General features: G+C 40.6%; 3 protein-coding genes across 8 annotated transcripts in view; all 3 read right to left on the bottom strand.

The window, feature by feature from the left end:
* zbtb7b (zinc finger and BTB domain containing 7B) overlaps positions 1–21,828 on the bottom strand; it is a 28,905-nt gene extending 7,077 nt beyond the window's left edge. Inside the window, exons 1-2 of one of the 4 annotated variants that reach the window (XM_036589153.1) lie at positions 21,606–21,718; positions 12,950–13,102 (exon numbers count right to left, since the gene is read on the bottom strand). Coding sequence is in view for 2 of the 4 variants with exons in the window: in XM_036589151.1 (XP_036445044.1) it covers positions 21,606–21,788 (183 nt within the window). In the remaining 2 variants the exon portion in view is untranslated. Of the gene's footprint in view, positions 483–539; positions 1,200–12,949; positions 13,103–21,605 lie in introns of those variants that run through there. The other 3 variants (XM_036589151.1, XM_036589152.1, XM_036589154.1) reach the window with 3 other exon arrangements.
* A 7,259-nt stretch (positions 21,829–29,087) lies between these two features.
* Positions 29,088–60,534, bottom strand: LOC118820854 (potassium/sodium hyperpolarization-activated cyclic nucleotide-gated channel 2). The gene is made up of 9 exons (XM_036589155.1): positions 59,788–60,534; positions 49,244–49,562; positions 48,483–48,593; positions 47,200–47,361; positions 43,541–43,759; positions 39,895–40,041; positions 37,386–37,626; positions 33,473–33,637; positions 29,088–33,193 (listed from the first exon to the last, which is right to left on the bottom strand). The coding sequence occupies exons 1-9, from the start codon at positions 60,360–60,362 to the stop codon at positions 30,762–30,764; spliced, it is 4,371 nt and encodes a 1,456-aa protein (XP_036445048.1). The 5' UTR covers positions 60,363–60,534; the 3' UTR covers positions 29,088–30,761.
* Positions 60,535–67,518: 6,984 nt separating this feature from the next.
* Positions 67,519–72,089, bottom strand: part of pklr (pyruvate kinase L/R) — a 20,898-nt gene continuing 16,327 nt past the window's right edge. For all 3 annotated transcript variants that reach the window (XM_036589149.1, XM_036589150.1, XM_036589148.1), the window contains 4 exons: positions 70,219–70,371; positions 69,676–69,842; positions 67,976–68,157; positions 67,519–67,788 (listed from right to left, as the gene is read on the bottom strand). In XM_036589149.1, the coding sequence (XP_036445042.1) occupies positions 67,682–67,788; positions 67,976–68,157; positions 69,676–69,842; positions 70,219–70,371 (609 nt within the window). In that variant the 3' untranslated portion in view covers positions 67,519–67,681. The remainder of the gene's footprint in view (positions 67,789–67,975; positions 68,158–69,675; positions 69,843–70,218; positions 70,372–72,089) is intronic.

Raw genomic sequence — 72,089 nt, 5'->3', positions numbered from 1 at the left:
ATTCACATTCACACGTTAGCCTGGACACATTTTCTCTCGTTTGTTCACACACCCATCACTACCGTGGGACTTCAGCGCATTTCATTAGAGGTGTAAATCTCTGACTTTACAACTATCATGATTATGATTTAGGAAATGATTCAATGCATCACAAAATCACAAATTTAACCATGGTTTGATTACATTATTTTGGTAAGATTATTTAAAAAAATATATATATTCTCAAAAATACACTAAATACATGAATGTGACATGTACAAATGTGATTATTTACACAGCAGTGGGACAGAGACAATTAAAATAACACAGCAGGCCTTTTTATGAAGTGATTTTTACATTTTACAAGGCAGATGATGACACCTTCCGATCGATGCACCAGTGCATTTTTAGCTGAAACCGACTGGCCCATCCACACTATTTGACCTTAAGTCAGTCTCTCTCTCAGTCTCTCTCAGTGTCTCTTTCTCTCTCTCACACACACGCACACACACAGTTGGCCAGACCTGCAGCAGGCCGCATGAGGCTGGATCATACCGTACCATTCTGCCAGTCATGGAGAACCGCGGCGTCGTGGACGGGAGCCTCACGGAAGCGTGTGTCATGGCATCCGTCTTCTTTTTGCCCTCCTCTCACTTCTCCTCTGCTACTAAAGGTTTTCTCTTGCGTTCTTGGCTTCACCTGCTCTCGTTCTTCTGCTGCTGTTGCTTTGAACGTTTTTGGGGTTGCTCACCCTCCGGTGGGGATCGCTGACTTGTGCGCTCTTTCTCTGTTCTTTCTCTTTCTTCTTCCTGTCTTCTGAAAAAAGATGTTTGACGAAGAATAGCGGAGATGGAGAGAGATACCCCTCCCCCCTCGCCTACAGCTCCCTCGCTCCAAGCCCATCAGCTTGTTTCGAAACGATAGCAAAGTTTCCGAAAAACAAAATCCCTCGACCTCCGCAATGACGTGCATTAGATACACAACGCAGGAAACGCCTTTCGTGACACTGTAAAAATGCAGCCAGGTATCCGGCATCTATAAAGGTACTTACGGACCAACACTCAAAAAAAGTAATTAACGTGATCCTCATTTTTACACCACTAGGGAGGCAAATGAACTTCACCCACTTTTGCCCTGGAAAGCTGGTGTCCAGCAGAGTCTGGTGACTTCCCTGCTGAAATGTACCTGATTCAACTGATCCGTTCATTACCACATTTAGTGTTTGAGTAGAGTGTGTTTGTGGTGTGTTTAAGCAGAGGCATTACCAAATTCTTCTAGACGTTCATTACCCAGAAACCGATGACCCTTTGTCTGGGACCATTAAACCAGAAGGCAGATGGGGTTCAGGGCTTCAGACTGAACGTACTATACATTGTAGTCCAGCTCTCCCTCACAGTGTACTGTGAATAAATCACCACACTCCCAGTTCACACTTTTGTTTGTAGATCTGTTTGTTTAAATATGTATCTGTAGTTTATGACAACAGTACATTTACCAGAGCACCATTACCATTCAAGAACCATTATTCATCATGCAAATCCCTACAGCCACGAGACCTAGAAGAGAATAAAACTTGAAAGAATCTGTTTATATAGCACTAGTAATGAACAGCTCTTTTGTGATAAAACCATAACACTGTCAATTTCTAATCTCTGACACTGAACTACAGACATTACAAGAACTGATACTTTGGTGCCAAGTCAAAAAAAATGTTACTAGTATTCTACAACATCAGTAATATAGAGTCAAAATTGGTTCCACACTACTGTCAACTTTTTAGACCATACGTATTCTAAAACATGGAACAAATTTCTGCCTTACATTTTTATAAAATGGATATCTGCACAGAACACTTCTCTGGTGACTGGCATCATTTCATAATCACATATAACATCACATATAACAAAACTAAAGGAGGTAAGTTGTCAAATTTAGCAACGGAAGAAGATCAGGTCACTTTCAATTCAAACTAATTACTAACAAATTACCAAATATCAAATTACTACCAAATAACTACCATTATAAAAGCATCCCTATCCAGAAATACACAGAATAACAAAATAACAAATCTATTATTTGGTTTGAAACGAGACACTGTTTTGCATTTCTTATTTATGCCATATTACTGGCACACGCCATTTGGTATGTTGCAGCTATAATTATTATATCACAGTTTAGGCTATATTTTGTTAATGTCCTTATTGCTCAGTGATGTATGTTCAAAATTTAAAGCCTTTAAGGTAGAATTACTAAAACAGTATAGTTTATAATGAACAACAAACAAATCACATCATGAATAATGAATGCTGCTGTTTAATTTATTAAGTAGACTACATGTCGTTATTCTATTTTTCAATTGTTTCAATTGTTAATGTTCTCATACCGTTTTTTGAGAAAGGAGAGTTTGCCCGAATGCGATTTCTGTTTTTTTGTTGTTGTATTAAATGAGGTACAGAGAATCGTGCAATGGTATTTACATTGACTACCAAAATTCTGGCATCATGGCCTTTTGCACTGAACAGCATCACACTGATACCAATCAGCAGTCATGTTAGCCAGGCATTATCTTAATCAGATGCTAGCTTCATTAGCTTTAAGTTAAGAGATGACTTCAAACCACAAAGATTAGTGATCAGAGATCAGAGATGTGACCTACAGCCACATACAGCAGCAGTGATCCAATGCTTCTGATATTTGGATTTATCATGGCAAATATTCTCAAATCTTCAATGTACACAACATTTTCCTGTCTCTCTCTATTAATAATATGTAATACATGCATTTAAATACACATATTTTGAAATATATACACTAGCATTCAAGTGTTTGGGATTACAGTTCAAAAGAATGAATGTTTGAATGTTTTCATTAATATAATAAAGGGTTCAAATAATGAATAGGACAACAGGAGGTTGAAGAAATATAAGATGTTACCATCTGAGCTGTAGAATTTCTATTTCTACAGTTCAGATGTCCTATTCTAAAGCATCTGAGAAAGCTGCATAGCATAGTGAATTAAGCTATAATAAAATTAAAAATTCAGAAGTGATCAAATGTCATCGCAGCTAACTTGACCAAAAATTAATGTAAAAGATAATTGCAGTATATTTTTTATCACTTAAAGAGTTTGTGTTCACAGATTTCTTAAAATACTGAATAAAACATCTAAAAATACATTTTGGTAAATACTCTGTAATATTTAAATTCACACTGTATGGCTATTATTGTATATGCAATAACAAAAAATATTACGGCAAGTGATTTGTTAAAAAAAATTAAAACAACTACACAAGTAAACAATAGATTACAGGACATTACAAATTGCCTGTGTGTTTTTGCTTAACCGTTTCCAAACCTCAGCTTGAGGAAGTGCATTATTTACAGTTACCATTCAATATATAGTTTGGTTACTCAATCCTTCATTAAATGAAGTCAAGTGTGTTAGTGATGGAATTTAACAAATCCATGCAATCCATGGAGTGCAGGAACTGTATTCATGTTTATTAGTGTTTCGTTTAGTGTCGTATAGTGTTTTTACAGGCCACAACACACTTAAAGCCAAGACAGATCGTTTTTAAAATTTTCTTGGCTGACTTGCACAGTACTATACACAAAGAATGATTCTTCACTATGCAATCTGATATGTACATGTTGTCAACATTATAAGGAAACCTTGCAATTACATTTGGTTATTTATTTGTTTACTTATATACAAACATACACTATTTGAAAATTATGCAGGAAAAGATACCCTTTAAAACTTCTGCAAACATTTCACCATGAACAAACCAAAAGACTTTTTCTAACATCTTAGGTTACATTAACAGTTTAAAGTTCTTCTATTTCTTTCTTCTATAAAGTCAGAGATACAAGTAGATACACTTTGAATATATAAAAGATTTTCTTACAGTGACAATATATTAGTGAGGTACTGCAAATTTCAGACAGAATCGATTTTACAGAAGATGACATTAGTGTTTTGAAAACTATAGTGAAAACTATTCATTCCTTATGACTTCTGTAAAAGGGTGGGATTCCTGATAATTGGAGTCACCTCTCTCTTACCCAACCCCCCCCACCCCCCCACTCACACACACAAACACACGCACAAATGAATCAATCTTTTTACTTGAAAAACAAAGAATACACCTACGTTGAGGGTACTGCACTGTTGTCCTAAAATTAACCATTTTTCTACTCAATAGCAAGTACAGTAAAGAGAAGATGGCTCAACACTGACAAGAAGCACCCACACACTCACACCCTCACACCCTTTCTCTATCTCTCTCTCTAAAATTTTCTGACTCTTTGTCTTTTCTCAATTTCTCTTAGTCACCATCTTCCTGCTTGTTCTTATGGCCCGCTGTGTTGAAACTGTTTTGGACTTGACAGACACACACACACACACACACACACACACAGAAAGAGAGAGCAAATGAGTGTTCACTCACACAGCCACATACATATTGGGAGCCAAACTCATTTTCATGTTTTCACAAATGTCAGTGTTGAAGTGTTCTAATAAAGTCTTGCTTAGATGAGTGCAGGAAATGTTACAGGTTGAAAGAGCAATATCATCTGTATTAATGCAGAACGGTATAATGGAGCTGACTCATCTGAATGATATCTACTATGTCTTGGGTAATCTGACAAGTCCTGTTCAAGTTTTTCTGGGTAACTTTTTGAAGAGGCGCAAAAGGTGAGACATTAATTGAAGAGATAAAGATCATGATCATGATGTTAATGAGCTGCTTTTTCTAAATACTCCTCAAATACCAGTAACACCTGCCCCAAGCAGAGCTGAAGTGTAAAACATACAACAGGATTGAAATGTGGACAAAAAACAAAAAACTGCGACTCAAAGTTTTGCTCTTTCTGGATGAAACTCACCCGGTTGTTAACCAGGACATACATTTCTGTTGAAAAAAATCAGATGGCAAATTTAAAGCGAGAGCTGTGGAGTTCATAAGAAAGAGCAGTGTAATTCAGAATAGAATGTTTCTGTTTGTCTCAGAGCGGATCTTCTCCTCCTACTCCTCTCGTAACAGATCACTTCGCTTCTCCCCGGCCGAAAATATGGTTTCCTCATCCTTCACACTGGCAGATTTCTGACTGAAAGCGACAAACTGCTGCTGCCCACATTTAAACTCAAAGAACTGACAATATAAAGTCCCTAAAAAAAGATCTGAAAGCCTGAAACGCACACACAGAAGCCAGCGTTTCTGTTGTGGTTCCGGTCACTCCTGCTGTCCACCGTCCAGCACGACATCACCAGAAAAGCAGAAATTGAATGGAAGATGTGACTTTAGTATGCAGTGACAGTAGTGAAAACCAACACAGCTCTGGAGGAAAATCTAAAAGACAGTTTAAAAGAACTTTAAACTGCAAATTAGTTTGCCCTGTCCTACTTCTACTTAATAAAAATGGACACATGAACAGCTCAGGAATCTGGACCAAACTGTAAAGTCTATGTGGAAACATGGCTAAAAGCAGTTGGACTGATTTAAGAAGCCCAAGAAACTTCATGTGCAATTTCATACTAGGAAGCTGTGTAATTTTAAAACCATTTTTTAGGCCTTGTATTATTATTATACTCACATGTGTAAACCCAAACACTAACTCTAACCCCTAAGATTTTTGCCAGATACCTTTTTGCTATTTTCCCCCCATAACATTCTACTGTAAGCATCTGAGGTTTTAATCAAATCATTTAAAAATGATGAAAACATAACCAAAATCATTAGATGACCAAAATGCCTTCCTCTTTACCAAGTTATTTAGACAGTCTCCTCCATTCTCTTATGTAGGGAAAGTAAGTGTGTCATTATCTTTCTTTCCGATCTTTTGACACATTAATGTTCTATTTTTTTTTTTATTAAACATTAAGGTGGGGAATGCTTATTATATGAAATTATATAATCAAGTTCTAAGATAATTAGGAGAAATAAAACAGAAAAAAGTTAAGATACCCATACACAAGTAAAGTTAGAAACTAACTAACCAAGGATGTTAAAACATTTATCCGTAGCTTTACAGTACACCAAAACACTTCAAAATCAAAATAGCAGTAATTTCCATGATAAATAAGGATGATCAATTTGGACTGAGAAATTAAAAAGGTCTTATGAAATGATACCAAATGATGGAAAGTGTGATTTTCTAGTTTGCTGTGAGCATCCGGTGCACCTTCAAATAATCTGTTCTCTCTGTCTTTCAAACACACGCACAGAGATGACATACACAGACGGCTCAAGTAGCAGAGCTGTTCATAGTCATAATAAGGAGGTCATCAGACATGTGACCACACAGCAATTACACCTCTTACACACCACACATATTTATACCAGACCGGCCAGTTCTCAAACCATACAAATAAAACATGTTTCTCACAAAAAACACACCAAGCACACATACTACAAAAAGAACTAACACAATTCAAACCAACATCTACTTGACACACCACTTAAGTCAAACATCTCTTTTGTAGATTGACAAAAGTCTTCTTCTGGAAAGCAGCAATGCACCAACAAAACCAAAACACTGTAACTAACACATACACACACACACACACGCACGCACACATACACATGCGCACACACACACACAGTGTTTCAGTTTCCCCAAAAGTACAGCAGCAGGCCCAGGAATGGAAATTTAGAGTCATGCTTCCCTGTTCATACCATGTGCTGTTCATGCAGTCCTCCAACTTTCATTCTCTCAGAGTCTTCTGCTTTTTCTCTCTCTACAGCGTGCATGGCTTTGGAACTTCTAAGCCACTGTGTGTATATGTGCGTATGTGTGTGTGTGTGGTGGGGACCAGACTGCTTTTAGGTGGGGCTTGGTGGTTACACATGGAAACAGGATTCTCATAGACGTACACAACAGAACAACAGAACACACATGCACAAACGCACACATAATACTCCACAAAAAATATTGTTTACTCTATTGTGCAAATAAAACACACTTAACACATGACTGCTGGACATATGCCCATATGCATGTACACAAGCACACACACCACCAACATTTTAGTTTTATAGGATTCTACACAGTGAACATACAGTGCAAGAATGTATGTGCACTGGAGACTATCAACACTTAACAGCATATTTACCTATGGTAGATGCCTCCCTCTCACTCTCTCACACACACACACAGGGTACATTTGAATTTCAGTTATTGGAAATTCTGTGGCATTTCAACACACCAAGAGAAGCAGGACACAGGTCCAGTCTTCCAAACCGATATCAGCTCTGTGGCTATTTGCATCTTCAGAAGTGATAGAGTTGGTCTGAACTAAGGCACTCTCACTCACACACACATACTGTGTGACTGTGTGAGAGAAAAAGAGAAACTGTGACCTAGAACAAAATTACACAGAACCAAGTAACAATAGCTGCTATGCAATATTTGCGGTTGAAATATGAGGATGCAACAAATCATTTTTCATAAAGGAGTAAAGGGAGTTGGAGAGGTGAGATGCATTACTGGCGCATGATCATTTATCGATCTGAAGGTGATGAACTGCATCAATTTTTTAATGCTAGAATCGATTGTAACAATTTTAAATGAAGCATTCTATCATTCTATTCAAAATAAAAAATCTTAGGCTATTTTCTAACAAACATCTTTAGAAAATAAAAGCTAGGCGTACTGCTTTTACTGACTATACTACACTACTGAATAAATAGTTCCTGCAGTCACATTTGAGTATTCAGCACATTTTTAAAGATTTTAAAGATGATATACTGAATTGTTTCATAAAGAACTGTACTAGAATTGAATCACTGTGGGGCCAAAAACACCCCTCATACTGACTGTACTGTGTGAGTGAAAGTAGGCCATAGTTGTGTTTTGTGCTGCTGCTGCCAGGAACTTTACAAAATTCAACAAAACTAAAGGTTTGCTGGGTGGAGGGTACAGCTTAGGGTTATTGTGCTGCTGCACTGGGATCATGGAGGATAGACTACAAGATTTGGAGTTCACATGGGGCAGAACAGCTGCATGTGTAGGATTGTTTCTCACAGGAATGTACCTCTGAGCTTCTATAAATCTTTAGTTTGCACTGTAGTAATAATAATAATAATAATAATAATGATAATAATAATAACAGCAATAATAGTAATCATCATCACCATCATCATCAGGGTTCTACAGTGAGAGGAAAAAGTGAAAAAAAGGTTTCTTTAACTTTCAATCCTTTAAACACAGAATTAAGCTAATTCTGCACACTTCTAGGAAAAGATAAATTCACCTCAAACTATTACGTAAACACCGGAAAAGCAACACATGTAAACTAGAATCATATATATACTCCACTTCTCATCTATGAGGATATACATATCGAATGAAACATATGATATTGTTTACATTTGTCTGTTAACCAATGGGAAGCCAGACAAATTTTTGGCCAGACCACAGTCTGCATCATTCCCATACACTGGGTGAATGTATCTTGGTTCTCTGTCAATGTAATTGGATTCCTTAACGCTGTCCACCTGAAACATAATAATCTTGAAAACATTTGACTGGTGAAAAATCATTAATTTGCACTGAAAAAAGGTTTATTAACAAACAAACTTGATTCAAATATCTGTTACGAAGTTACAGAGCATTTTCGCCTGAGGGTGATACTGGTGCCATATCGTCAATAGACCAATAGAATTGTTCCAAAATTGCCTGAAAAAATATCTTGCTAAGAACAATTATTCCTTCTATTGTAAAGTTACTATCTTGGAAAATCAAGGGTTTGCTGCCACAGCTAGCTTCTTATATTACTTAATAATTTATAATGTTACCTATATTTTGCACAGACAGCATGTAATAATGTTGTTAATATGCAGTAGTTCTTTCCATTGGTGTGGTTGGAAATCAAAATATTGACAAAAACGGCATATTGGCCCTAGCGGTGTAATGATACCCTCAGCCCACAATTCTATTTACAAAGCTAATATTTTGATAAAAATTTGGATGAAGAAAAATGATGACTATCTATATTGTTGCACACCTTACTAATGACACTAGAGCTGGGAGGCAGGAGGAATGCTGGAGTGGTTTGTTGATTTGTGCTGGTTGTTTGCAAACTTTGGTGATCAAAAAACGCAACTGCATTAGATGGCATATTTAGTAGAATGCTCATTCTCCATGTTACACTGTCACATCTCCAGAATACAGTTACTTTTTTGCATAACAACGTCACAATGTAACAATGGATTGTTACACCCCTAGTTACTAGTTATTGTTACACTCCTAGTTTTTGTTTCATTTGCATGTTCTCCAGCTCCCTTTGCCAGACTGGAAATCTACATCTTTCTAAGTGCTGCTGCAAAGAATGTGTGTGTGATGCTCTGTTTGTACAGCCTACAATTAAGTGAAAATATTTTTGCGCTAACCATAGATTAGTATGATCGTACAAAAAAAAGTTTAAATAAAGGTAAAGTAATAAAAAACCTGCACAGCCTGATAGAACAAAATAAAGAATGATAATTTGCATAATCTCATGTATATTTATAATTTTAGATTTCGTTTTCGTTTGTTATACCCAATAATTAGTGGTATAGGTGTATATATTTTATCTGTGTGAAACTGCGTGAAAATTATGTACATCTCTGAATTAAAGTAAATTCAGTAATCCATTTTTTGTGTATATGACTGGAATAAAGAGGAACTGTAAAAAATGAATGTCAGGTTTGTGCTTATAGATTTTTGTGCTCATAGGGCAAAGGGCAGCAGTTAGCAGGGACATCCAGTTGATGGACAGACCCACTACAATGGCACTGACTAAATAAGAAGAAAAAGGAATAAAACAATATGTATTTTTTGAAAGGGGGGGGTGTAGGAAAGATGTGAGAATGAAGAGAAAGGAGAATCACAAAGAGGAAATACGTAAACATGTGGGAACTGGGGGTGAGGGAAATCAGAGAGAGAAAAAGATGCTGAAAGGGGTCTGAGATTTGAGGAACGATCCCACAAGCCAAAAAAAGAAGGTGCTTCGCCTCCCTTATACTAAAAACAACTGAGTTCTTCGAAAACACACAAGAAAGGGTAAATGTGGGAGGGAGAGAGAGAGGCTGCGTGTCAGCGTGGCAAAGAGATCACAAAAGATACTGAGGGAGAGAGAACAGACAGGAAAATCAAGTCTGAAAAAATCCAAATCTGAGTTATCTGAGTGACGGGTGGGCGAAGAAAGGGGGGGAGAAAGAGTAACAAAAAGGGGAAAACAACATGAACAGACAGAAATGGGGTAAGAGTGGGAGAGACAGGAAGCTGCATTGTGCACAGGTGCGCGAGTGTGCTTGCATGCTTATGCTGTGAGTCTGAACTCTTCATTCTGGTAAAAATTTCAGGGGATTCAATTTTATTTGGGGGCTAAATCAGAACCAAAGAAAAGCAGCTGTGCTAAAGATGGATGCTGAGCTGCCGTGTTTTCTCTGTGTTTTCTCAGTGTCTTTACCATCTCACAAGCTTTTGTAGGCTGTCTGAACAATATACACCTACAAACTTCTCAGAGTCACAGAACACAAGAAAGTAGTAGGTACATAAGCAAAAAAACTGTTAGTGAATGAACTGGATCAGTTTTGGAATTTTAGAACTGATCTTAATAGACTCTGCATTTATTTTTTGGTCACAATATTTTTTTTGGTTTATTTTAAAAAGTACTCTGTTTTTATTGTACATGTCCCACTACTGTGCAAATAGCTCCTCCTCTTACATTTATAAAGTCAGTGTATTTAAAAAAAATCTTAATTGTACCAAAATAACCAAATCAAATTGAATGTTTGTGAAATTAAAATGAAATTAAAATTTCGCGATATACTGAACTGTTTTATAAAGATTTGAGATTGAATTGAAATGAGATCAGAAATTTGCAAATCAATAAACCAGAGATCAGCAGAATTTAGCCATGGAAAAGATACACAGTGTCACACATAAGCGAGTCAGGCAGCCAAATTTACCCAGACTGCATTTGTGTGTAGATTATCCAACTCTGCCATAAGGGGGTGTACAAAAGTGCAGCATTCAATTCATAAAGTCGTGCAGCAAGACATAATAAAATTCAGTTCTCAAATAAACACACAGGACACTTCTAATGCAAATGAGTTTATCTGAAGTGTTAAAAATAGCATGCATACGCATTCTTTTGAATCACACTACGCATGTGCATCAGTACACAAGTTTTGTGTGTGTGTAAGGTGTTAGCCTTTCATCTGCACTATCTGTATCTGGTCAGCACTTTCGTGTCTACCCTCAAGTCTATGTGAGAACTCAAGAAAAGACGTGTGTTTTGTTGAAAGGGGTACTTTGTGTTGACGTGTGTGTACGTGTGTGTGTGTGTGTGTGTGTGTGTGTGTGTGTGTGTGTTAGCTTGCAGAATTGCGTTACTACCCTATAAGGGAGGGTCCTCACAGTTTTAGTTGTATGTGTTTGTGAAATGTTGCAAAACCAACTGATCCTCATCAATTTCCTGTTTCTCCACTCTTTCTGTCTCTCTTTCTCTCTGTCTCTGTGGCTCTCGATCTCTGTAGGCCTCTCATAGATAAGAGAGTGATAAAGCTATAGACAAAAAGAGATGGGGCACAAAAACAGCAAAGAGAAAGAGAGACCAGGACGGAAAAGAGATTAAGCTCAGATGAGGCAGGGCACCACTGAGAGAGAGAGACAGAGAGAGAGAGAGAGAGACAGAGAGAGAGAGAGAGAGAGAAACAAAATAACAAGGATGCCAAATTGACTGATGGAACTGGGTATACATTTACACTTAGTTTATCGTGTTTAAGTTTAGTTTGTTTGGTGTCCAAACACTGTGAAAATTTGACATCCTGCCAGATTATGACTTTAAAACTCAGTTTAGCTTGGGTTGCATTGTCACCAAGAAAAAAAGAGCGGATGGAAATTTGCACATTAAGATCTATACTCTCACCCAGAGAAGTTTAGCTACAGGGCTTGATCACATTTTCTGTAAGACCCCCATCTCTTGGCAGAGGAATCTTGTGATCTTAGTGCTGATCAAGCCTTCTATCACTCACCACCCTGTGATCCATCTGACTACATGCATGGTGTGTGCGTGTGTCTATTGACGTCTGTCTGGTGGTCAGTTGTCAATATGACTGAAACTTGAATCAGAAAAAGGAAATGGCACTCCACTTCCTCTAGCAGTACAGACAGTGCAGATGGTTTAAAAAGCCGAACGCTGCGTTTTTCCCACTGCCACCCCCCACCCGCCGGCAACCCCCACTGTCTCTCTCTTCCCCTCCGCCGCAGTACGAAACTGAAACTCCTAAAGTGTGATCAGGGGGAATTTTACATGGGTCCCTATGCCCTGATTAAAACACTTACAGGAATGTGTGTGTGTGGGGGGGTGTGTGTGTCTATGTGTGTGGGTGAGCATGATACAGTGCGGTTCAGGGTCTTTTTAAAGGAAGGTCTATGAAAAAGCAAACAATCATATGGCCACGACATAAATGCCAAATCTCTCTCTCGAAAACACACACACACACACACGAATGATGGGCATTTTAAATATTTATCAGTAATTCAGTAGTAATAAGTACACTGGTTAGTGATGGAATAATTAAACGTCACCCAACATAGGCCACTAACCGTGAGTAACTATAATAAAAATGTATTATTTTAACAACCAAGTGCTACCTGAGAATGAAACCTCTCGCACTTCACTTTATTTCGCTGTTGTTCTCTTTCACAATATCTCTCTCCAGCTCTTTTTACCAAACATCATTTGTGCAATCACCTTCAGCTCCAATCAAAATTCACTGCAATTTCAAATCAGAAAGTGACCTACCAACTGAAAATCTAAGCAGTGACTCTATTAAAGAGAAAAAAACTTAAAAATAAATGTTACCATCAGCTCCACAATACTTGACTTCTGCATCTGTTTTGAGTCATAAAATGGTTTACTTTTTGAGCGCATCCCAAACACACACAAACACTCATACTCTTTAAGATTTCTTACCTAAATCCCATAAACTCCTGGGTGGATGATTCTGCACTTTCGTTTCTCCTGTCTAGTCGGCACAGTTCTCGCCTGGCTGGGAGTAAGGGCTGCTGGGTAAACTGACGGGCCGAGCTGATGAACCGTGTGTGTGATCCCACAGTGACTGGCTGCCTGATACAGACAAAATACCATATTTTGATTATACTTCTATATTGTAGTTGCAATATGTCTTGCAATTTACTAAAAACACATTGATAAATCCATGGGTTTAAAGATTGGCTTGCGTTAATTTGACCAAAATTATGTACTCTGTCTTGCTTCAAGCAAGAAAAACTCATCATGAACATCTGAGATTGGTCCAAATGCTTACAGCACACAGTTAAAAAAAATTGTTAGAGGCTCATCTGCATACTGCAGCCTTACCTAGTTGCAAAAGCCAGTATTGTGATAATATATTGTACAGCTCTAACAGAGACAAGTGCATTGCGGAGAATGATCACCTAGGAATACTCCCAGCTTCCTACGAACTGTGAAACAGATACAGAAAGGACTATTTTGACGTCTTTACTGATCACAATAATAATAATCTGAATGTTTTATGGACACAGCATGTGTTAACACTCTCTAGGTAGGCAGGTGATTTCCAACAAATGGCTGAAGGCTGATGACAATACTCAGACACAACACACTTTCTCAACCTTCCACAGATTTTCTCAAACATAACTTTATTTTTATTTTAAGTATAACACACTTATTATACTTTCTGTCTTTATGTAAGCACTTGCCACAACAAATTCCTTATTTAAGAAAACATACTTGGTTAATAAACTATTCTTCTGATACCAAAACACAGTCAACTCTGCCTCTGTGCACTGAAACATTTTCACTCTGTGATAGTTACTGGGTATCCGTACTGCTCATCAAAGGCAGAAGACAGGATTTCAGTGTCACATGTAAAGTATGTTTGGATGTTGCTCTTCAGGCCATAAGATACGGATACAGAGGTTTCCCCTCACCTCACAATCACACTACAGATTCACAGACATGCTGCAGTATAGACTAAAAATATTTTGTCTATGTTTACAAGTACAAAAGACACTAAGGAGCCAAACCATGCCGTTGGTCCTAAAAATAAACAGGGATGAAAAAGAATTTAAAAATACACAAGTGCCTCCATGGAATGTCACGTTCATTAGAAAGAGTCAGATGAGGCTACTACACTGCCAAAGGTAAAATCACCTCATTCTTACACATCTTGCACACACAGATAAAACAAATTTAATTTTTACTTGAACAAAGGTATTTTTTATTACTATATAATGTAATGTTAGAATAAACTGGTGACCTTCGTGGGCGCTGAAAAGTGCAGTGCAGGAGACAATAACACGAGAAAAGGGTTGATAAGGACAGTCCAGAATAGACAACTCAGTTTACTTCTCCGCTAACGCAGCGTCGTCCCAACATATCGCCTCCTCAAAACACAAAATTGGTAATCTAAGCTAACAAAATGTATTTTTTTAGCAGAGATACATGTGTAGATTGACCTTCAAGACTAGTTTGACTTTTACCGCTAGAATGATGGTCCCATCTCCCAATACAGGTCACCATCGGTCACTCCGGGTTTTCCGTAACTCACCTTTCTGCTTAAAACAGCGTATTGTGTTAACAATGAGATTAAGTTCGTCGTCGGGGGCTGGGTGGGCTTCACTGCTCTAACTCCAGTTGCCATGGCGGCTAACTGATCTCCTTAGATCAGAGAAAGCTAACCGGTGAAACTTTTATAGCTACCGAGACAAATAACCGTCGCGAAACGCAAACAGTGCTGTGTTCCTGCGTTTTTTTGCACGCAGAATTAGCTAGCTAGCTAGAATACTGTTGGCTAACGGCGCTTAAATAATTTTTTCAGATGTGATTTTTTGCACGAATAAAGTTTAAGTGCCTTACTAGGACGGGGGCTTACTTTTTTAAATTTCCACACAGAGACTGGCAGGTGAACAGGTGATTTACTAATCTTTCACCACCAGACACAGCGCTAACAGGCTAAATTAGGTCATAGCTACCTCTAGACTTAACCTCTGAGATTCTGTGTATTTGCTAATACACCATTCATTTCAAGTCAATAAAATAACTTACCGTTGGTTTTTAACCACCCTCAGTGTGGAGCTCTGATAAGACAACCTTAGCTAGCTAGCCTGACTGGCTAAAATCCACTAACTTCATGTTAATGTTGCTGAGCCACGAAAAATCAACGTGAACTCGAGTATATCCTCGAGTTAAATGATCAAACTTAGAGACGTACGGACACATCATTATAATTCTGTTAATATGTCTCGGGATACTGTGTGTGAAAATACCATTCAGAAGTATTAAACTAACGCCACTGTCCTCTCAACTGTAGGGACGAGCTGCTGAGTGAGTGTCCGTTAAGTTTTGAATTTGAAATGAGAGCGCGCGGGCCGCAGCATCGCAGCAGATAGCTACTGATTAAACCGCCGCTCATCTTAAACACCATTCAGATAAAGCCCTGCACTCTGCTGAGGCAACTAAATGAAACTGCAGCACAGTATGATAGGCAAACCCACGAGTCTGCCCACTGGCGTTAACAATTATACAAACAGCAGACAGACGGAGAGGATGGACCGAGTACAGCTGTAACAGCAGCACAGCTGTTACACCTTCAATATATTCAAGCTTCATATTGGTACTACACATGCATGATAATCATCTTCTGTCAGTGAAGGAAATTTCAACTACATATTTCCAATACGAAGATACTGGCAGAAATACGGAGCCCCTGAAGTGCTGCTGCGGAAAAAAACAGCGTCCCCTTGTAATATTTTTGTGTTCCCTTGCAAACTTTCTGCGTTCCCTTATAATGGTTTTGCGTTCTCTTGCAAATTATTTGCATTCGTGCAACAGTTTTGCGACCCCTCGCAAACGTTTTGCGTTTCCTTGCAATTGTTTTGCGTCCCCATACAAAATCCATTCCATTTGCAAGGGAAAGCTAAATCATGGCGAGAGAATGCAATGTCATTACTTTTTTTTAACCACAGCCCTTAGGTCTGCTCTGGGGTGTACAGTTTTCACTTTCCTATGTGCTTTTGGTTCATTTCAATTCCTGTGCAAACTTAAAACGTGTATTGCTGTGATCGTTGATCTGTCTCTTCAAAAAATGACATATTTTGATATGTTATGACACCAGATTTTTTTTGGGTAAAACAGACAAATGTGCAAGGAGCTCTTTTGGGGAAAGTAGATGTTGGATGCACCTAATTGATTAACTCCCTCATGCATTTAATATTTTTAGGCAAATACAAAACATTAAAATACCTTAATAAAATTCCTTATGTTTATTGTTATTGTTATTTTACTGCTGAATCATTTGTTGTTTTATTATTGTGTTATTAGTGTTGCTATTCATCTAAAAATATCAAATAAAACATAAATGAAAGAAACCCACACAATTTACTGTATTACTAATTACTAACTTACTAATATACAGAAAATTCTAAAGGAATGGTCGACAACGGACCAAAAGAATGCTCAATTTTATAAATAGTTGATTTTACATCTGTTATAATTTTATAGGCCAATTTGCAGTATAACAAAGGCTGTTACATCAGTCCCTGGTTTGGATATAAACAGGTACCTTGTCCTTACATCCTTATTGTGGAAATATAAATCATGCACATACATTTTTGACTTTGAATTTTTTTTTAGCTAAATGAAAGAAACAGATGCAGAATAATCATAGTGATTTTTTTTGCCTCAGTTCTCTTCATTTATTTCTTTTTAAGAAAATACAAATGCTTCAGCAGGAGGTATCACAAGAACAAAATTAATAAACATAACAAGAAATCAACACAATAAACATGTCCAGGGGTACAGTTACATAAAGACTCCCAGGGATTTACAAATATCCACAGTTTTTGCAGCTTTTCTTTTTGTCTTATACAAGAACCACACTAAGGAAAATCTTGCTAAACTTAATTTTGGAATGACTTAATCATAATAATAATAATAATAATAATAATATTAATAATAATAATAATAATAATAATAATGCTTTACTTTATAAAAATGGTGGTCACATGTCCATCATCCCCAGTGTAAACAAGGCCTGTTGTGATGCTGTGATCATGATTTGGGCTGCATTCTTAACGGCTGAATGAACCTTTTTTCCTGTGTGCTTTGTTTGATTTTGGTAGCCTTATGTTATCCACATGGTAGTCAGCTCTGTGAAACTACAGTATGAACAGGTTTAATACTGTTGGTTAAATTACATGTTTTGCTGATTTTCTAAGATAAAAAAGACATCCTCCACAGTGTGCCCAATTTCTATTTACTTTATATTTTAGTACACAATTTCTATTTATTTGCTAAGTTAATATTAGAAAAAAGTAAAACGTAATAATGTGCCTTATTGTACACACACAATTTGTGTTTTCTTTTTTCCCCGATATGTTAAATTCGGCAACCAACAGTTATTGTGCATTAAAATGTGCAGAAGTGTGTTCTCTGTAGAGGATGCATTAACTTATTTTCACTTAGCGTAATATGTAATTTTTCACTAAGTGTGCTGCATGAGTGTTTTCTGTGCAGCCTTAAGGTACCCATTTACAAAAACAAATGTACACACACACACACACACACACACACACACACACATATACTGAAGTGCAACAACCTTTCAGAAATCATAGATTTAACATATGATGCCTGACACACAGGCACTGTTCCAAACACACGGACTCTCTGTAAGTGAGCTACAGATTTGCTGGCACTGAGGAAACCGTGAGAACAGCACAAGCTCCAGGTGACTAAATTACACAGGTAATTACGTTACCATGGTAGTGACGTCAGGAAGGGGGTGGGGGCGGACAGGTTCAGGTTATCAGAGAACAGCAGCTCCGCTGTCTGTCACACAGGCAGAAAGGCCTCAGAGAGGTCACTGCTGAGCTGACCACTGTAAGAATATCTAAGTCAGAGGTGTAGTGTGCATTATACACAGGTTTACACTGCATACCCACCAGGAAACCAGTAGGATTTGTGTATAACCACTGAAAAACACGCAAGAGATTCACATATTTGGCACACTATATGTCCAAAAATATCCTGACACCCCTTCTAATTAGTGAATTCTGTCAATGTGAATCAGAAATCATGATGCATTTTCCCACTGTACTGGGACATATTTCAGAGTGAAACAGAGAATGATTGAGGGTCTCTGAGCTTTCGCTCAGCGATATGCTGGGGTGGTGAAACACTATATTACTGATTAATATTATTTATGCTGCTCAAAGTGTGTCCCGCGCACCAAACATTACATTTGGCTCACCAGAAAGTGACCCCACTCCCTCATCCAAACATATTTTTATACTGTATATAATTTATTACATTCTTATTTTGCTTTTAAAATTGTTTTTTTTGAAGTAATATAGCTTAATGTTATAAAATACATTGTGAAAAACCTTTTTTATTTGTATATTGCTTCATCTTTTGGCCTGCAGCTCACCACAAACATAGCACTGTGGCCACTCAGGCCAAAAGGTTTGGGCATTCCTGTTATAAGAGGCAGGCAAAGGTCACTACACATTTTGACAGAAGATTAACAGGAATTTTGTCTTTTACATGACTATAATGATATGATGAGCTGTGCTTAGTATGACCAAGCATATGAACTAACAGGGTAAAAAAGGTCAGTTTTGATTTCAGGTTGACTATGGTGCTGGCACAAGCATTTATTTGTGCACACACAGTTTGTATAATCTCTGGGGTTGCACCGACACGGCATAGGCAACGATACTGGCACTTAAATGCAGTACTAGTATCGGCAATTGGGATACAGATACCACAAAGCAATTTCTGCACCAGTAAATTCAACTTAGTAACAAATCTGTAATGCCAGTATTTGGTGGGAAGACAATGGTAGTGGGTGATATACCAGTTCGTATTGTTCCCGAAGGTATGAGTTTCACCAGTATGCAACAAATAAGCCAGATAACACAACATACATACAGTCCAAAACATGCTAACAGTAGCCCTTTACCTGAATGGCAAGATATCTTTCAGCAATCACTCATCTCCCAATTAAAGTCAGTCCAGGTTGTTATTGAGGGAGCAAACATTATGAGAGGAAATGTCGGTCTCCTGCGGTAATGATAGCCTTTAGCACAGAAGCCCACTAGCTGGACTAGTGTGTCCACTAGCCTTGCCAGCAGTGCACCTCCATCGGTCAGCTGCATCAGACAGTGCCGTGGTCTTGTAGCCTGGTGCTCCCATCCAGTCGAGAAATCCACTGAGCCAGCTAGCACTGACAGCGTGAATGACTGTAATATTTACTCCATTTACTCCAGCAGAGTCTGACACTCAGAGGTGTAAGCACGAGTGTACAGGATGCATGTATGAGACAAATGACTTGAGAAAATTAGGTGTGAAACATCATTTAACACACTTTCACTAAGCCAGAGAAGCTACTGTGTGTTTACACATACGTTCCATAAATGTATCCTAATATTGTGCAGTTCTATTTTTAATAAAAATAATATATTAATAAAAATATTTTGCTGCTAATGGAATGGGATGCGCTGGAGCAGCTGCACGAGCCTAAAGCCACCATACCCAAAGCCAAGCCTCGGCTAGAGGGGTATAAAGCCCCCCAGCATTAGACTGTGTAGCAGTGGAACCGCTTTCTCTGGAGAGATGGACCACCATCAGGAGGTGGTTTGTGTGTGGTTCATGATCCAGAACTAATCATTTAACATCAGTACCTGATCTCACTAATGGCCTTGTGGCTGAATGCTGTACCAACATTAAGTGTAAAGTCTTCCCAGAAGAGTAGAGGCTGTTACTGCAGCACAGGGGGAACAAACACCCTAATAAAAGCCTTGATTTCAGAAGAAACATTGGATGAGTAGATGTCTACAAATGTTTGGACGTATAATGTACATCACATGTGATAACCTGAGACAAGAACACAGAGTTTTTGCATGTCTGGGTAGAAAAAGGTAAATATTCCTTTAGAATGTAGTTCCAGAACACCCACTATTTCAGACCACTGAGCCTCAGGTGAGGGCCACAGGTGAGCACCCTGAGCTGCAGGTGGTGGCCATCAGCCCTTCCTGAGCTGGTTGAGCTGGTTGAGCCGGTCCACTCAGCCCTTCTGGGAGAGTCAGAAACACGTTTCGACTAAAAGGAAGTAGCACCTCAACCTGCTCCTCAACTGCCAAGAGAGCGGCAAGCTGAACTCATGTAGTACCATGCTGACCTGACCTGAACTGAACTGAATCACTTTATTAAGTACTGTACAGTCACACAGCACTGGGAATCTGTCTCAGTCGAACTGTGTCAACATAAAGTTACAACACACCTACAGTCTGCACTGACAAGGCAGAAAAACATACATCCATAGCCACGTCTGCACACTCACACACAGCCTGCACATATGCGTACATGTGTGCACAGTATAAACAGAGACGAAGCAGGTTATGAAATAGAAGATTTTGGTAATCAAGAGTGAGCAAAGTAGGGCAGGGCAGCATATTGTATATACTGGTCTAGGCAGAGTTTTAATAACATAATAATGAACATTATGTCCGTCACATAATAAGAAAATATCAGTGTCTCTGTTGCAAAGCAGTTTGTTTTTAGCTTTTAATTCCACTTTGTGCAGGACTTGACAGCCACAATGCAAGTCACTCACAGGGCACTTCAGATTGTTTTGAACAGTTCCAATAGATAGTAAGTTTCCTTTCTGGAAATGTGGTTTCTGTCTGATTAATGTTTAGAATACTGCGTGAAGTTCCCTTCTGTGTCATTTTTTCAGCGGAGAAAATGGAACAAAACTGTCCAAACAAAACAAAGTATCTGTTGGTAACACATTTTTTCCATCACTCAGGAAGAACAGGTTACTAACTTTCTTAATGCACTCAGCTCATTGTGACCAATTTTATCAATACTGCCCAGCCCACCAATCAGCCTTAAAATGCATGTAAGGGTCAGATTCTTGCCTAAGAAAGCCTGTTCAAGTTTAGTTTTATAGCTCTGGTCCTTCTATCAGTGGAAAGCCAACGACGGCCCTAATCCAACCCGGAACCGGACCCTCAGCCTGACCCTGAGTCAGACAGCTAGTGATACAGCAGCTCCAGCAGGGTAAGGCTGAGTCCCATTAAAGCCACTGTGTATGAAAGTTTGATGAAGAGGGGCAGAGAGTCTACAGCTCACAGAGAAGCAGCAGGATGCTGTGGGTGGGAGCTGTTAACTCTGTAGCTTGAGTAGCTCAGTAACTGTGAGCCCCCCCCCCTCTCTCTCTCTTTCTCTCTCTCTGTACCTATCTGACTCTCTTCAGCTCTCCCCAAGCTGCCTCACCTGTCCTCAGGTAACCGCACCGCGTGACAAGGCGAGAGCAGCAGCGACCTTCAGCAGAAGCAGCAGCGGGACACACACACACACACACACACACACACACACACACACACACACACACTCACTCACTCACACCGGGGGGAGGGAGCGGATGAGTGCGAGTAAAGCTCGCGCTCTGCTCCGTTTCTGTCCCGAGCCGGTGAGTTTCGCTCGAACACACTCTTCTTCCACTCTGACGACCCGCTCACACATCTCCCCTTCACTAATCAAACACCACCCGGCACTCTCCCACTCTCTCTCTCCTGCTTACCTGTCTCTCTGTCTGAGTCTCTCTCTCTCTCTTCTTCACCTGTCGCTCCGCGTCCCACCTGTCCGCGCGCGCTTCCGGTACACTGCCACCCTGCGCGCGCCCCTCCGTCACCTTTCCGCGACTCCGCTTCCGCTCACGGACGATTCCCACCCACACGCACACACACTCACACGCACACACCATCCTAACCCCACCCACACCATCCTTCGCCCTCCCTCACACACGATCGCGTACATACATAAACACACACACTCACATACACACATGCGCGCGCGCGCGCACACACCTCCTCCTCCCACCTTCCACTCTTTCTCTCTCTCTCTTGTAATCTTCCTCCTCCTCCTCTTCTATTAAACCCAGGAAGCGGTTTGTCCTACTTACTGCTGCACGGTTTTCTCCACCCGTATTCCGCCAGGCCCCGCCTCCCCTGTGCTGCGATTGGCTGATAGTTCGACAACCGGCCCTCCAATCGGTGACGGGATTGGCTCCTTGGCTCTACTGGGGGGGGTGTGTATACGTAGTGCCCAGTCAGTAAGATGGGCAGTCGGACATACACGCATATACAGTACTGTGCAAAAGTCTTAGGCATGTAAGCACATTGCTTACAACTTTTTGTATGGATAGTAAAGGTGATACCAGTATATGACATTAGAATGTATACAACTAAACACTGATGTTAAAAAAAAAAACAATTCATATCTTGTGAGCTGTTTAGAAGAACAAAGGTTGTGTTCCGATTTCTCCTTGATCTTGCTCAAATCCACCATCCACTCAAAAAAAAAACAAAAAAAACCCCCCAAAAAAAAACAAAAAACGAACCGACAGGTTTGTCAGACTTACAAACTGAAAATACACCAAAGGGCCACTTCATTAAGAACACCTACCTTGTATCTACACTCACTGTCCATTTTATCAGCTCCACTTACCATATAAGTTCACTTCATATTTCTACAATTACAGACTGTAGTCCATCTGTTGCTCTGCATACTTTGTTACGCCCCTTTATCCTGTTCTTCAATGGTCAGGACCCCCACAGGACCACCACAGAGCAGGTATTGTTTGGGTGTTGGATGATTCTCAGCACTGAAGTGACATTGATGTCGTGGTAGTGTGTTAGAATGTGTTGGGCAGGTATGAGTGGATCAGAGAATAATACCTGCTCTGTGGGGGTCCTGTGGGGGTCCTGGCTATTGAAGAACAGGGTGAAAGGGGGCTGACAAAGTATACAGCGAAACAGATGGACTACAGTTTGTAATTGTAGAACTATAAAGTGAGCCTGTATGGTAAGTGGAGCTGACAAAATGGACAAAGAGTGTAAAAACAAGTGTACAAAGTGAAGCGGCCGATCGGTGTATGTCAACCTTAAATGAATTGTCTTAGTACCTGTTTGACATAAAAATAAATGAAAGTACATTTCAGTGGATGAAAACTGCTCATTTTGACACAGAGAGAACTGCATTTCAAAGAAACTTAAATAAATTGCTTTGAAATTTTTCAGTTCTGTTCCATAAACAACTGAACTTTTTGTTTTCTGTGTATACTGATTCTATTTATAGTGGAAATGTGGAAATGTGTGGCATAATTGAATTACACTCATGCAAAGATTTATTTATGAGTATATCGTCACTGTCAGAACAAACCTGATTTTTTTATTTTTACATTGTTTTACACAATTTGAAAATGCCTGCTGGTCTTTATATTGTGTTAAAATGTCATGATGGATGGTCCTGCAGAAATGCTCCAAAAATACAAAAATCTTATTATATTAACTGACATTAAAAATGAAGAATGTTTTTTTCCTTCACCTGTAAAGGTACCACATAGTCACTGAAAATCAAATCCCCCAAAATGGTAATTTAACAGGAGAGGAATAAAGCACCCAGAACATAAATTCTCTGGAGCTGCACTGAAAGGGATGGAGCACTTCTTTCAAAAGATGTTCCTTCACTTACTGTTTTGAATCCTTAGTTGTTCAACTGGGTTGAGATCTGGTGACTGTGAAGACTGTAGTATAGGATTTACATTATTTTCATACTCATCAAACCATTCAGTGTCCCCTCATGCCCTGTACATGGGGGTACTGTCATCCTGGAAGAGACCACTCCCATCAGAATAGAAACATTACAGGATAAAGATGAGGCATCACATTAACTTTGTATTGAATTGCAGAGACCCTTGGACCCAAGTGGACTCAAACTATGCCAAAAAATGCTCCCACAGAATAACAGAGCCACCTGACCCTCCACTGTAGGGGTCAAGCATTCACTTCTGTACCACACTCTTTGTGTTTACCACACATGCACTCACACATTTTGAGAATATGGTGAAAGATGACTCATTTGACCATATCTTGTTTTCCCACGTCTCTGTAGACCAGCGTCATGAACTTTGAAATGTGCATTCGTGTTTGCAATGAGGGGTTTATGCTCTTCAATACTGTAATGTCCCTCTCTGTGTATTTGTGGATGGACTGTTCTTGCTGACATAGTCCGATCCCATCCTGCTTTGGCATTCTCAGTCACCTGAGGAACAGTTGCTCTTCTGTTTTTCCCTACATATCAGACTAATGCACGAGCATCAATGGCACTGAAAGTACGCTTTCGACCACAGTTTCCAACCCTGTTCACTGATGCTTTTCCCATGGGTCTAAATGTAGAGGTCAGTTTCGTCACTGTTCCTATTGAAACACTAGCCAGTCCAGTAGTGTTAATGAAGCGCCTGCCATCCACGCCCCAGTAATAAACCCTATTTCAAAGTCACTTACAGTACTGCGCAAAGTTAGTCAGAGACCACACTTTATTTATTTAATTTCCCTTCAAATTGGCGATTAAGGACAAATTATTCATTTTTCAGGAGGTATTTCTGAGGTGATTAGATATAAGACAATTCATGTGCACAAGGAAGGGAAAGTCAAAGGAAAAAGAAGAAAAAAACAAGAGTTACCAAAACTGGAGTTAAAAAGCGTTAAAAGTTATAGAGAAAATGGAACCACTAACAACCTTGCAAGACCTGGTAGACCACCAAAGCAGTAACCATCAGATAAACAGTACTAAAAGCTTTCATCTTTGAGAGAGAGGAGCTCCACTTCTTGCTTCAGATCCATCCTTCCACTGTGAGAAGACAACTCAATGCTATGAGTCTGAAATGATGTGTAGCTGTCAAGAAGCCGTTACTGAGAAAAGAAACCAGACAACAAAGAAGAAAATTTGCACTAGAACACTGAAACTGGACATGTAAGGTGTGGAGTAATCTCTTACAGACAGATAAGTCTAAATTTATAACTGGGATTACTTAGAATGTGAGAAGCAGACCTGCAACCAACTTCTAAGGCTGAACTTTGTAGGTTTTCACAAGAAGCACGGAAAGATGGTCATGCAGACTTCTTTGAAAACCTGAAAGCAAATCTCCTAAAAAGAATGGAGTGCACATGCTAAATACTAAAATTTTTTTGAAAAAACTGTTGAGGCCTCCATGTAATGGTCTGTTAAATGTATGTCTGCAGTACTTTCCTGATGCTGAATAATAAATAAGTTGCACTTAATGGCCATTTTGACTAGAAATTAAATTGAATGATTTTTGCACAATACCGTAGATCTTTTCCTCTGACCGTTTTGATCCAAAGTCGAGGTCAGCTGGGCCTGCTCAGCATTTTCATACAAGCCACAGAGCATGGTAGGATGCTAACTGTTTAATTGTATCACACAGTACACTTGTCTGGAAGTATCTGCACTTCTTCTTCTGCACATTTTCTCCACTCATTTATTTAAGTTTTAATTTGTCACCCATCTGCATGTAACACACACACACACACACACACACACACACACACACACACAAACACACACACACACACTCACACAGTGGTGTCATGAGTAGGTCTGATGGTAAGTGGAGACGTCTGTACTGTAAAATGATTCATGCTTAAAAAAACAAGATGAGACACAGCAGAAGAAAAAACAGTGAAGAGAGAACACAAAGTGAGAGAAAGAAAGAGGAAGAAACAGAGAAAGATAGGAGAGGCACTCACACACTTCCTGTTTGAAGTGGTTTAGCCTTTAGAGGCTTCGGAGGGGATCACCTCACTGAAGCCTGAAGCCTGAATGGTGTGTGTGTGTGTGTGCGCGCAGCCTCCCACGACGTTCAGCACACAAAAGCGGTATGTGTGTGTGTGTCTGTGTGTGTATGTGAGATTAAAGCATTCTGTGGTGTCTCTCCCCCGCTACCTGCCCACCTCACCAATCTCAGCTCCCGCTACTGTGTAACAGCGGCGAGCATCACTCTCTCTCTCTCTGTCTCTTTCTGTCTCTGTGTCTCTCTCTCTACCCTCTGTGAATGTCACAGGTTACATTTTTTTGACAAAACAATTAACATAAAGCTGATTATGAAAATAGGAAAGTGGAAAAATAGAAACAGAACAACAGAAAGTAGGTCATTTACAAAATCATTAGTCATCAACATATATTGATGTCTTGCCTTACTGGTCGCCTTTTAGGCCAGGACAAAATGCTATAGATCTCACCAACTCTCTCTCTCTCTATCTTTCTCTCTTTCTCCCTCCTCCTCCTCCAAAGTATTATTAACAGTGCAAATGATGACATTTCATGTCTTTGCTTTATTACTTAAAAAGTCCATGTCCCACATTTCTTATTTGTATATACTTTTTCCTGAGGTCCATTTGTGACATTTGTGTCATGATTAATTTTTAACAACACCATTTTCTAACCTCTCCTTACCCCTTAGAACAGTGGGCCTTAAACTGGTCCTTGGGGCCCACCAACAGTCCACATTTTTTTTCCCAGCACACCTCAGGGCCTGTTTGAGAACCAGAGCATGTGAAAAGAACGGAGCGGCAGACATTTCCGCTCCTTGTTCAAAGCTTTCTGTAATCACTCCGCTCTGGGTTTTGTATTTCCTGCTCCTCACACAGACATCAGAGAAAACCTGCTCCATATGATTCAATCCTATGATATTTATTTTGCCTTGAAAGTATGGACAAGACACTGCACACTTTATTTCATTCATTTTATAATTTATAATAATGGCCATTATTAAATAAAAAAACTAGTTCAACATTCTGTGCTACACTGGCTTTTTTTCAGAAGGCCCAATCACAAAATAGAAAACTGCTGAGGGTAAACAACCGCATGGGCTTTTAACACTATCTTCTTTATTATTTGAGCAGCAAAATGGACAGAATGAGACTAACTCAGTGTAATGTCTGTAGAACTTTGTTGTGATCGGTGATAATTTCCAGTATAAGTCTGCTGCACAGTTCTGCAGCACAGACACTGTATATAACTGTCTGTCATGTGAGTGCTGTAGCAGTCACTACCGCATCACGCATGTTATGCAGAGGCAGTCAGTGTGAAGAAAAGGGACTGTCTGGCTTATGGGATGGAGCGATACTAGAGGGATTTTGGAGCGAAAGAGAACACCGATGCTCCCACTTTCTGAAAAGCTGCTCCGCGCTCTGAGCAAAATCATGTTGCCCAGCTCCACACTACTCACATACTCTGTTGAGAATCACTGCCTTAGAATTGACCGGGCTGTTTTTGTAACTGTGCCTTTAAGACTGATATATGTGAATGACATTGTTCTGATTCACTGGCCTGTAATGGGCCTCATTCACAAATCAGTAATCACTGAAACACTCCTTATAACTTCAGTGGAAATGGGTGGGGCTAACCTGCTGTAGGCTGAAAAGGTGTTATGAAAAAACTGAAATCAAACTGTTTTTTGAAAAAGTGAGAAAAAAATGTGTTGTCATGATATTGTCCTTTACCATCTGCAGTAGTGTGATGTTTGGCCCCATCATGTGGCTCACTCTGGTACTGCAAGTTTGCTGATGTTTTGGGTGCTGTATGTGCCAGTGTTAGACCTGTACATTCTCCATATATCACTGAACTACACATGGGTTGCCTCATAATGAAAGGGAGAGGAGAAAAGAGGAAAGGATAAGAAAGGAGAGAAGGAGAGGACAGAAGAGAGGAAGAGAAAACATAGGAAATAAGATGAGAAGAGTTGATGGGAGAGAAGAGAGTAAAAGATGAGAAGAGAAGAGGAAACAGGAGAGGAGAGCAGGCGGGTTAGGGCTACAATCTCCGTCCTCTACAGGAGGATTATAGCACCTGGATGGACGGCCGTGATGACACAAGCACCCTGTGCCATGGAGAGGCTTAACCTCAGTCTAAAACCAGCACAATCTCCAATCTCTCTCAGTGTGATTAAACGAGAGAGAGGGAGAAGGAGAGAGAGAGAGAGAGAGAGAGAGAGAGAGAGAGAGAGAGAGAGAGAGAAAAGGATTTAACACTTCTATACTATTGTACACTCTATACTCTATTGTTGAAAAAACAACTACACAAAAATAAAACAAATCATCATCATCAAAATGTAAAGGGCTTTTCAACCTCCAAAAATGCACAAATGCAAAATAGAAAATGCCTCTACATATTACTGTAATCTGCATATTTAACTTGCAGTTGCCCTGGTATCAGCTCCCTTCAGCATCGCTTCATCTCAGGAGCAACAATATTGGGGTTATTGGGTGTCAGTCCTCTTCCTGCAGCACTGAAAGTTAAAAAAAAATAAGAGTGGACAGACCAGTGTCCCTCACTCTTATACAGAATCTCAGAGATTCATTCTGTAGGCCTCTACATAGCTGCCAGAGTTCATATCTAAGCAGCTCCTTCGCTAGTAAGCCTGGACCGAGTCTTTGTCCACTATGCCCTCCTTGACCATGAAAAACAGCACAGCTTTAGGTGAGCAAATGAGAGAGAGAGGGAAGGTGGTGATGGAGAGAGGAAGAGAATATATACAGACTATATGTCCCCTTCTAATTAAGCAATTCAGCTACTTTGCTGACACAGTTAAATTGTATAATCTTCAAAAAAAAAGCATTGACCAATACAATGGGACACTCTGCCGCACATGAGCCAAGACCACCATGTCCAGTGACAAGCGTCAGCTAGAGGGGTATAAAGCCCACAGCACTGGGCTGTGGAACAGTGGACCTGCACTGTCCTGAGTGATGGAGCTCCATCCAGAATTAATAATCCATCATCAGTACATGATGATCTTGTGGCTGAATGCAATCAAATCCTCTTAGCAATGTTCCAACATCTAGTGTGAAGTCTTAGCAAAAGAGTAGAAGGTGTCACTGCAGCAAACATACTATGAATACCCTAGAGTTTAGGGCAGTGAACGCAGACACATGCACCTTTAACAAAGGGCAAACCACACACTGATTCTAAATTTTCTTTATTCTTTTTAAAATCACCCTCACATCATAATTCATATTACATACCATACTCATCATCATCATCATCGTTATCATCATCATTCTTCCTTCTTTCACTATTATTAGAATCATATACTTTTGTTTTTTGCTCAAAAGCTAAAGCTGTGATAACAAATAAAAATAAAACCATTTGGTCCTTAAATGTACAGTCTAGGCATCCTGGTTTTAGGGGTAGAAAAGGGACGTTACCTGCACGAGACGGCAAAGGACAGCACACGACGTAACGTAAAAGTAAGAGGGAGGGAATGATAGAAAGAGAAAAAGAGAGGGGGATACGGGGACCAGGAGTGTGTGTGTGTGTGTGTGTGTGTGACTGTCTGTCTGTCTGTCTGTCTGTGTGTGCATATATGTATGTGTGTGTGTTTCGGCTGATGGCAGCAGCTATAAAGGCAATTCGACAGATGAAAGCTGATCACACAGAGGGAGATGAAAGACCATAGAAACATTAAGCGTGTGTGTTTTACGAACAGACACAGAGAGAAGCCTGTATTTACAGAGAGCTAGGTGAAACTATAGCACTGTAGTCACTGTGGAAAACGGAACAATTTAAGTGCGACACGAAAACACATTTTACTCACACCAGTCGTCATGAATGAGGACTCTAGAGCTGCACTGTCCATAACTAACACCAAACACCTGAGACGAGAAACTACTAGTGGATTGCTCCTAATTACTTTGATTAATGTCATTATTTCAGTACTGTTATTTCAGAAATATTATTGTGCCTATTTATAATAGTTATTATTTATATCATGACAAAGTGTTACACTTTGGTGAATAAAAGGTGACAAGAAGGGGGTGGAACTGGAAAACAAAGACACTTTTCTGCTTATGACCTTCATCACCCTTCTTTTCTACAGTCCCGTTTTTTGTACTGGCAGTGGCAGGCTGTGTGGGTCGCTGTTCCAGGTCAATACATTAAAGTCATTTTAATTTTACCTGATGCTGTCTAAGAGAGCTCGAGGGAGGCATGAGCAGGTACCTGTGCTTGATGAACAACATTCCCTCCCTTGTTCGACTGCTGTCCGTTTGATTTGACAAAGAAAAATCTTTGCTGACCAAGAGAAGACAACACAGCAGTAAATTAGTCAGGACACTGCGCGTCAAATGCTCACTAAACAGTCCATATTCTTCTTAATCAGTGCATCATCTTAAGGCTGATTTATACTTCTGCAAAGATGCACGTAAACATATCTGCATAGAAGAGCAGACAAGTTGTTTATGGGTCATTGCAACGTGCAGAGGCTCACAGAGGAACTGATGTGTGTACCTCCACAATCTCAACTACATTGGAACTATCATTCGAATCTGGGGCGGTGTACACTGATCAGTTGAACAGGGAAGCAAATCTGGTAGTGCTGGAGACTCAAAACAGAACTAAACAAAATACTGTCTGATAAAAATTATCTTCTTTTTTTCACCTCCAATATTTTACATCTTGCATTCATTATCTTACTGCAGCGCAACGCAAGACTTTTCTTGCGGTTGAAAACGGATTGCTGTTTCTGGATGTCTTCTTCATTTGCTGTACACTCTGGTTTGATAAATGCGATACTACCCCCAAGTCCACGCATTAACGTAATGTGCAAATACGCTGGCACCTATGCGATTGTCACGATGCCTGCACATGTTCACAGACTTGCAGTTGCAGAAGTATAATTCGGCCCTTAGGTGAAGGCCAAGGGCCGTGATGAGGAATGGCATGCCCATGGCACCCACAGGTTCGGCCCAGTAGAGCTGCCATGTGCTTTAGTCTCTTTCCAGTTCAGCTCCCTTACTTGCCTCTACAATCACTACCACAACAAATGGACTCTGACCCTCCTCCAGTGTCCAAGTGCAAAAGAGTAGTCCCGGCCTCCTTACATATTAGCTGGAAGTTTGTGTCTCAGTGCATCTGATTCCTTCCGGTCTTGTTTCTCCACCTTGGATGAAGTGGAGGAGGCAGTGGCTGAGGCAGCCTGGGCACCTGGAGTGGGTTTAGAAGCTGCAGGTGAGACACAGGTTGATTTTGAAGGAGACAGAGATGGTGGTGAGGAGGTTGGGCTTGGATTTGGAGCTTGGAGCATGGTTGGGGGTTGTATGAGTGTAGATGTGGCTGGAACTGGGATTTGAGTGAATCTGGAAATTTGAGGAGGGGCTGATGTCGTTTTTTGTGATGAAGTTGGGACTGATATTGATGTTGGGGTCAGGACTGGGCTTGTGTTTCGGGTTTGGGTGGAGGTAGGGGTCTGAGTCTGAGGTGGTGTTGTAGTTGGGGCTGTAGGACTCTGAGTTTGGATAGGGGTGGGAGTCTGAAGGGGAGAGCTGGTTTGGGATGCGGTTGGCGTGGTTTGGGTTTGACTTGGTGTTTGAGTGGGGCTTTGGCTGGGTGGCGATCGGGCTTGAGAGAGCACAGAAACTTGGGAAGTGTCTAGAGTCGGAGTTTGAGTTGGGCTTTTCATTGAGCTTAGAATTTGGACAGGGGCCGAGGTCCGAGGTTGAGAAAGAGCAGAAATAGAAGCTGATGACTGAGTTTGTGTGAGATTAGTAACAGGTGTTTGAATAGGGGTTGGGCTCCGAATTTGGGTAGGTGTCTGGACAACTGCGTTTGTTGGAGTCTGGGCTGGAGTGGGAGCTCTGGTCTGGGTGGGTGTTGGAAAAGAGGCTGGCGCTTGAGTGTGAGTAGGTGTAGGAACAGGCGTCTGAATGGGGGTTGGCGTCCGGGTGTGAGATGGGGTTGCAGTGGCAGTGGGAGTTGGGCTGGTGGTGCAGGATAAAGGAGACGGTGATGGAGGTGTTGTGGAGAATTTGGAGCGGGGGCTCTGAGGCACAGAGGAAACCAAGGAAGAAGCAACTTGCTGGGTACAGAAAGAGGAAGAGGAGGATGAAGGTTGAGAGGGGGAGGTGGGTGAAGGCTTACTGCTCTGTGGTGGTTGTGGAGGGGCCAGAGGAGTAGGTCCAGAGGTGAGGGTCAATTCTGAGGAGGAGGAGGCCTGAGGAGGGGAGGAGGGACGGGAGAGCTTTGGGCGCTGGGATTGTGCGAGTCCTGGAGCAGAGGACACTGGGGTGAGGGCAGGGGAGGCATTAGCAGAGGAGAGAGGAGTCTGTTTAGGGGACGAAGAGACAAGCGGTGCGGGTGCAGAAGGAGGTGCAGGGGTGGGTGCAGGCCCTGTGGCTGGTGCTGCTTGGTGTGCGTGTGTAAGTGGAGAGGGCAAGGGCAGAGATGTGTGTGCAGGCAGCTTCTGGACCTGGGCAGTGTTTGAACTCAGCACTCCTGCACTTCCACCTCGTGCGAGCTGTCCTTGGGACACCAATAAGGGCGCTGGCAGTAGATTGCCCCCAGAAGCTTTCCGGTGAAGGGGCGGATGAGGCTGGATGCCTGGCCAGCCACGGTGAGGCAGTGTGGGCTGAGATGCTGAGAGCAGCCGGGCCTCCTGGGTCAGGCGCCCAAGCACTGGCAGTCCTTGCGTGCTGCCACCTCCAACATGACGCATCAAAGCCTCTTTTGCTCCCTGCTGGCTGAGTCGACCCTCTGAGGGCAGAGCTGCTACGGCCTGAGAGGAAGGAGCCGTGGTTTTGTGGAGAGGGGACGTGTTAGCTCCTACCCCGACTGTGCTGCTTGCGGCCGAGGGTTCCATGTGGAGTCGGAGACTGTAGTGCAGAGTTCGGCTGGCCTGCAAGGGGGCAGGGACTGTCGATATGGGAGTGGATGGGGTTTTAGCAACCCCAGCTCCACCAGTCAGTGGGGCTCCTCCCATCGTGGGTGGTCCAGCTGTAGAGGGGGAGGGAGTAGGGGTCATGGAAGAAGGGACACCACGAGGCGGGAGGCCACCCATTACTCCGATTAGAGAGCTGAGAGACTGTCGTGGGTGCAAAATAGGGGGACGGGGGGGAGAGAGCGGGCAGGAACTGGGCGAGGGTGAAATTGGGAGTGGAGAGGGCAGGAATACACCAGCCGGCAGCCCATGTTGCTGCTGGAACTGCTGCTGCTGTTGCTGCTGCAGTAAGGTGATGGCCACGTTGGTGGTGGCTGCTGCTGTCTGAAGGGGGGCGTGGACTAGCGGAGCCCAGATAACTGGCCTGGGGTGGGGGGACACGGTGCCACCAGTGCTGCCCCGGGTGCCAGCCGTGATGTCCTGCATGGTGGGCATGCTGTCATGTTTGACGATCTGCTGCACCAGGATGCTGTCACAGGAACCAGCAGCACCCGAGCCTCCGCCACGGCCACCCCCACCAGGCCCTCGGCCCACACTGCTGCCTGCCACAGACCCACCCTGAGACGTCTTTCGCAGCAAGATAGAGTTTTTCTTACCTGTTAGAGATGAACAGATGGAGATAGAATGCCACTTCAATGAATTTTGTTTTGAAATTTGCTTCATTAGTTTTCCACAGCAGCTACAAGGCTAATGGAGCCAAAGTAATGGAAGCTTGTACCCTATGAATTAGTGTCATGCCACATGCCTAATTCATCACACACTTACCTCACACTGCACTGATCTGTTAAGTAATCTCAAACAGTGGTTTATTTTATTGTATGGCAAATTGTTATTTATAAATATGAACAAAGATCAAGATGCTGCTTTAACAGTACCAATGCGGTTCAGTCGGTCGGCCGCTACAGTCTCAAATGCCCGCCTCATCATGGGGTGTTCCTCCAGCACTTCATTGAAGCTGTCAACACTGAGAGAGTAAAGGCGGCAGTATGTATCGGCTCTGACACTTGCTGTCCTCCTGCCCCGGGTCAGCAGACAGATCTCTGAGGGCGAGGACGACACACACACAGTCAGAAATCAGCACAACATTTTGTTTGATAGAGAAGAAAACACTGTCTAATAAATTCTAAAGATTACCGAAGATCCTTCAGGTCTGCAATAGAGCCAGACTCCCCCTAACCTATATAAACCCAGCACAGGACTTCTTTGGAAGTGTGTAAACAGAAACCAACCAATGCTGGACCTACTTATGGACACTAATCCCCTACAGTTACTGTAACTAATTGTATAGTAATTTTCTACAGACATTAATATTCCTAAAGAGCTCGAAAGAGTATATTCAATATTCCAATATTTTTAGCATTAACCACAAATGTGACAGATCAGGATTCAAACTGCTTTATTTGGGAGGAAAGCATTGATGAATGAAGGATCTATGTTGATTTTGTAGTGTTTGAAGATCATGTCACTTACCAAAACTCTTTTCTCACTAAGATGACATCAAGGGGAACTCAAAGGGCAGCATAAACTAAACTTAATTGAATGTACAGCATATTGTAAACAGTCTTGACAGAGAGAGCGTTATCATGTTTGAGAGTAGGGCTCTCACAATCATGAAATTTTAGCTGATGGTAAATTTTTTTTATAGAAATAATTTCAATTGTCGCCTTACAGCAAGAAGGGCCTGGATTTGATTTCCCTGCCAGGCAACCACAGTCTTTTCTTTTTGGAGTTCACATGTTTTCCCTGTGTCTTGGCTGATTAGCCAGTTTACGTCCTGGCTATGCTTACTTGGTAGCTAAAACTGGTTGTACTGTTGAATCAATTCTGTGGGTACACTGTTAAGCAAAGCTACATATTCCAAACAGGAGTGAAAATACAACCCCAATTCCAAAAAAGTTGGGATGCTGTGTAAAATGTTAACAAATGTAAACAGAATGCAATGATTTGCAAATCTGATAGACCCATGTTTTATTGACAATAGGACATAAAGCACATATCAGATGTCCAAAGTGAGACATTTTACCTTTTCATGAAAAACATTAACTCATTTAGAACTTGATGGCAGCAATGCATCTCAAAAACGTTGGGACGGGGCAACAAAAGGCAGGAAAAGTAAGTGGTGCTAACAAAAAAACAGCTGGAGGAGCAATTTGCACCAATCTGCGAAAAACTATGTCTATTTTAGAAAAATGTTCCTCAACGAAAAATTGTGAAGACTTTGGATATCCCACCATCTACAGTACATAATATCATCAAAAGATTCAGAGAATCTGGAGAAATCCCTGTATGCAAGGGACATGGCAGACTGTCAATATTGGATGCTTGTGATCTTCAGGCCCTCAGGTGGTGCTGCCTTAAAAACAGGCATGATTCTATACTGGAAATCACTGCATGGGCTCAGGAACACTTCCAGAAATCATTGTCTGTGAACACAGTTCACTATGCAGTCTACAAATGCTGTTAAAGCTGTATCATGCAAAGAAGAAGCCATATGTCAACACGATCCTGAAATGCCACCATCTTCTCTGGGTCAAAGCTCATTTAAAATGGACTGAGGCAAAATGAAAAACTGTTCTGTGGTCAGATGAATCAAAATTTGAAATTCTTTTTGGAAACGACGGATGCCATGTCCTGCGGACTCGAGGAAAGGGACCATCTGGCTTGTTATCAGCGCACAGTTCAAAAGCCTGCAACTCTGATGGTATGGGGTTGCTTTAGTACCTATGGCGTGGGCAGCTTTCACATCTGGAAAGGCATTATCAATGCTGAACAGTATATAGAGGTTTTAGAACAACATATGCTCCCATCCAGACAACGTCTCTTTCAGGGAAGGCCTTGTATATTTCAGCAAGACAATGCTAAATCACATACTGCGTCTATCACAACAGCATGGCTTCACAGAAGAAGAGTCCAGGTGCTGAACTGGGCCTGCATGCAGTCCAGACCTGTCACCAATAGAAAACATTTGGCGCATCATGAAACAGAAAATCCAGCAAAGAAGACCCAGGACTGTTGAGCAACTAGAATTCTACATCAGACAAGAATGGGACAACATTCCTCTCCCAAAACTCCAGCAATTGGTCTCCTCACTTCCCAGACGTTTACAGACTGTTGCTAAAAGAAGAAGGGATGCTACACAAGTCAATTCATGTTCATCTTGTTGCAGCATAATGTGACTATGAGATCTAACAACTGTGGAAAATGGTTGCAGTCAGCTTAAATAATTGCTATCATTTTAAATAATTGTGATTAGGCAATTATGTAATGATTGTGACAGGCTTATGTCAGAGGAAACCAAACATAGTCATGAGTTTTCTCAAGAAAGCTAAAATACAAGCGTTATTATCTAAGCAAGGATTTGAACCCCAATCCATGGCAAATAAGCCTGTAACACTGTCCTCTATGCTATCAAATCACTGCAAGGTGGTAAGCTCAGTGTAAGAGCTCCACAGAGCTTGGCATGAACACCTGTTGTTTTACAATAACAAAAATTTGATTTGGCAAGTTATCAGCACCCCTTACTGTCAACATTGTGTCTGATCGTTGCTCAAAATAACCACATTAATAACGCAAGCAGTTGCCTGTTCTGCACACCATGACTTGAGCCTTTTGGAGAGAAATAGTTGCGGGATTGAAAAAGTGTTTCACAGAATTAGTTCACAGAATTACATCTTTATGAAGTTATTTAAGAGTTTCCTTTGAAGCACATAGCAGCTATCCTTGTTGTGGGTTTGCTGTGGGTTTGCTTTTGGTGGTGAAAAAATGTCTGCACCTAAAACAGTGGTCTGTGGTTAGTTATTTGCATGTCAGTCAAATGCTCTTTCCTGTCAAAGTAGGCGGTTTTTGGCCATGATAAGCTATAAGTGTTTTATTTTTGGGATTTCCAGTGCTGTGGTGATGGGCACATCCATGACAGGTCGGTGGTACTGAGGTGAACATATCCTCATGTGGCTTGTATTGCAACAGAGGGGGCACTCAAGAGCGATGAGTCTTGAGCAAATCAAGCTGACCCACAGGTTCTACTCAATGTCATTTTTAAATGCCTGAACGTAACTTGATAATTTACATCAACAAATGGAAACATATACAGTCTGAGAGCAAGAGGGCAGGGATTCAAGACCCCCTGCGATCTATCTGTACACATGCCTGATCAAAAGAATGATAGATATGTCTCAAAGTAAAAGGCTGCAGCTAAGATTGAGGGTGACCTCGGTGGCACTGTTGTGCAAGCATGTCGCAATGCATCAGGTTTAAATTGTACCTTAAAACATTAAAATAAACTTTTACATTTTATTACACTTCATTACAAACTCTGCTGTCAAAGCATCTCACCACTCAGCAGCTTTTTCCACTTTTTTACACATTAGGTTTTATGCTGCACGTGAAAGAAGGTGGGTGACTGAAGGTATCAAAGAATACTATACTTTGATTTCTCAGAAAATAAGGTAGCATTTCTTGGCTGCATTCAAAGGATTCTACAAAATGGGACAGCATTCAGGGACATAATGGCCAGGACATGCAACCTGGGCTCCTAGGCTTTGAAACCTGGTTATCTAGTTTAAATAAAATTTTAATTCATCACACATTGTGTATAAAAAATTAAACCCTGTTTTAGAGACTATAATAAAACTGGTGTTTTGCTGTAGTAGAACAACGCACTAAGGAGTCAGGAAGCAAAGTCTGTGCATACGCACACCAGCTGTTGACTTCCTATCTGTGATTTTCCTACAAAACCTAATCTACTGATTAACAGCCCCAAGTTATGTAACAAACTACATGTAAGCTTACCTCCAAAATATGATCCATCACTCAGTTTGGTCTCCTTGTTTCCACGTGTGAGCACGCTGACCCGGCCATGCTGAATGAAGTACATTTTGCGGCCAACAGTTCCCTCTCGAATGATAAAGTCACCAGGTTGGAACACCTCGAAGCGTAGCTTGGTCAGAACGGCGGTCACAAAGTTGGGATCAGCGTTAGCAAACAGTGGCATGTTGGCCACCAGGCTGCGGCAATTAAAGCTCACAATTTCCTGTTCAGAAACAGTGGAAACAGCACAAGGCCATGCGGTCAGGACACTGAAACAGAGAAAGCTGGACATCATTAGCCTAACAAACATGTTTCAGATCATCAAACTCAAGATAACAAAGATAACCCAGGTAAACACAAAATTCTGTTTTTAAATAAAGATTTCATTTACTGAAGAAAAAATGCTGTTCACCCCTACCTGTCCCTGTGTGAAAAAGTAATTGCCCCCTTAGTTAATAAAACAAGCAGTTAACCAAATTCAATTGACCTGTTGAATCTAAATGTCACTTAAACAGAACCTGTCTGGCAATGTGAATAAGACTAGAAGGTCTCAAAAAGCAACACATAATGCCATGTTCTAAAGAGATTCAACAACAGATGCGAAAACAAAGTCACTGAAATCTACCAGTCTGGAAAGGGTTGCAAAGCCATTGCTAAGGCTCTGGGACTCCAGCAAACCAGAGTAAGAGCCATTATTAGAGCCACAAATGGAGAAAACTTGGAACAGTGGCGAACCTTTCACAGAGGCCGGCCTACCAAAATTTCACCAAGATCGCATTGATGACTCGTGCACGAGGTCACAAAAGAACCCAGATAAACATCTGAATAACTGTAGGCCTCACTTGTCTCAGTTAAGGTCAATGTATATGATTTCGCAGTAAGAAAGACACTGGGCAAAAATGGCATACATGGGAGAGTTGCAAGGTGCAAATCACTGCTGACTAAAAAGAACACAAAAGCTTGTCCCACATTTGTCAAAAACATCTAGATTTGCTATGCTTTTAACATTATTTGGCATTAAAAGTAATAGAAAAAAGTCAGAATTTGAATTAAATCTAAATGTAATCCATTACATAACTAATTATGTAATTTCTCACAAAATGTTTCAGTAAAGTTTACCATTAAAGGGCAACAGAAGTCATGGTGCTATCAATGAACAACATTGTAGTCATAGATGTTAAATTGTACTCTGTTAATGCAGGAGCGGGACACATGCAAGCATCAGAATGACAGTTACAGTGACTGAACCTGGTGAATAGACTATTTTCACAAAGCACATCAATTTGCAGTGAGTGGACAAAAGCTCCACAGAATATCCTGCTGTCATGCTTGTGCACAGAACAAAGATCACCTAGAGAAAATGAGAGAATGGGTAAAAACTGGATTTGGTAAACTGAAATTAAGAGCTAAGTGAGAAAGCAAAATCTTACAGGTGCAGCCAACAGTGGAAAATACTCAGTAGCCCTATAGTTTACCTGAAGTGTAGATAATTTCTTTGGAAAACAGTATCATCTTTTTTATAATACCACTAAAATAGTGTAAAATAATACCATTTTGGACAGAATTACCAATTTATAAAATAAGATCACTTTCTGAAATAACACCACTGTATCGAGATATGTGCTGAGATTTTTATAGAATAATTGTAAGGCTCTGTGTGTGACTAGATGTGTCTACATGGATGTGTTAGGAGCAGTGGGGAACCCTTAGAGCCTTCAGTGAGCTAAAAAAAAACATTATTATTTAATAGAATCATCATGCTTATTGTTTGCGAACACAAACGTTGAGCTCTTGAACTGACAGCTGAATCAACCAATCATCTTGATCATTTTGATTTTGAACCAACTTCATAAGTAAAAAATGTCACCTTCTGGAAGTCCTATATACATCACTGACACTGAGTGAGAGCCACAGTCTAACCAGGTTTTTATTCAGGTGTTAGAAATGAAAAACAGCAGCAGCAGCTCTGTGTTTAGTTAAGAAAGGCCTAAAAAGTTAATGAGCATCATCACTGTTAGCTTAGTGCTAATATGCTATTAGAAATCCCACAGGGGCAGATATTAGCATTACTGTAAAGGTGGGTTGTTTTTCAACTGAGTTTTGATATTTATTGTCAGAACTGAAGGCTTAGCTGTAATAATCATGGTCCACCATTGGTCAGGAGTATATTGTCACTGTCGAAACAAAACCTTGTATGTCTGAATTTGCTGTTTTAAATTTTTTTTTCATTATTTAAAAATACAGACTGCTGTTTACACTGTACCAAAATTTAATGATGAATTGACCAACAAAAATGCTCCAAAATGACTTAGAATTAGATCTTGTCACAACATCCATTGAAATTTGAGGTTTTCCCCATAATTTTCTTTTGAGATATGAGGTTTTGTTCCAAGAGCACAACATGCATGTGTGTGTGTGTGTGTGTGTGTGTCTGCGTGTGCGTGTGCGTGTGCGTGTGTGTGTGTGTGTGTGTGTGTATGTGAGAACAAACCTCCTTTAATGGTTCACTCAGCTCTCCCAGAATATTCTCCTCATCAAACATTTTGCCCTGGTAGCGATGCTCGTAATACTCGTGGATCTTCTGTCTGACGTCTGCTGGAAGTTTATGGAACGACATATACTGCTCCACTTGCTTATACTGCAACACACACACAGCGGCTAGCGGAGGTCAGAAAAACAAACACAAAGGACACAGTAAAGAGGCAGAGCGAGTGTCACTCTGAACTCTCTCTCTAATACCAGCTCTAAAGAGCTCGGCACACACACACCAGCAATGAAACAACACACACACACCCACAAACACCACCTACAAAAATACATTACAAAACCATGACTTTGGAATATGTGATTAAAAAACAGACACTGAAAATGTTTTATCAACTGATCATAAATGAGAAGACAACAGCACAGAAGATCATTATGACTTTGTTCAGATCGGCAGCCCAAGTCTGATTTTTCACCACATCTGATTTAAGCAGTGTGAATGGCAAAAAGCCACAAACAAACCAACTTTTCCCAATTAGATTCAAGCCATGTTTACACATAGTTTCAACACTGATTTGAATTGGATTTCTTTTTACTTTGTACAAACCCGATTCCAAAAACGTTGGCACAGTTGTGAAAATGCAAATAAAAATGGAATGCAAGGATTTATAAATCTACTTTGACCTGTATTTGACTGAAAACATGTTTTATCTTATCAAAATTGTTTTTCTGTAAACATATGCTCATTCTGAAATTGATGTCTGCAACACGTTCCAAAAATGTTGGGACAGGAGCAATTTAAGACTAGGAAGATTGTGAAAGGTTCTAAAAAACATCCTTAACAGGTGATGCAGTCATGCTTGGATACAAAGGGAGCATCCAGGAAAGGCCAAGTCATTTATGAGCAAGGATGTGTGGATACTCACCATTTTGCCAAAAATGCATCAGCAAAAAATCCAACAGTTTAAGAATAACATTCCTCAGTGAGCAATTGCAAGGATTTTGGGTATTTCAACCTAATAATATAATCAAGAGATTCAGGTGACCTGGAGAAATCTCTGTGCTTAAAGGCCCGAAAGCCACAACCAAATGTCCATGTTTTTCACCCTCTCAGATAGCACTGCATTAAAAACTGGCATGCTTCTGTGATGGATATCACTGCATGGGCTCAGGAATACTTTGACAAACTGTTTGCAATAAACACAGTTTATCGCTGCATGCACAAATGCAGGTTAAGACTGTACTATGCACAGTGGAAGTCATATGTCAACAGCTTCCAGAAATGGCACTTTCTTGGGCTCGAGCTCATCTGAAATTTACTGATGCACAATGTAAACGTGCATTATAGTCTGATGAGGCAATCTCTCAGATTGCTTATGTTTTCCGGGCCAAAGAAGAAAAGGACCATCCAGTTTGTTAGCAGTGTAAAAAATCAAAAGCCACTGTCTTTCATGGTATTAGGGGAGTGGGGGGGTACTAATGGGTAACTTGCATATCTGTAAAAGCAACACTTATGCTAAACACATTTTGGAGCAACATATGCTAATGATGTCTTTTTCAGGAGCATCCATGCTTATTTCAGCATGACAACACTAAGAGACATAATCAGAGAGTGTGCATGCTTTACTGAACTGCCTGCAGTCCAGAACTGTCTCCCACTGAAAACGTTTGCAAAACATGACAATGAAGGCCCTGTACAGCTGCACAGCTGAAGACTTGTATAACAGAAGAATGTCAAAAAGTCCTGCTTTCAAAACTGGATCAGTTTGTGTCTTTAGTCCCCAAATGTTTATTAAGTGCTGTTGAAAGGTGATGTAACACAGTGGTAAACATGATCCTGTTCTAACTGTTTTGGAATGTGTTGCAAATTTGGAGTGAGCATATATTTAAAAGAAATGATGAAGTTCATAAGGTAAAATATCAAATGTGTTTTTGTACTGTTTTCAATTTAATACAGGTCAAACAGAATTTACTAATCACTGCTTTCTGTTTTTATTAGCACTTCACACACTGTTCCAACTATTTGGAAATTTATTTATCTGTTTGTTTGTATCTGCTGTTAAACTTAAACCTGTCTCTTAATATCAGTTGTGGAGCCTATTAGCCTGTTAGCTGACATTATCTATCTGTGTATAATGTTAAGTTCTGTTCATGTTCCAGTGGATAAAAAAAAAAAACAAAAAAAACTTACTGTTGTGAAATATAGCATAACCATTCTGTTAGCCAGTTACAGTCCTTAAATAATGGCACACATCACCATCTAAGCTCGTAAATGCGACTTGTTTGCTAAGTTTTGCCTGCCCCTAGTTAAAATCTACTTACATCTAAAATTCAGATTTAAGAAACAAGTCTGATTTGCCCTGCAGTGTAAACAAAGCTTATCAGACAGTTAGAAAAACAGAAAACTGATTACGAGTGACATTATAATTATGGGACATTTTGGGAAAACTGATTATGAGTGACATTATAATTATGGGACATTTTGGGAAAATGATTATGAGTGACATCATAATCATGGGACATTTTGGGAAAACTGATTATGAGTGACATCATAATTATGGGACATTCAGGGAAAACTGATCATGAGTGACATCATAATTATGGCACATTAAGGGAAAATCGGCTGAGTGACATCATCTTAACCTCCCTCTATATGAAGGAGAACCTGGAGTGGACAACACTTTATTTTAAGGTCTGCGTCTTAACAATAACTAACTAATAAGGAAGCACTTAATAAATAAACAAAATGTTTAAAAATAAACTGTGCAACACTTCTAAGAATATTTAACAGCAAATCAAATGTGCTAAAGCAGGCGTTTGTCAGCTTTTAATGCTAGTCAAATAAAGTTCATATAACTTGCTTAGTAGAAAAGGCTGGAAGTCCTTTGTATAATCTGTTTTGATAGTTTAAGGAGGAGCTTAAGAATGTTTGCAAACTACTTAAAATAGTGTGCAAATAATAAAATACATTTAAAAGATCTTTATTAAGGACTTCAGTTAGCAATGCCTTAACTAAAGTGGAACTTATTCATTCTTAATAACCACTGCTCACAGTCATTATGTGCTTATATGAATTATTTCCAAGTCATGCACTGTTTAACATGGGCATAAGCTTCCAGATGGTAAAGCAGGATATAATGAAAGAATAATGTAATTTAAAATATTAAATTATATATTATTGTAAATTGTAAATTACTCTAAAATGACTGTTCAAACATCTGCAATTTATGAAATGTGATCATTCAGTAGTATGTTTGGTCACTGTGAATTACTTGTTCATATTCCTTAATAAAGATAAAGATAGGCTTGTAAAGATTACAATTAATTATATAATATTTTACTCATTTGTCAACAAACATTTAATAACTAATTTACAGAAGACCTTATTAATGCTTTTATAGCTTGCCTACAAACGTTTCTATGTACTCGGCACTATAAATTGGCTGCTAATAGCTGATTCATTGTTAAGAAGCAGACCTTAAAATAAAGTGTTACACTAGAGTTAGCATGCACAGTTACCCAAATAATCTCCCAAATGGGAGAGAGTGTAGAAATGTTTCACACGACAGGCTGTACATGGACTGATAAAATCAACTGACAACAAAACCCAGATGACACATCCATCCATCCACCCATCCATCCATCATAGTCACCTTCTCCTGGTACTGGCGGCGGGAGGAGTCGAGGGACTGGATGAGTGCGGTTGCATGGCCGATGAACATTGCGTAGCAGGTGGCCCCTACGATCATGCTGAGCATGGTGAGCCAGACGTCAGTCATGCCCTCGGGGGCCTGAGCGCCGTAGCCGATACACAGCATGTGGCTCATGGCCTTGAAGAGAGCGTAGGAGTACTGTACACCCCACGAGTCATTCTACAACAGAGACAGAGGGAAGAACTGAACAGAGAACAAGGTCTGTATGGACCAGGGGTGTAAAACTGCCCCAGTGCATTGTTATATAGTGATCTGATTACGGTGATTTAACTGCTTTGATTTTGAAACTTCAAAATCAATTCTAGCAATATTCAGTGAACAATGAGCTAATTTTTTAGGCAAAAAATTATTTGCTGGCTATTTTTAAATATTATTGAGAATATTGTTGTCTATATTCCACTGCTGTGAGAAGAGTTCCTCCTCCAGTCATATTGGTGCATTCAGTGTATTTTTACAAATAATCTGAATTGTACCAAATCAATCAAATCCAACATGGTGAAATTTGAGATTGCCACACTGAATCCTTTCCTAAAGAATCATAAATTAATAGAATATTTAAAATAGGTAAAATGTTTACACCCATAGTATGGACATTAATAACATGGTTCAATCCTGCACATTCTTACTATCTAATGTTGTAGCTGAAGCTCATGCTACTGCAGTGGGGGGTGTATAATGCTTATACTGTTCATATATTCATGTTCACACTCGCTGTCCAAATATGATTATGCTGTCTTCCTATACATCACAGGTTCCCTACTCTGGCCCTGGAGTACCACCAACCCTGCACGTTCTAGTGTTTTCCTGCTCTAATATGCCCACTTCAAATCATGAAGAGCTTATTAATGAGCTAATTAGTTGGATCAGGAGTGCTGGGAGTAGGGGAAATGCTAAAATGTTGTACCAGGGTTAGGAACGACTGATACAAATGATAGTCTATCAAAAGTTAGTTCTGAAGAGCAGCAACATCCCAATATTAATATTGGTATTTAGAGTCATTTCAAGAAAATATCAGCACAACTTGAATTTACAGTGATTTGTACATTTAAAGAATGAAATTCATTAATTTTGCTGTAAAACATTACATAATTAGTCGAACAGCCTCACACAAACACACACAAGTAAATGTATTTACTGAGCGTGTATGTGTGCACATGGATATGTGTGAGCACATGAAATTACAACATAATAGACGAACTTAATGACAAATATAAGCAAAACTGTTGCACTTTACAGCCCTATTTAAACTTTTCACTGCATTGCTGGTCTATATGTTTTCTCTGTAATGACATTTCATGATGGCAGGTATTGAATACACAAATAATGATTTCAACATTTGAATTTGGTCTAAAATTACTTTTGAAATGGCTTTAAAAAATCAAGAAAGTGAACTGTCTTGTGATCAGATATTATTTGTGTGGTGGATCATTCTCTACACAGCACTGACACTGATGTGGTAGTGTTGTGGTAGTGTGTGTGGTGCTGGTATGAGTTTATCAGACACAGCAGTGTTGCTGGAGTTTTTACACGTCTGTGTCATTGCTATGTTAAGAGTCCCCCACCACCTAAAAATATCCAGCGTCTGTGGTCGGAAACAACCGCTGATGAAGTGCTAGATTACAGCTAACACAAATTGTCTCTGACTGTACACACACAAAAGCTACAAGCTAACGGTTTGTAATAAGTACAAACCAATGAGTCTGTCTCACATAATGATTTATATGCAGTGTAGAGTTTGCTGGGAGTGATTAGATGGGAGGAAGTAGAGCTGCCCTAATCTGAGCTCAGCAGACGGAGACAGAGACGCTCTCTGGGGGAACCCTGGGCATCACCTGCCTAGCAACTGTTGCTATAACAACCATGGTGGAAACCCTGCTGTGGCATGAGTCAGCGACTCACTCAAATGGAGCCCTGGACTGTGTGTACATGTGTGTGTGTGTGTGTGTGTGTGTGTGTGTGTGTGTGTGTGAGAGAGAGAGAGAGAGAGAGAGAGAGAGAGAGAGAGAGAGAGAGCAAGAGGTAGACATAGTGTGTGTAAAGGTGTTGTCCGCTGTCTTTCACAACAAATTAAATTTTCATCTTAAGAGAAGCTGCTTTTTTAATCTTACCTCAAAGTGAAAACATGCATACGCAAATGAACAAGTACACACACACACACACACACACACAGATCTATACACACATGGACACACACAGGCACTGTGCAAACATAAGCGCGCACACAAGCACACACAGATACAGATCAAAAAGCTGCCAGGTAAAAAAAACAGTGAGCAATCTATATGAGCTTTAAGGTCAACCTGATAATCAGCATTGTGATATGAGAGATTTTATAAGCAACAGGTAGAAACTAACAGCTCCAAAGAGACCAGATCTCTACAAAAGCTCAACAAAAATCTTTAGCTTTATGAAGCTGAAGTTTATCGCCGAGATGGTGATTAAAACCCTGTCCAAGTCCATTTCCAAAGCCAGTGCACAAACACACTCAACCTGCTGAAAATCTAGATAAAAATAAATCTGACCATCACAAAACCTGTTTTTCAAAATGTCTGCATAATTCAGTCATTGGGTTGTAAACAAAGTCATTCAGAGTGGTTTGATGTGAATTGGTGCATTGTAGAGGAATCTCATGACTTTTTCTTCACAGTGGTCGTGATGGGAACCAGGGATCTACAACACAAATATAGCCATTTTATTTATTATATAAAACCAATAAACCTACATGTATCTTATGAGTCTTTATTTGTAATGTTAATCATTGCAAAATAATAGTGAATCTGGAAAAAAAAGTTTTCTTTGTGAACTATTTTGCCACACAACACCTTGCATGTACACCTCTCCACCATGAATGGATATTAAAAATATGTATTTAAGCTAAAACACAATTTCTAAACTATCTTCATTTCATGCAATAACGTCCCGTGAGTTCATTTTCAGAAGCATAAAATGCTTCAGACGTCTGGTTCCTATCACCACCACCATGAACAATTCTGACACGTTTCTCTAGAACGTTGATTTCGCATCAAACAACTCTGATGACTTTGTTTACTTAGATTAACTATTTAATAATGCCTTTTTAAGGAAAGAAATCCCTGGAAAGAAAATGTACAGTGGCCTGAAGATTTATCTTGCAGCCTTGCATTCAGACATGTTTCATCAGCTTATGGTAGTCATCAAGTTCATCAGCTTATGGGAGTCATCAAGTTTGATCAAAACAAATGTAGGAGTAGCTTCATGAGCGCAATGAATGCAGTTCCAACGAGAGGCAGAGAGTGAATCTGCTCCGTATTAGGTACTTTATATGTATGTATTTGAATGTTTCTGTTATTTTGTCCACCTCATGTGCATTACAGGTTATTCAACACCTCCCACACACCATCAACATACTGCACTACAGTGACGTAAAGTAATGAACAGACTATATCTGTACATGCACACACACGCAAACACCCACTCATGCTGCTAAGACCAGACACAGTCTGTGTACACATGCTGTGATAATAATATTTGTGCATAAATGATGCAACCTCAAAACTAGCCCCCCTGTGTGCTTACAAACACTCCCCCCTGCATACACACTTACACACACATCCACTCACCACCATGTTGTTTTTATAGACCCAGCAGTCAGTGGGGAAGTCCTGCAGCATGGGTACAAGGAACTGCAGGCAGCCGTCCCAGTGACACAGCAGGAGCATCATGCCGATCAGGTTGACGATCCGAACCATTGCACTGGCCAGGTCATATGTCATGTGGAAGATCTGAGATCCACAGAAGAACTACCATCATCAATAAGGGTGTAAAAACGCATCGAAGAATCGTGATGTATTGATCTAAGTGTGGCGATTCAATAGCTGCATTAATTTTAGGAATGTTAGAATTGATTATTATCATTTAGAATATTATTCAATATAGTATGCCCTTATCTGAGCAAAATTTTTTGAGCTATTTTCAAACATAAAAGTCCAAAAAAAGGTTGCTGTTACTGTTTTCATTGTTTATGCTCTACTATTGCGTAAACAGTTCCTTCAGTCACATTTGTGTATTTTTAAAAATAATTCTAAATTGTACCAAAATAATCAAACTGAATCAAGCCATGGTGAGATTTAAGATTTAATGATATACTGAATCCTGATGCTGTGGTATCCTAGTGCTGTGTTTCTCAACCTAGTCCTTGGGGCCCACCAGATGGTTCCCAATTCCCCCACTATGCCAGTCCACTTAAGATGAGTTTATGTACCAAAAACAAACCAAAAAACATACACAACCATTTTCCAACCACTCTTTGTCCTTTAAAATTAAACAGGCTGTTTTTGTTACTGTACTTTTAAAACTGATTTATGTAAATGAGCTCTGATTAGCTGCCCTGTATTGGGACTCATTCAAAAAGCATGGCTGAAACATTCCTGATAACTTAAGCGTGAATGGGTGGAGATTCCCTGCTGTATGCTGAATAGCCAGATATATATATATGAATGTTTTGTTGTTTTTGTGACATCACAAAACCAGTGAACTCATATATTTTTCATATATAGACAGTATGGAATAGGGAGTGAATGATATGCTTTGAAACTCCATTAATGTTTACATACTACTTTAAACTCTTATTTTAAAAAAGTGGGGAAAGTTGTGTTTTCTGTAATATGGACTCAAATAGCTCAGCAAAGTGGCAAAGTGACAGAGCAAAAGTGTGGACTGTCTGCTGGGCACCAAGGACTGCTCTACTACTATAACCTAACCTTTTCAGTACTGCGGTGTCTGTGCTATTATCACTGACATTAGCTCTATTTTTCTCCCTGACACCAAACACACACTCTTCCTCTCTCTACCTCCTGTCCCACTCTGATACCTTTCCACCAAAGCATCTTCAGTCTGCCCTCACCTCCTCCCACTGGTGAATGTATCTGATGAGTCTGGAGAGACGGAGCAGACGTAGCAGGCTGAGGATTTTGGTGAAGCGGACGATGCGGAGAGCTCTAGCCGTGCGGTACACCTGCAGAGGCACAGTGAAGACGGCAGGGCACTCAGCACGTCCTCTACTACACAGAGCAGTGGTTCTCAAACTGGGGTCTGCAGAGAAGTCTTACAAGTTCTATGTCTAATTATTTTTCATTTTGTCTGTTTATCTAAATTAGATAAATACATTAAAAAAACATTCTCCCTTGTCTGTTTCTGACAGCAGTTTGGCTTTATATCTCAAAACAATGAGAAGATTTTGATTATGTCAAAATAACGTCTTCTTTTTGTAAGATTTTGGATGATTATGTAAAATATTGTCTTATTTTCTTGAGATTTTGAGTGATTATGTTGAAATAATGTTTTTTTTCATATTTTGACTGTTTATGTCAATATAATGTCTTATTTTTTGAAGATTTTGGACTGATTATGTCAGAATAATGTCTTTTTTATATTTTGACTGATTGTGATAGAATAATGTCTTATTTACTGAAATTTTGACTGATTAAAAAAAAAAGAAAAAAGGATTTCTTTACCCCAAAATACAATTTAGGTAACAATAAAATATAACTCCAGGCTGCTAATTGGTGGCTATAAGCTTCCATTACTTGTTACCTATGTTAGCCTTGTAGCTGAAAAAAGCAACACCAAACATCTAACTATCCGTTTTAAAGCTCATCCACCAACCTCCGAGTCCAGCCGAGCCTCTTGGTCCACCATAAGGAAGATGTAGTCCACAGGGATGGAGGAAACAAAATCCACTAGAAACCAGCTCTTCAGGTAGCGCTGGCGGATGGCCTTGGGGTCCAGCAGGATCTCCGTGCTGTCCTCCTTCACAATGCCTGTGCGGAAGTTCAGCACTAGATCCACCAAGAACAGTGTGTCTGACACCACATTGAAGATGATCCACGGAGGAGTGTTTTCATCCTTAAAGAAAGTGATTCCCACCGGAAGGATGATCAGATTCCCCATCATCAATAACAACATGAGGAGATCCCAATAAAACCTGAGGAGATCAGAGGAAGAGTGGAGAGGAGAGGAGAGGAGAGGAGAGGAGAGGAGGAAAAGAAAGGATAAGATTGGAGAGGAGAGGAGAGGATAAGAATGGAGAGGAAGTCAAAGAAAAGAGAGAAGAAGAGAGGAGAGGAGGGCAGAAGAGAGGGGAGGAGGAAAAGAGAGGAGAGCAGAGGAGTGGAGAGGAGAAGAAGAAAGGATAAGAGAGAAGAGGAGATGAGAGGAGGAAAAGAAAAGAAAGGAGAGGAGAGAAGGAAAAGAGAGGATAAGAGAGGAAAGGAGAGGAGAAGAGAGGAGACGAAAGGAAGAAAAGAAAGGATACGAGAGGAGAGGAGGAAAACAGAGGAGAGGAGCTTCAATCCACTACTTTAACAATCATTCCTACACAGGTCTCTGTCTGAGAGGATGTTTGGTGTAAATTCCAGATGGTCTTTGGAGAGACTGGCTGCAGCCTTCAGCACAAACTTATAAAACGTTTTGGTTCTAAAATCTGATTGGCTGAGTGACAGACAGTTGTAAAATAATCAATACGCAACACATTTGGCCACATTCAAAAAAACTTCTGTTGCTCGGCAGCCCAAGCCTACTGTTAATGGACTATAGTGCAGTGATTTTACCACAGTTAAAGATTTAGGCACATGAAGAGTTCACCTATTTAATGTTATGCACATTGTATAGTAGATGCAACCCCTAGTTAAACCATCTCCTTATATGTGAAAACATACTGCTAAATGATTCTGAGTCTCATTCTGATTCTCTGACCATCGCGCTGCGAGAAAAGGAATGTAAACTCAAATTGAAAGAGCCGCTCTGCGAGTTGGCTGTGGATGACTAAAGGGTAAAACAGATGTTTCCTTCACAATTAGTGAAGGACATCTGTTTCATCCTCATTTAAATGAGTGCAAATAGGATTCATTGCGGAAGCCAACTATGTGTCTTCCTCCATCTATCTCTCCCTCGTTCCCGTTCTAACTCTCTCTGCCTGTGTATAATCAATGGCTTTGAATTAGATATCGTTTCCTCACAGTATTAATGTGGCGTTAAGGCAGAATGCAGTAATGACAGCTGTGAGGCGGAGTGCATTAGCACTAACACTGCGAGACAGAGAGAGAGAAAAAACATTTATTTTGCGGTGAACCTCAGGCACACTTTACCTACATATGTAAGCACAGAATTACATGTAAAAAATGTATAAGCCTTAATTGTGCACACTTACTAACTGGATTCCTTTGCACAACACACACACCTGCATGTGCACACACAGTCTTAGGTGACCTTGAGAATAACCGGAAATCTGTGTGAACATCTGTGTAGCTGTAAGCTTTTGTTCAGCTCATCATGGCAAATAACATACAGAAACACTTCATGCGCTTAACCCTTTCCTTATCATTTTTCAATCATGTAAAATCTATAAAAAATGACTACCTAAGTTTGTTTCTCATCAAAAAGCAGGAACATTTAAATAACATCTCACATGTAAAGAATTTAGGATATAATTTATCTATTGATTTGATGAATTTAGTCAAAAAAGTCGAGAATAAATTAAAGAAGCGACAGAAGATTCATAGAAACGTGCACCAAAACGTGTTCAATAAAGCAATAAGCCACGAGAGGCTGTACGTTACTGCGATCTTATCACAGAGAAGAGAGTTTTAGATCACGCTTGCCCGTGATAAAACTGCAGTAACGCACTGCCTAAATTGACTTATTGCTTTTATGGAATGGCGGCCAACAGAAAATATGATGAAATATACAGTTTTTCATAAAATAACTTATTATTTATATTAATAAAATGTATTATTATTAATAAAAATGGACATAAACAAGTATTGCGCCAAGAAATGTAGAACCTTTGGTCACCCATCGCTGTGTATTGCGGTCATTTTATGTTTTATTAAACTTTTTGTCATATAACAATGAACGTATGATAACACAGAACTGTTTAAAGCAAAATGTTATGCTTTATAAGTACCTTTTGGTCACCAAATTACCACCTCGCGTTTTATTCAGCACCAATCCAGCAGTGCCCCTCTTTTCATGCTGGGGCTGAATCTCAAATGGCCCCCTGCTCCCTACACAGCTAGTGTACTACGTACGAATTTACTGGATCCTGTACCCCAATGGTGCAAAATATAGCTAAGAAATAGTCGTTTGGGACACAGCCACATCCATACTCACTAAATGATGCACTACTTGGCTGCTGAGGCTAGGATTTCTAAACTTTCATAGCTAGCAGTAGCACACTATTCAGGGAATACAGAGCCGTTTGAGATACAGCCTGGGCTTCTGATTGAAACACGAACATTTGAAGCGTGTAATCCATTCAAGTGACATTTTAAGACTTTTATAATGCTGTTTTACAGTGAATCATACCTTAAGTACTTTAATTCAAGCCTGTGATATTAAGCAGTTGTTTAGGTTGTTGGCTATCTTTTAGCCTGTTAGCTAGCTGGCTAGCTGATCAGCCTAGTTCTGGATAAGGACATAGCTTGCCAACCCCTTGGTTTAAACAAAAAACGGGTTCCCACTTCATCAGTATACTCTGTGGTCCATTCGAGCATCATGAGAGTCAAATATTATTCCATTAACAGCACAAGGTTTTTTTGTGCCGTGGTGTAGCAATACACAATTAATTTGTTGTGTAGCGGTTGTAGGTATGCGTATATCGTGGATTTTACAACGGCTTTGAACGCGGCTCAGCCAATCAGATTTTAGGACCAGAACTATCTGTTTTATAAGAGCAGTTAAAACACTCCATGAACCCTACTCTAAATTGAGTCTATAGTGGTACATGTGACAACCACTCGCCATCCTGAGAGTGACAACCAACCCCACAGGGGCTACTTCAATAAAGGACAGGTAATGTTCAAAGTCATGGAGAGGGCATACACAAAACAGTGATACCACCATACCCCTTGCCATCTTTTCAGTGACTATACTAATACCAGGGCACATTCATGACCCTCCAATCAATGACATTTCATACTACATCTTAATTTGTATTATGAAAAACAGAAAACTCACCTCATAATAAATCTCTTGGAATCAGAGTAAAGTTAGGGAGCTACACCATATCCAAAAGTTTGTAGACATCTGCTCATCCAGCGCTTCTTCAGAAATCAAAAGTATCAACAGACCGTTTGTCCCCCTTTGCTGCAGTAACAGCTTCTGCTCTTCGGACAAGTCTTTACACTAGATGTTAGAACATTGCTGTGAGGATTGCATTCAGCCTCAAGAGCATTAGGGACGTCAGGTACTGATGTTGGACGATTAGTTTTGGATCAGAAATGTCATTCAAATTCATTCCAAAAGTAGAATGTAATTTCACTGCTTCACAGCCCACATCGGCTGGGCTTTATACACCTCTAGCTGATGCTTGGCATGATGACTTTAGACTGTTACAGTAGCAATGCTTTTCTATGGAGATTTTACAGGCTGTGTTTGCACATTTGAACAACTGTGTCAGTAATGGGTGCACCTTAAATAAGCTGAATTCACTGATTAGAAAGGATGTCTGGATACTTTTGGACATAGTGTACATGCTCTCTGCCATCAAAGCTTAATGTTTTAATATCAATATTTCTAGATATCTCTCACTAGTGTACTAGATATTAGATATGTGACAACGAATCTTGTGTTCCCCTATCAGCGGCCATAAGGAAAGCATTATGTAATTTTATAAACACTTTTGACTCTTACTGGGCAGAACAATTCTATCAAAAGTGTGGATTTAAACTTTCAAGTAGGAGATATTTTTCTTGATTTGAATATGACGGTTGCTTTGTAGAAATAAAAACATCATTATTATACGTATATATATATATATATATATATATATATATATATATATATATATATATATATATATATATATACTCACTGAGCAATTTATTAAGTACACCTCCTTGTTTCTACACTCATTGTCCATTTTATCAGCTCAACTTACTATATAGGTTCACTTTGTAGCTCTACAGAGACAGACTGTAGTCCACCTGTCGCTCTGCATACTTTTTGTCACCCTGTTCTTCAATAGTCAGGACCCCCACAGGACCACCACAGAGCAGGTATTATTTGGGTGGTGGTTCATTTAGCAGGACTGCAGTAACACTGACGTGGTGGTGGTGTGTTAGTATGTGTGCACAATTTGTGTTGGTCATCCTCTAGTCCTTCATCAGTGGTCACAGGATATTGCCCACAGATATTTTTGGTTGGTGGACTATTCTCAGCCCAGCAGTGACACTAAGATGTTTTAAAAGGAGTCTGTGTCTGATCCATTCGTACCAGCGCAACACACACTAACACACCACCACCACGTCAGTGTTCCTAACAAGTATATATATATATATATATATATATATATATATATATACGTGTGTGTGTGTGTGTGTGTGTGTCATTACAATCAACATACGTGCATGCATCGCCATATATTTTAATACTGTTTATTACACATTGTAACTCATCAATATATTGTACATCTATTTTTGATATGAGCAAATATATGAACCTATATATTTTCTTCCATGGATGTATTGTAATATGACACTAATAACTCGTCACTGTTCTCACTGGCTGCTACATTTGCATTCATGACTGTGCTGGACCCCTCAATGTCAGGGAAAGAAAAGGCTCTGTATGAGTTAATGTGCTGAATGAAGCTGCTGCTGCTGTAAAAGACTCGCAGGACACACAGAGGTGACTTTACCAACCAGAGCTAAAAAAAGAGCCTTTTCTCCCCCTTCTCTAAAAGAGCACATTTCCCGTTCTGAGGGGAAGAACGAGTATCCCAGCATGTCAGACTGGTTCATTTATGCTCTGTGGCAGCTGAACACAGCGGCGGCTTGGGACAGGTCTGCAAACTGACCACTACAGAGGTCAGGACAGAGGGCAAGCGCCTGTATGGAAGTGCAGAGAACAGATCCTCAGCTCCTAGCACAACAGTACTGACTACACACACGCACACACAGAGTGCAGATATAGGCTTAACACCGCTATGACATCTTCACTCTAGACAACCATAATAACTCCAGAATAAATCCATGGGCACAGTGAGCTGGAATAATCCACCTGGAGGCTGATACATTTAGAACTGACTGTTCCGAAGCTCAAAAACAGACGTACACGGCCTGTCAACAGTGCCTGGAAAAGAAACTGTCAAATCATTATTTAGACAAAACCGCCTGTGAAGACATCTTGATGAATGTGAAGCTGAGTGTTACAGAATATACCCAAAGTATTAGTAGAGTTGTTAAAAAATGTTAACGTTTCTTTTTTAATTAAAAAGTAAATTTTGGTTTCAAAATGAAAAAGGTTTCAAAAGAAGAAGTGCCAATCATTTAAAGGGTGGTGTACATACAGAGCTGTTAGAGCTGAGAATTGCTTTAGTTGACTTTTAAACTCATAAAGTCGACTCCTGTTCTTCAACACTCTGCCAGAACTGCAGAAATAAGCTTCATTCTTAGGCAGCTGAATGCAACTCAGCGCTAATTCCTTTAGCCTTTAAGAGTCCGGGCCTGATTTAACAAGAGTCTTAAAGTGATAGTTCAATGAAAAATCAGATTTAAACAAATTTTATTTGACCTGGCAAGGAGTCAATCAGCCAATCAGTGAGGACAAAACCTTTTATCAACTGTTCTTTACATTGTGCAAACATTCCAAATTAATAAAAAAAACTAATAACTTATAAGTTAAAAATGTTTTCCCTTCCTCTGAAAAGTAACTGTTTTTAGAGATGCAAGGTTTTGTTCCAGCAGCAGCGATATGTGTTTGGTTATTTAGTTTAGCTCTGGAGCTGTGAGGCTTATTAAACTAAGTGGACCAAAGAACAGACAAAACTCAGGCTTCAGAATGGCTGCTACTAGGGTTGCCACCCATCCAGAATTTCCAAAGTTGCCCATAATTTTGGTTGCCTGCCCAGGAAAAATTTAATTCCATTCCTGGACACAAAATGTACAGAAAGCCAAGCATTTTCATAGGTTGGTATTTCATATTATGTTTAAATTGCTTAAAACCATTTGAATACAAAAAATGGGTTTGATTCATCCAGATTACCCATAACATAGGGACAACTGTTTGAGAAAGGTACACTGCTGGTGACATATTTAGGCACAGGGCAGCACTTCAACACCATAACTGAGAAAATTAGGATCCATAGCTGAACTGACATGCATCTATCCTGGACTGCAGCAAGAATGCAGATACCTGAATTTAGCAAAAAAACAATCAAGCCACTGACTGACTGAGTGTCCAGGAGTTTTACAGGGCTGAGGTGGCAATCCAAGCTGCTACTAATGTTTTAGCTAATGTACTTTTGTCAATTTTGTAGATCACAGCATATCTTATGGTATAAGAAACCACAGAAGCAAGTCTGCTTGAGATGACTTGATGCAGTTTAAGACAAGGGTGTAACTATTAAGGCACGCCGTTTGCAAGATGCTTTTGGCGGAGTAAGTTTCTGATACTTGTTAGCTACATTAGCCTCGTAGCTCCAGTGAACAACAGAGCAAGTATTGGACACCAAATATGTCTAGGCTGTATTTGTGGTAAGAGGAAACCTGGTTAAATTCATTTTTTATCACTTTTAAATCAGACAAAGTCAGAGAGCAGAAGCTTGATGGAGCGTCTATATTAGTGCAGTGTTAGCGGACTGCTGACTCTTCGCCACCGACCAACCAACCAATCATCATGCCTACTAAACCTACTTTTTTGAACATGCTTCTACAAGCCAGCAGCGTAAAAAATGAAGTGAAACTAAACTTTGTATGAGCTGCTGCACTGCATAAAAGGCTACACTGATAACACAGTGTTTGCATGCATCACTTTGCATTGGCAACATTTTAGGGACGTGCTATTTATTGTGAGAGAATAAATTAGCAGACTGATTTCCAAAACAGGTTGGTATTTTGGGGTAAATGTGGCTGAACCTCTTTCCTGTCCACCTTAGGCCTGTCTCAGATGCGTGGTCACTAAACCTGGTAGAATTTGCAAAACATGTCTAATATGAATAGAATCTACTTGAGAAAAATAAAGAAGACAAACCAGCAAGGTCAGAGGTCAGGTGTGGAAGAGGTGTGATTGTAAAAGCTGATGTAGGGGTGTGAACAGGCCGTACTGCTGCTCTAACGCTAGCAGCACACAGACGATTAAAGCCGGTCTGCTGGGATTCCCAGCCCCACTTCAGCTCATCAGCGACAATGAATTTAGGCCACAGAACTCACATCATACGCCATATATCATAGTGCCACACACAGACTCATATCTGAGGAGCAATCAGCAGACAAACACCCTCGCCTGTGCTGGCAAAGTACCACACAGACAGGAATCACCCAACAGGACACTTCCATCTTTTCCACCCTTTCTTTCTCTCTTCAGTGGTACTTGTGTACATCTTAATGGAAGATTCTGAAAAGGATTACAAGGTTTGGGAATATGCATGTTAACACAATAAGTTGCAAAACTGCAAATCTCCTTGTCTCCTCTTCTCTGTCTTTCTTCTGTATTCACATTCCTAATTTATGGGTGTATAATTGCTAGGATAGAAGCTGGTATTATGCATGCGTACAGTCATAATGGCAACACAATATGAATACCAATATAAGAAGATCACCATGCAGATGCAATAGTGGACAGATTAACTGCAGTCTCTTGCATATTGGTGAGCTTGTAGTGGTGATAAGTGGCTGAGGGAAAAATGTTCCACCTTCTGCAATTCATTCTCTTAAACCAACAACCAATTACACCAGTTACACCAGAGGTTTGCGTGTGAATAAAAACAGTGTTTATTTTATACAACACTTTGCAGATTGGGTAATGTCAAGGTTGTGGCTAAATTGTGAATTATATACTACGCAAAACTCAGAGACCACCCATCCATTCATTTAATTTCTGGTACAAATAAATGAAGCAGTGCTTTTAAGCAAAAGCTATTCATTTTTCAGTATCAGGAAAAAATTCGAAAATATATATTTAGCAGAAATGTCAACAGAAGATTCAACAACTAAATATAATATCAACATTTTTAGTATTTGGCATGTTCAGTCTTTGCATTTATTTCCATTCTTTTCTGGAGTTTTTTAAAGAAACCGGGAGGGATATTTTTCCACACCTCCAGTTCAAGTTCAGCATTAGAAGCTTGTTGCTTTTTCTGCTTCTCACTAGCTAAGTAATCCCAAATACATAAATTTAGACTGATCAGTCCATAAAGCCTTACACCACATCTCAGATGTCCAGTTAAGGTGTTCTCATGTGAATTTTCTTTATTCTCTGTTTCTTTTTCTCAGTAACACCTTCTTGACAGCTACACATCCTTTCAGACTCATAGTGTTGAGTTGTCTTCTCACAGTGGAAGGATGGACAGAAACACCTGTGGATTTTTTCAGATCTAAAGCAAGAGTGAAGCTTGATTTTCTCCTCTCTTTCAAAGATGAAAGCTGTAAGTGCTGTTCATCTGATGGTGACAGTTTTAGTGGTCTACCAGGTCTTGCACAGTTGCTTGGAATCCCATTTTATCTGTATTTTAACTTTCTAAACTTTAGTTTCGTAAATTGTTTTTTCACTTATTTTCCTTTCTGCTTCAGTATGCAACTGAAGTATCTTATATCTAATCTGAAAAATATCTCCTGAAAAATAAATATCTTGCACTAAATTAAATAAAGTGGGGTGTCTGATTTTTGCACAGTACTATAAATATTATGAAAACCTGAATGACATAATCAGCTCCACCACTATTTCTAGAATCATAATTTACCGCAAATGAACAACATCAGAGAGGCGTTGACTGTGTGTGTGTGTGTGTGTGTGTGTGTGTGTGTGTGTGTGTGCTCATTTTAGCTCGGGCAGTCATAGACGGACCTCAGAGAGGTGTTCTCCAGAGCCCGATGGTGGAATTGTCCACTAAGGAGCACTAGGCAAGCAGATTAGGCTCTGCAAGAATTTACATAATCACATTTAAAGCGGTCAGTTCACACTGTGAGCCATATGTTCATGAATGAACGAACGAGTGAAGGTAAAAGATAATAAAAATTCAGTTTAATGGATCTCAAGGAGTCCTCTCTGTTGTTCTGAAGCCCTGGTTTGTTTTATGTGACTGGTTTTGCATTGGAACGCGAGCTCCATCAGACATCCTGTGACCGCAGAGCAGCATTTAAATCCTAAAGCCACCCCCGCGGAGATACTGCTTGAGGCCACACACTACTCTATTCCCTTGTTTTAGTAAATAACACCCACCACAAGCAGCACTGCACCAGCAGGTGGCACTACACTGGTGTCTCTGCTCCTATTTTTCACCTGAATGTCTGTTCTGAGTGTTTTTGCCAAAGTTAGCAGATCAGATTTTAGCCTTTAGATTTTGTTTTGTAACTGTGGCAGTGTCATTACTTAGAGCAGGGACTGGATCCAGCCCAGACGTCTCAGTGCGCTCAGCCAGGGGCACCTCATTAGTATACGGCCTTGGGCCTGCAGAGCTACAAACATCATGAATACTAATATTACAGATTCAGTTTATAGAACTGTAACTCCATTACAAGAGACAAACCTGCTATTTCCAGAAGATCTCATTTAAAAATAAGACCGTATTCATTACAGCCTCTCAGTAAGCAGGAGTGGAGGCAGCGTCTTGTGTACAAAGACAACAAATCCACCTTTCCATCCATCCACTCATTCACACCACTCCATCCCAACTTTCATTCTTTTCCATCCATTTATCAATCTTAATTACCACTCTCCCCATCCTTTCATCCATCCATCCATCTTTACTTTTCAACCTATGCCTCTTTCTTCACCTCCCTTTTCCACATGCGTCATCCCACCATCCATTCCTCCATTCACACCGCCATACCGCCCACCATCCCTTTACCGTCCCTCCATCCATCACTTTCTCCACCCACTTTCTACATCCAGCCACCCACCCCATCCACTCTTCCATCTTTATACTTCATGTACTCCTTTTTTCACTCTCATAATGCAGTCTTCATTCCTACATTCATCCTTCTCCTCAGCTTTTTACCAGCCCTCATTCATCACTCTCCCTACCTGCTCCACCCATTCATCCATCCATCCATCCGTCCATATCCACTTCTCAATCCATCTTTCCATCCACCCCTCCACATCCTCCTATCCATCACTCTCCACCTCCTTTTTAATTCTCGGAATGTGCACTTTATCCCATCATCCATCCCCCCACCATCCACCCCACCACCCTCTCCATCCTCCCCCCGTACCTGAAGTCACTGTATGGGTGGATGATCCACACTCCTGCGCTCTTCAGCCTCTCCTGCTCCAGTGCAACGGCCTTGTGGCTGCCAAACATGCGCAGAGAGAACTTGTTGACTCCGGGTTGCAGCATGGCGCCGAACTGTCTCTGGATGAAGGTGGACTGGTTGGAGTAGCTGTAATCTTCTCCGTCCAGTCCCGGTGGAGCCTCAGGAGTCCCGGCTGCAGTGCTCACGCTCGTCTCGGCCGCTGCTGCCACCACCACCACCCCGGTCCCTGAGGAGGAGGTGGAAGCCAGCGCGGCACGGGATGCTGCAAAGCCCACCGAGCGTGGGGGCAGCGGGGCCGGCGTCGTGGGGGTGCCAGCAGCAGTACCCGCAGCAGTGCCCCCTGCAGTCCCCGGCCGGAATGGGCCGCCATCCCGCGAGGAGCTCATCACGGACGGGCGGCGGCGGGCAGGGGGGTCACCACGATCGCCCTCCAGAGAGGCCTGGGACAGGCGGCAGCCCGGAGAGGGCAAACTGCCCTTACTGCGTCGCTTGGGCTCACCGTTACGGCCCGCAGAGGCAACCGTACCATCCATGGCAACACACACTCACACTCTTGCACACGCTTTCACACACAGACTTGCTCACAGACACAGATACTTGTGCACTTTTACATACACACTTTTACACATATTCTCCCACATAGTCACACAGATACTTATAACAATAATAATAATAATAATAATAATAATAATAATTACACTTACACTCTCGGACACACACACACACACACACACACACACACTTATGCAGATCGTTTACATATATATTCACACACACGCTGACACACACGCACGCACACACACACTCTTACACACTCACTCTCCCCACTCACGCTCACAGTCACACACTCACACTCTCGGTGACTGCTCTGACCTGTTACACTCCTGTCTATATGAGGCGTCAATGCGCGCTCCCGCAGCGCTCGTGCCCGCTTGTCTCTCATTCACATGTCTCTGCCCTCAATGCCCTTGGCTGCGCGCGCTGGGCCGCGTGTCCTTCAGCGCGTCCGTCAGCGCTGCCGCCCCGCCGGCGCCATCACCGTGTCCCGCGCGCGCTCCTTCCCCGTGCTCTTTGATCTGGCCGCTGCGGCTCCGTCAGTGTCCGGCGCGCGCGGTCCGTCTGGAGCTCCCACACACACGCGCTGACTCACGCGCGCGCTGATTCATACTGACACACTCTCACATTTGCACGCGCGCGCATCACAGCATGATGATGAAGATGATGATGATGATGATTGTTGGTGATCAAGCTCGTCTCAGCGCGCAACAGGGCTGCGCTGGGCAGAAGAGCTCGCCATGAATAAAAGAAACGTCACCGCGCGCGCTGAAGGTGAAACGGAGCGCGAGACCGAGCGGAGCCCGCGCTCCTTTCTCCGTCACGGCCTGCACGTCACGCGCTCAAACCGGTTTGCTCCCGGAGCGCCACGCGGAGACTATCACACTTGCACATACACACACGCGCGCGCACAATCGCACACACACACACACACACACTCACGGTCTCGCCTGATCATCGACACAACGACACGCCGCTTCATCGATGATAGCGCACGCGCGCGAACAGCGGAGCTAAGTAAGTAAATAAATAAATAAAGGAGCACGCACGCGAACGGGCTCGAGCTCGGCGCCCTGTTGCCATGGCAGCAGCATCCTCATCACCGCTCCCCAAGGCCGCGCGCTCCACAGCACAGGTATGAGGCATACGTCACCAGTGCTTCGACCAGTAGAGAGATGGAACTGAGAAAGAGGGGTGGGGCGAAGGAGAGAGAGAGAGAGAGAGAGAGACAAAACAGAGAGAGAGAGACAGAAAGAGGAAGAGAGAGAAAGAGGAAAAGACAGACAGAAAGAGGAAGAGAGTAAGGAAGAGAGTCAGAGAGAGAGAGAGAGAGGAAAAGAAAGACACAGAGAAAGAGAAAGAGGAGGGGAGAAAGAGAGAGGGAGAGAGAGAGAGAAAGCGAGAGAGAGGGATGTTTTTAATTCGTCTCCAGTAGCAGCAGCTCTCTCTGTCTGTCTGATCTGATCTGAGGTGACACAGTGCAGCCGCTGCAAATTAAAGAAGAAAAGAAGGACATTATCAGACAGTCACTCACTCTCTCTTTCTCTCTCACTCTCTCTCTCTCTCTCTCTCTCTCTCTCTCTCTCTCTCACACACACACACACACACACACACACACACACACAGATATCAATCTCAGTCAGTCTGATCCCAGTCACAGAGACGTTCACTTGTCATGCGTCTTGAGTATCAAGATTGTGTCTAGATGATCCACATTAAAAATGCTAATGTAAATGTACCCAGTACACATTTAAAACTATAGACCAGGGGTTCCCCAAAGTTTTCTCTTGGAGGGCCAAAGTGCAATGTTTGTGGTGGGATGAAGGCCAAAAAAGACAAAACACTTCATAAACAATGAAGGAAGGAAGGATTCAAATCAAGATATTAAAGATTTTTTTTAAAAGTGTTTTGTAACATGACACATATACAGTATTCTGTTAATAAAATACTTCAAAATAAATTTTAACATGGAAATTAAAAATGTAATAAAACCTTTATTTCACACTTCTATAATGTAAGCATAACTCAGCCAGTTTGTACTGATTTCCGTGTACTGAATTATAAGCCTTAAGATGCAATAAGCCTGACTGAAAGGGGTTAAAGAAATAAACACCATCCAATATTGCACTTTTCAAGGCAGCGACCATCTTTTGCATGGAGCAGAGAAAAAAGCCTAAAGGAAGAACAACACAGTCAACTGGTTGCTGTGTTATGAGCTCATTTGTATATTATGCACTATATAGCATTCAGATTTTAACCTGACTGACTGGTTAAAATATTGTCAGGATGCAATCCAGATAGATGTAAACAGAGTCTCAGTCACTCACAGTCTGATCACAATCACACACAATCTGATCACAGTCATATGCAGTCTGATCACAGTAACACAGTCTGATCACAGTCTGATCACAATCACACACACAGTCTGGTATCATCACACAGAGTCTGATTTCAGTCACAGTTTGATCAGAATCACACACAGTCTGATCACAATCACATGGTTTGATCACAATCACACACACACTTATCACAGTCACACACAGTCTGATCACAATCACACACACACAGTCCAATCACAGTTACACACAGTCTAATTACAACCACACTGTCTGATCACAATCACACATACGGTCTTATTACAATCACAATCATAGTCTGATCACAGTCACACATACACAGTCTGATCACAATCAGTCTGACCACACTCTCAGTCTGATCACAATCATTCACACAGTCTGATCACAATCAGTATGATCACAGTCTGATTTCAGTCACACAATCTGCTCATAATCACACACAGTTTGATTAGGATTACACAATCTGATCAGAAAGGTAATTTGATTACGATCACACATAGTCTGATAGTCTCAATCACACAGTTTGACAGAATCACGCACAGTCTGATCACAATCGCAGTCTAATCACAATTATTTACAGTCTGATCAATCACATGGTCTGACCACAATCACAATCATACACAGTCTAATCACAATCACAGTCTTATCACAACCACACATAGACTGATCACAGTCACACACACACACACACACACACACACACACAGTCTAAACACAATGACACACACAGCCTGATCATAATCACAGGCACAGTCTGATTACAATCTCTGTATAGTACCCAGTTTCTCTACACTTTTCCACCTCTGTCTATTTTGGCAAGAACTATGTTAAACATTTTTATGCAACCGTCCAACACATTTGAATTAAGTTAGTTCAAAGCACTCCCCCTCTCTCTCTCTCTCTCTCTCTCTCTCTCTTTCTTCCTCTCTGTCACACCCACCCACCCACACACACACACACACACACACACACACACACGGACTCACTACCAGAATTTTGGGACCCCGCGTAACACAACAGTGGTGTTAGAGAATGTTCAGTCTGCAAATCAGATCTGGACTCTCAGCATTAATTTAACACTCATGCAATACTTAGTAAATGTAAATACACAAACAGTGTTTGCCAATCTACAGCATTATCAATATTTACATCTGCTTAAACATGTATTGCCCCACAGTGGCGTCTCCAAAGGAATGTAATGCAATAAATACATCAATAAATAAACACATGAAGGGAGGCAGATGTGTCGTTCTTCATTCACTCCCTGATACATTTGCACTCGCACTCATACAAACCTAAGCACTCCAGTGTCTCAGCTGTGCGTCTGCTGTGTAATTATAGAACACATGTGAAAGAACACACACAGTAACACACTGGGTCTGAGTCTAAGAGTGTGTGTGTGTTTTGTATAGCCAGAGTGTGGGTGCAAAGGGGTGTGTATAGAGTTGCCAGGTTCACAGCTTTTCCTCCAAATTGAAGGACATGTGCAGTCACATGTTGAAATGATAAAGTCATGATGTCCATTAGTGTTCAAACATCTGGAATTGATGTTTAAAAGTTTGGACTTTTACTAAAATAACAACAATATGATTGCAGACAAGTGTATAAAGTAATTATAAGAGGTACAACTTCAAAGGTTTCAGAGAGCCAGAGAGGTCTTCCAGGTGGCTGTAGATCAGAAGGAGTGCGCTGTGGAGTGCGTGCGCTACTGGGACACAAGCCAGGGCATGATCACCCCTGGCTGGGTCACCTGGGTGAGGGTGTCTGATGTTGAAAGACCTAAAACATCCGAGGACCCCAGGATACATCACTGATAATGTGTCTCAGTGCATCAGAAGATGTATATTACAACCAATAGAATGCCAGGAAACTTTGATGTTTCCCAGAGCAAAAATGATTGAGAAAGTTGTATAGCATTTAGTTTTAAGTTACAATAAAATTAATATCTAAAAATCATCATATTTCAAAAGTGGAGATTAAATTTCAAGACAAATAACTTTGATTAATTAATGTAATTTGAAAAGAATGTAAATAGATCATTCCAGTATTATCATTACAGGATTTTATTATTATTATTACTAAAACATCCTAAAATTTCTTGCAAATAGTTACATAGTAACACTCAAATAAATTTTGTATAAAATATAATTGTATATTAATCATTCTATCCAGTTGGTTAAAAGTCAGAGCCATTTGGACTCTTAACTGACTTGTACTTAACTCCTTTTGCTTTGAGTGGCCCTGAACCTTAATTTGTCACTACCAATTCAATAATAACAACTCAGAAAGTTTACCAAATGTTAGGATAGTGATAATTTTAGCTCACAAATTTCACATAGCGTAACTCAGAAACACTAGCTAGCACATGCTTTGAACAGCTGTCCACATACAAAATTATCATACACACACACATTTTCTAAGCTGCTTATCCTTCTGGGGGAGCTGGAGCCAATCCCAGTGGTCACTGGGCGGAAGGTTACAAAATTATCATTTTTTTAAACACAAAAAATACTTAATTGCAGAAAATATGTGTTTCGGTAGTGACAATTCTTAAATGTTCCACACCGTTTTTCAGACTTTGGGATACATCTACTTCAACACAATGGGATCTAATCGCCCACCATGTGGCCATGCTCTAAAGTGAAGGGGTGTGGCTAAAATTAGGCTCAATAGTGACATGAAAACGTAGGACAGCATTGTTGAATAAAGATTTTGTTTCAGATAATTTGGGTATTCACACACGATAAATCTAACTCTTTCAACCTCACGATAAGATCTTTAAAAAAAACTGAAAAATTACATAAAAAATAAATAAAATTTTCACATGTTGAAATTTAGGGGTTAGGGTTTCGGAGAGCCACCTGCCAATAGTAAGTACCCTTTAAATGAGGATTTAGCATATATTTAGTATGCTATTTCAATTAATGCTTTGGGTATAGACAGATCATAACATTATCCTTGTGTATATCTAAGGTATGAATACTTAATTGCTGTTCACACTTTTTTTACTGTGGAACTGCGAGCTGAGCTACTTTAGTAGACTGGTCCATATAACATTACAAAAATTATTAATGCAGTAAGTGATTCCAAACTTTTGAGTGGTATATTTTTTGGGCTACTTTCAAAATGTCCCACAGTCATCAAAACGGTTTGAGTGCAGACAGAAGAAAATGAAAATAAATTATTTTATTTATGGTTCACAATTCAGTTGGGTTATAGGGATGACCAACATGCTGCTGCCGCAAGATCTGAATGTTCTAGAGAGAGTATATTTTACCATATCACTACAGCAGACAGAGACCATGGTCCATGGAGACATCTGAGACCTAGGAGGAAAATCCTAGACCAAGTTTCAGGAAGCCAGTGGGGAGATGAAGAAAATACGCATTGTGATCATTCTTTGTAGTGTGTTTTTAATATTTCAATAGTGGCATTTTGAACAAGTTGTAATTTAATAGAAGTAGCAAAATAGTACACTGGTCCTTTGCAATTTACAGCCTGTTTTAACGATGGACAGGTTTTAAGCAGATTTTGGGAAGGAGATTTCTGATGGACCTGACAACCCTGTGTGTATCTCTGTTGGAGGTGTGTGTGCACTGGAAAGAGATGAAGTGTTGAAATATTTATTAGTTGATTTAAAGAGAAGGACAAATAATTGGTTTGAATTTTTGAAGGGCCTGTGTATGAATAATTCTACTGCTTTAGTCATCACTGACCAGCTCTCATTAAAACGGAGCATTTGGAGCCACAGCATGATCGCATTTCTCACCTGATACGAGTGAGTGGTCAGCACAGACTCGCTGACCCTGAGAGTTTCAGTTGGACTCACTGTCTGGGACAAGCGGACCGTGGACAACGCAGGACACACTGATTCTGCATCACCTCGAGTGTGTGTGTGTGTTTTTTCTTACTCAGCTAAAAGATGAAAGAATCACACATTTTGAATAGTATATAAAGGGCGCATATGCTACATTTTCCCTAGTATTTCTTCCTCTTATGCACACACTTTAAGTGCATACTAATGTGTGATTTTATGTACTAACAACAGTGGTAATTCATTTTTAAACGACCTTTTTCTGATTGCTTTTATCTCAGTGGTTCCCAGTCCTGGTTCTGGAGTGTTTTTGCTGCTTTACAACCCTCAGTCCAACAGTCCATTAACCAGCCCTTCCTGATTTGAAGTTGAAATCTACAGCGAGAAAATACTAAAACATGCAGGGCCGACCTGATTAGCAAATTGTGCCTTAGAATTATACCGATCTTTTTTGGTACAGATATATGTAAATTACCTCTGATCTGATTGGTCATCTTGTATTGTGTCTCATTAGAAAAACAGTCCGGGCTGAATTGTATGGAACAAACAGCCTGAATTTCTGAGGAGCATCAGAAAAAAATAAACTTCTTACGACTGTCTGGATATTTTGAAAGAAAAATTAATGCAATGATACATTTGATTACCGATAGCACTAATTGTTTCATTGTTTCTCCTCACATCTTCCACTCCAAAAACTCTGCTAAAGACTGCAGTAACAGCAGTCTTTATCACTGCAGTTTTAAAGGGTGGCCAAACTGCTGTAGGCCGAATGGATGGTCATATGTAATTGTGCTCATGGTTGTAACACTGCAATTCAAAATGGGCTTAGTGTCCATGTACAGAGAGCAAGGATAGGTGTGTGAATGGTTTGAATGTTAACAATGTTTACACAGTATATGACTCATTAAAAAAGCAAAGAAAATGCTTCCCTTGAAATGGACCTTTTAAAAGAAAAAGAAGTGGTTTGTGAGTGCAGTATTTTACAACACCTTTTATTTTGTTAATTGACATGACGGTTAATGGATTTTCATTTGTGACAGAGTATTTCTGGGGTTTAGTTGTCTGCCAACAGTGTGTTCAATCAAATGTGAGCATTCAGAGGCTGTATCCAATCAGAGTCAAGGGTTTAAGGTGCAGTCACTGCTCTCATGATGTTAGTGTGTCCAGATCCAGGACTCCATCCAGTCACCACGATCACCATGTCACCAGGCTTAAAAAAGCCTCGAGCTTTACCTAAACACACACACACAGACACCCACAGCACTTTGCTTTATAAGAGAATGTAAGAGCTTTATAAGAGAACGTAAGAGGCACCGAACATCACTTGCAGTTAGGGCTCTAATATTAATAATGTTAATAAACTGAAAAAATACTGAAGAAGGTTAATACTGAGTAAAACAACCCTAACGTAAGTACAAACCTATGTCCATGCCGAAGGTGACACGGTTGTCCACGTCGTCCGCCCAGACCTCTCGAGGTGAGGTGTGGAAGAGGGCGGGGAAAACCCCCCGCAGCAGCTGAGACTGCCGGGCCACCTGAGCATTTCTGGTGACAGCGATGATGGGACAGCGCGGGCGATAACGAGACAGTAGCTGAGCAGATCTGAGGAAACATCAGCAAAACACAGAATCATAGAAAGAGTTTTACAAGCTCACAACTCAGCGGTGTAGAAGTGCGTATTTGCAAATTTTCAACATTTTCAAAATTTCAACATAGTTAAATCATTAAACAAAGTCATTCAGAGTGGTTGGATGCAAAATGCTCCATTTTAGACTTTTCGAGTCACAGCGGTGGTGACAAGAACCAGACGTCTGAAGAGTTTAATGCTTCTAAAAGCTACCTCACAGCATGTTATTACAAAAACACTGCCTGAAGCATAAATAGTTTTGAGATCAAATTTTGTCCTTAAACATTATTTAAAATCCACTCATAGCTGAGAGGTACATGTAGGGTGTTATAAGTCTAAATGGCCCCCAAAGGAAAGTAATTTTTACGCCACCACTGTAAAGAAATCTGAGATGGTAAGCTTCTCAATTATGCATCACTTCACACCAAAGCACTCTGAATGACTGTTTACAAAGACTGAATTATGCAGACATTTTGGAAAATTGATGGAATCCCCCTGTAACAGTTTTTACAGTTTGTCTCAGTTCAAATGCTGGAAATGTGAATATCCTTTCCTCAGAGATAGTTCTATCAGAAATGCATTTCAGTGCAATGTACTGCAAGCCTCCCCCTGACAGACCAAAAAAAAATCACCCAAAATATTCAAAAACAAACAATTTTGCTGCTTTTTCCTACTCCTGAGACAGAAGAAAGGAGTGGAGGGCAAAACTGCCCCAAATGATGCTATCCCTAGTCCTGAGTATTTCTCAGCTGAGGGACAGACTGTCAGAGGAGCCCAACCAGAGGGTCTTGGTGTACATACCATACTGAACTGACATTTTCAGTAAAATTCAGACAAAAAAAATTATAGACCATGTCATCGAACATGCCTCGTCCAAGACAGGAAGTGGACGAAGATACAAACCCGAATCTACTCTGTACATCCACTGTACGAATTTTTAGAAATCTCAACAGGTAAGTCTGTAATTGCATAAATCAGCTGTGTACTAGAACAGACTTACATATCCCTCTACTGACAAACACCATTCTCACCTTCTGATTTTACATCTGTTGGGATAATCCTGCTTTCTACTTTTCTCACATTTCTTAAAAAGCAGAAACAAATTTCTGAATATCTTAGTGGATATTCTATCATTGTGTAAATCAGTTTTATATAATGACAGTGTCAGCTGTTACCTATTCCTCCTCAGATGTCTACTGTGTCCTTCATTCATGCTCAGTCAGAAACTAATGATAACTGATTGCTGAGTTAACAATTACGTACCAGGTGCTTAACTTTTGTTTTACATATTTATCCAAAAGACTTTTGTAATTTCCTGTGAGATTCAAGTTAACTGCTTTGAAACGGCACATGTAAAATAAGTGACAGCAATGAGAAAGTGTTAACACACATGCAAAATGACACTTCTGCCTCTTCCCCCATTCCATTCAACGTGTTTTAGCAATGAAGAAAACCAGTAATAGTAAGTGATAATAACGTAGTGGTGTGTGTACCTGCCGGTGGTGGTGAGGACGATAATGGCTCCAGCGCAGCATTTGAAGGACGACTCTACAGCTCCAATCGCTGTGACCTCTGTGGGGTCCAAACTCAGAGGAGTTAAACGCCTCAACTCCTCAAAGAGCTGCTGATGGAAAATAGCTGCTTCTGCTTCCCTACTAATCTGAGAGAGAGAAAGAGAGAAGCAGAGAGAGAGAGAGAGAGATAGAGTGAGAGAGAAAGAGAGAGGCAGAGAGAGGTAGAGAGACAAAAAGACAGAGAAAGAGAAACAGAGAGAGAGAGAGAGACACAAACAGACAGAGAGACAGAGAGACAGAGAGAGAGAAAGATAGAGAGAGAGAGAAACAAAGGGACAAAAAGACAAATGGGGAACGACTTCACTTCGCAGCTCGCTAGATGCAGACAATAAAAATTAAGAGGAGAAACAAGTTTATACACACACACATGCTGACTCATGCGCATAATAACAAACAGCACACTGCCACTGCAAACACACTGTGAACAGGGCACTCAAAATTCACACACACAAGTACACCTACAGAGTGCATCATGGCCACGGCCTCCACAGGGTAGCGTCCCTTGGCTGTTTCTCCTGACAGCATAACACAGTCGGCTCCGTCCAGCACGGCATTCGCCACATCACTGCTCTCAGCTCTGGTTGGCCGCGCGTGAGACACCATACTCTCCAACATCTACACACACAAACAAACACACAGGTCTGAATTTATGCATTAAAAAAGAGAAAGCTGAGTTCAGCTCGATTCAAGATTTTAGACTTTCTTACATAAATCAAAAAATACATAAATCCAAAAAATAATAAATGAATCCATGAATCACAGAGTAGCAAAAAGGCGCATTGCACACTCCTTATGAAAACTGATTGTTTAATTACCACATTAAAAAATGTTATGACATCTCAGCCAGCACAGCCTTCATCAGATCCAAGTCAGAGAAGCACTACTTACTCCTCTCTTCTCCTCTTAAAAAATAATTCCATAATTGTTCAATAATTTCAGGTAAAAACATCTTTATGCAAAATGAGGTAAAACTCATACACTGTTACTTTTAGTCTTTTCTCTCACCTAGGGTTAGAGGAGCAGTTTAGCAGCCGTGCAATTGGATTTTCTTTTTGACCGCCCACTCTTTCCACCAGTTATGCTACGTTTTCATGCTCCTTTAGCATAAAGGTGTTTCCACCTGGATTCACTGCAAATGTTTTTTCCACTTATGTTGTTTTTTCTTTTCTTTAAGAGAAGCACATATGCAGTTTTGGATCTGATGAAGGCTGTGCTGTGAATCTCATAACATAAACTCCACGCCAACTCATCCTAAAGGTATGGGATGGTGGTCTATCACACCAGAAAACAGCCCCACTTCTCCACCGCCGAATGCTGGGGGGCTTTGTACCTCTTTGGCTGACATGTGGCATTGAACATGGTGACGTAGGCTCATATGCAGCTCCTCTAGAGGGTCTCATTCTATTGGCAATGCTTTTCTAAGAAGATTACACAAGCTCTGTGTGTGCAGCTGAACACCTGTGTCAGTAATGGGTGAATCTTAAAGTACATGAATTGACTAATTAGAATGGATGTCTGGATACTTTTGGACATGTAGTTGTAAGACTCTCATACATCTAGACACACAGAGGCGCTGCTGTAGCCCAGCTGTAAAGCTGTCAGGCCGTATAAAGCAGTTTATTAAGATAGAGATAAAGCACACTGACTCAACATCGCTGCAGGTAAACAGTGTGAGTGTCTGAGTGTGTACAGGTGAGTGCATTTGTAAGACTGAGGGTGACTGTTGAATGTGTGTGTGTGTGTGTGTGTGTGTGCTAGGTCTACTACCCGACAGGGTCAGGCTCGAGTCTGTTTTCTAATGAATGATTTTTTTAAATGTAGTATATGTATTTGAATTCGAAGGAATATGCCTATGTAAATTTGCACAATGCCATGCATTCTCTCTCTCTCTCTCTCTTGCACTGTCTCTCTCTGTCTTTCGTAACATTAGCAGCATCTGGTGTAGTTTCGCAGTATGACAAGTGGGTGAACGTGCCCCTGAATGAAAATGGGGATGAAGTTCAACAGTAAATCAACTGCACTCTCAGAGTGGAGGATGAGAGGGAAGTGGTGGAAAGGTCACAGGGGATCTTTCTCCTCCTCCTTCTGTTAAGCTCACTCGATGAGCCAGGGGTGTAGCCATGGCTAGGCCTGAGTAGGCATACCCAGATTGATCACAGGTCGACCCAAACAATTGGGGTAAAGAATATTTATTAAGCCAATTTTTTTTAGGGTAATGGAACTTGATTTGTTCTCTATTAGTGCTGTCATTTTATTATTATGGCCAATCAAATCATTATGTTCTCAGCAAAACTGCCTTCTTCTCTCAGCCCTCCAATCACAGCTTAGCAATC

The sequence above is a fragment of the Colossoma macropomum genome, unplaced genomic scaffold, assembly GCF_904425465.1.
Source record: "Colossoma macropomum unplaced genomic scaffold, Colossoma_macropomum, whole genome shotgun sequence".
NCBI classification, from domain to species: Eukaryota; Metazoa; Chordata; class Actinopteri; order Characiformes; family Serrasalmidae; genus Colossoma; species Colossoma macropomum.
Note: the sequence above shows the minus strand (reverse complement) of the source record. Positions and strands in the feature narration are given on the sequence as shown.

Excerpts from the sequence above, each read along its gene's own strand:
- LOC118820854 (XM_036589155.1), bottom strand. The coding sequence starts at position 60,362 with ATGGATGGTACGGTTGCCTCTGCGGGCCGTAACGGTGAGCCCAAGCGA. Across the intron at positions 47,362-48,482 it reads ACATTCACCAGTGGGAGGAG|ATCTTCCACATGACATATGA; the intron begins GTGAGGGCAGAC and ends TGTGGATCTCAG. Across the intron at positions 33,194-33,472 it reads CGACCGACTGAACCGCATTG|GTAAGAAAAACTCTATCTTG; the intron begins GTACTGTTAAAG and ends CATCTCTAACAG.